Source organism: Malus domestica, chromosome 03 (assembly GCF_042453785.1).
Source record: "Malus domestica chromosome 03, GDT2T_hap1".
Lineage (NCBI taxonomy): Eukaryota > Viridiplantae > Streptophyta > Magnoliopsida > Rosales > Rosaceae > Malus > Malus domestica.
Window position 1 is genome coordinate 29,513,647 of NC_091663.1, and position 53,258 is coordinate 29,566,904.

The 53,258-nt window shown below is 38.4% G+C and overlaps 3 protein-coding genes, 3 long non-coding RNA genes and 1 pseudogene across 12 annotated transcripts; 5 read left to right on the forward strand and 2 right to left on the reverse strand.

Moving 5' to 3' along the window:
- Window positions 1–8,113: 8,113 nt before the first annotated feature.
- On the reverse strand, window positions 8,114–12,630 carry LOC103430954 ((-)-germacrene D synthase-like; annotated as a pseudogene).
- On the forward strand, window positions 8,531–9,765 carry LOC139194267 (uncharacterized). Its single transcript, XR_011579029.1, has 2 exons — window positions 8,531–9,179; window positions 9,479–9,765. It is a non-coding gene; the product is annotated as an uncharacterized lncRNA (long non-coding RNA).
- Window positions 12,631–22,849: 10,219 nt separating the features above from the next.
- Window positions 22,850–24,408, forward strand: LOC139194268 (uncharacterized). Its single transcript, XR_011579030.1, has 4 exons — window positions 22,850–23,029; window positions 23,134–23,577; window positions 23,686–23,804; window positions 24,113–24,408. It is a non-coding gene; the product is annotated as an uncharacterized lncRNA (long non-coding RNA).
- A 519-nt stretch (window positions 24,409–24,927) lies between these two features.
- On the forward strand, window positions 24,928–27,312 carry LOC103411378 (uncharacterized). Of its 2 annotated transcripts, XR_011578831.1 has the most exons (9): window positions 24,928–25,042; window positions 25,127–25,197; window positions 25,287–25,672; window positions 25,776–25,822; window positions 25,914–26,009; window positions 26,103–26,222; window positions 26,349–26,447; window positions 26,858–26,917; window positions 27,033–27,312. It is a non-coding gene; the product is annotated as an uncharacterized lncRNA (long non-coding RNA). The 2 variants fall into 2 exon arrangements; XR_001789612.3 differs by lacking the exon at window positions 24,928–25,042 and having other exon boundaries at window positions 25,055–25,197.
- A 534-nt stretch (window positions 27,313–27,846) lies between these two features.
- Window positions 27,847–28,619, forward strand: LOC139194794 (cytochrome P450 736A117-like). Its single transcript, XM_070819709.1, has 2 exons — window positions 27,847–27,945; window positions 28,308–28,619. The coding sequence occupies exons 1-2, from the start codon at window positions 27,847–27,849 to the stop codon at window positions 28,617–28,619; spliced, it is 411 nt and encodes a 136-aa protein (XP_070675810.1).
- Window positions 28,620–33,137: 4,518 nt separating this feature from the next.
- LOC103430085 (chlorophyll a-b binding protein 13, chloroplastic) lies at window positions 33,138–34,778 on the forward strand. The gene is made up of 3 exons (XM_008368220.4): window positions 33,138–33,543; window positions 33,655–33,816; window positions 34,147–34,778. Exons 1-3 carry the CDS (start codon window positions 33,421–33,423, stop codon window positions 34,654–34,656), a joined length of 795 nt encoding a protein of 264 aa, XP_008366442.1. The 5' UTR covers window positions 33,138–33,420; the 3' UTR covers window positions 34,657–34,778.
- A 458-nt stretch (window positions 34,779–35,236) lies between these two features.
- On the reverse strand, window positions 35,237–45,709 carry LOC103430057 (myosin-2). 6 transcript variants are annotated; one of them, XM_070818434.1, is made up of 23 exons: window positions 44,658–45,709; window positions 44,188–44,289; window positions 43,944–44,087; window positions 43,699–43,849; window positions 43,544–43,571; window positions 43,213–43,387; window positions 42,990–43,053; window positions 42,842–42,855; window positions 42,668–42,752; window positions 41,844–41,947; window positions 41,581–41,719; window positions 41,062–41,180; window positions 40,793–40,945; window positions 40,622–40,711; window positions 40,438–40,515; window positions 39,859–40,017; window positions 38,978–39,181; window positions 38,504–38,709; window positions 38,275–38,410; window positions 38,026–38,155; window positions 37,599–37,726; window positions 36,793–36,981; window positions 35,237–36,091 (listed from the first exon to the last, which is right to left on the reverse strand). In XM_070818434.1, the coding sequence occupies exons 1-23, from the start codon at window positions 45,057–45,059 to the stop codon at window positions 35,636–35,638; spliced, it is 3,456 nt and encodes a 1,151-aa protein (XP_070674535.1). In that variant the 5' UTR covers window positions 45,060–45,709; the 3' UTR covers window positions 35,237–35,635. The 6 variants fall into 6 exon arrangements, with proteins under 6 accessions (XP_070674535.1, XP_008366419.2, XP_028956043.1 ...); XM_008368197.4 differs by having other exon boundaries at window positions 37,593–37,726; XM_029100210.2 differs by having other exon boundaries at window positions 37,579–37,726.
- Window positions 45,710–53,258: the final 7,549 nt, after the last annotated feature.

Here is a 53,258-nt window from a genome sequence, read left to right on the forward strand (position 1 = left end):
TTTTTTTCACACAAAAAAGCTCAAGGGCCGGCCACCTCCTTGTGCTATATATATGTCCCTATTCTCTCTAAAAACCCAAGTTCATACTCTTGCAAAACTCCCAAAAATTCTCTAAACACTTTTCTCTCAAATTTCTAACTTTGGCATCGGAGGTTCTTCGGCCAAAGCCCCCCCATTCATCGTGGGCGCGTGAGGTTCTTGGCCTTGACCAAAGGTGTTAATTGTTTTGTAGGTCCAATTTTGTCAAAGAAGGAGAAGGAGAAAATTTGCATCCACAAATTGGTGCTTTCATTGAGAGTTGAGATTCACACTCGTAGAAGACTTTCGCGCAAAAATGTTTTTTCTCTATTTTCTCTATTTTCTAGTCCACTTGTATTTTTCGTACGTTCTTGTTATTAGAATTTTTTATTTGCCAAAATTCTTTGATAAAATGTAAAAGAGAAATACAATGGCTAGAAATTTAGAAAATTCCACAAGTGAAAATTCTAATATTCAAGAAATGGGACAGTGGCGATCCACGAGACTAAACGTGATCTTGGGAGGAGCGGCACCACCACCACAAGGCTCCACCATGGCAACCACCGCGATGGCCACCATGGAAATCACCCGCGGCGAGGTCCATAGCTCCATCACTACGGCCCAAGGCGTGCTATCCAAGGCCTACGCCACTAAAGCCACGGCCTAAGCCATGTCACTCTATGCCCAACGCGAGCCCAATGTGTTGCCAATTCGAGCCCAAGCCTCGCATTCGCGAGCATCACGCTCCGAGTAGCCCATTCTTGTGGCCCAGTCTGCTCCCGCGGCCCAGCCTACTCTTGCCGAGCAGCCCACTCTCGTGACCCAGCCTACTCCTGCAGCCCTGCCTGCTCCCGCGACCCAGCCTACTCCTATAGCCCTGTCTGCTTCTGCAGCCCTACCTCCCATGGTTTCCCAAACAGCTCAAGTTGACCCGAGAATATCTCAACTATCTGAAGCAACCATCAAACCGGGGGCATTTTCACAATATTTCACCGCGGATTTGACATTTCCCAATTCAAATCTCGCGCTTGGAGCCTACTGCACTTCCATTGCTCAAGGAAGCACATTCATTCCAAGCTCTTCCAATCCAAATGGCGAACAACATTTGTCTCGACAAGTCATAGAGTTGACGAGCGCCCTTGCACAACAGATAACCTTGGTGAATCAACTCTTGCAACACATCGAAATCCAACATGCCCTAGACGATGTGCCCTTAAGTAGGACAAGGGCAGATGAACCTCTCCACCAGCATCCCGACAAGCAGCCTATCAACCAGCCATGATCCTAACGTTCTGGTAGTTTACGCTTCCGCTTAGGTCATTGAGATCGCGTATACTCTTGTCTTAGTGCGCGGAGGAGCGTGCATTCCCAATCAAGCCCACGGGCGAGCATAGGTTCATGGTTGAGGTCACACTCCGATTATCAACATGGACAACCTTCCAAGCGAAATGTTCATTCACAACTAGGCTCGCAAGGAGCATTCTCCACCTCATATCGGAGTAGGCAGCACTGTACATGAAGAGAAGTAGTCGCTCAATCCGACTCAAGTTCAACCGGCAGCCTGCAAACGGCCTGTTCGCTAGCCAGATACATGCCACATGCACCGCACCTACGACATGGAGGAGTCGAGCATAAGGAAAAGCGGCCCAAACCCATAGGTCACGACCGGAGACAGTCGAAAATTTCATTGCCTCCGCAAAGACAAATTCAAGAAGAAGTTGATAGGCTCCTAACTGAACGACTGCGTAATTTCCAATGAAACGAGGCTGCTGACGATGCGCTTCGACGAGACATGACCAACATAAGCATGTCACCATCCACGAATAAAATCGAGTGGATAGATCCACCTCGCGGGTTCACTATGCCTCACTTCATTCTGTACAAGGGAGACGAAGATCCGGATCGGCATCTCAAGTATTAGCGCAGTACCATGATCCTCTACAGGAATAACGATGCGTTTATGTGCAAAATTTTTGCCACAACTCTAAAAGGCAAGGCATAAGATTGGTTTCACACTTTACCGCCGCAGTCGATCAGGAGTTTTAATAAACTTTCCTTTGTTTTCACTAATGAGTATTCGTCTAACTACTCAATCAAAATGACATCTGACTATCTCTTCAACATCGTAAAAGACCATCGGGAGACAATTCACGACTATGTCAAGAGGTTCAAAGTGGGGAATGCTAAGATTGTTGGCTGCAATGAAGACATAGAAACGGCAGCATTCAAAAATGAGCTTCCCACCGAACATCCTTTATTCGAAAAATTGATCATGGGAGAAGAATTGACCCTAGCAGCTTCATATGCTTTGGCAGAAAAGCATGCATTATAGGACGAGGCCAAGCAGTCTAACAAAAATGAGTTGGAAAAGAAGTACATGGAACGTTCCTCGACCAGAGAAGACTCAACGCTTGAAATATTCACCAAGTTCATAGTTCCAATCGGCCAAATTCTCCGCAAGCTCAAGAATGAACCTTGGTCAAACTGCTGCCACCCATGAAAGGCGATCTTACCAGGCTAGATCATACAAAATATTGCGCATTCCATGAAGGACCATGCCACACTACCAACGGCTGCCTGAAGTGGAAGCAGTACCTTGAGAAGTTGACAAATGAGGGCCGATGCGACGAGTATCTTGACAGGTCAACAAAACGGCATACACAAGCAGGGGAAGTTCCCATCACCTCCTGAACCACGTTTGGATTTTTTTCAAATAAGTTCGAAGACTCAAGCAGCTCGACGAACAAGGCTTCACAAGCCGAAGAATATCCAATTTGTTATGCAGTTTCTACTTTCCAGCACAGTTGATATATATCTTTATTCTCAATGAAGATTCAAGAAGTTATTCATAAGTCTGGCTCAACTGCTGTCCACAACAACTGCTCAAAACCCTTTATGGGTCTGCTCTCCAGTGCGAGAGGATAAACTAATTGCTCTCCAGTACGAGAGGGTAAACCAATTCCCTGACACCCAAAAGGGTCTGCTCTCCAGTGCAAGAGGTTAAACTAATTGCTCTCCAGTGCGAGAAGGTAAACCAATTCCCCGACACCCAAAAGGGTCTGCTCTCCAGTGTGAGAGGTTAAACTAATTGCTCTCTAGTGTGAGAAGGTAAATTAATTGTTCTCTAGTGCGAGAGGGTAAACTAATTTCCCGACACCCACCTGGGTAAGCTCTCTAATGCTAGAAGGTAACATAGCTTAAAAGATCGAATGCTTTAAAATCAACTAGGCAGCAACCACTTTTGCACTTAATAGTTCGCTTATCCAACATTTCATCTTCGGCAACTCCGATCTTGACTACTCCATCTACGGCAACAAAGAAATCAAACTCAAGCAGTTTCCTCATATTGGGCAAGTAGCCCAGACGTGGCAGCCCAAATCGTTGCCCATGCCATGCACTTCCTCGACCCATGTCGAGCCAACCTTTGGCTTCAATCAAGCCAAGCAGTGCAAGCAATGACCCCTGTCAACCACTTCCTTAACCCATGCCAAACAAACTCCTGGCCCCTGCCAACCGACGTGCTGCATCACCTCAACGACTGCCCTGTGGCAGCACTACCCAAGAAGAAGACAAGAAGAATAAAGTTTTTCTTGCATCGGTGTGGCCTAAAGAAGACAAAGAAAGCAACGAAAGACGATCATTTGCACGAGCAAGATGTAGAAAATTGCTAGAGGAGGGGGAACAAATATCCTCTAAGCTCTCTCTCTCTTGTAGGGTAGAATAAATCACTCTCCAAAGTTGATTTAATAACCCACTTAAGGTGGACTTAAATACGCTTTGAGAGAAATTTATTTCCCTTTCCTAGAAGGATCTAATTTCATATTAAAGAGGGAATCTACATCAAAACAGGAAGCAGTCCTAAGTTTCCTAGAGCAAGAAGATCTCTACACCTACTGCCATTTCCTACGAGCAGCCTAGCAGGTGTGGGGGTATTTGTGGAGCCAAAAATAATCAAGAGGCGACACGTGGATTTTTGGGAAAAAAGGACAAAGACCCCTGAGACATACTGGGTTTCCTACATGCAAGCAGTGGAGAATCAACCAAAAAATAGGTAACAAGTTCAAATTTATCTCATCCATCTTTACTCTATATCCTCTACAAAGAAATTATTCCATAACCTCCCATATAAATTAATTAGGCAAATTAATGGATTAATTCTCAATTAATCCATTAAATCACCAAATTAAATCACCCTTTTTTCACACAAAAAAGCTCAAGGGCCGGCCACCTCCTTGTGCTATATATATGTCCCTATTCTCCCAAGTTTATACTCTTGCAAAACTCCCAAAAATTCTCTAAACACTTTTTCTCTCTAATTTCTAACTTTGGCATCGGAGGTTCTTCGGCCAAAGCCCCCCCCTTGATCGTGGGCGCGTGAGGCTCTTGGCCTTAACCAAAGGTGTTAATTGTTTTGTAGGTGCAATTTTGTCAAAGAAGGAGAAGGAGAAAATTTGCATCCACACATGTGTATATTACCTGCACATAATTATTGTGAACGCTTAAAGTGCAAAGGTGAACGCAGGACACCCAGGTAAGTTTAGGTAAGTTTATGGTATTAGTTGAAAGGATGGAGTTATGGCATGACTACATGCATTTAATTAAACTAGTGTTTAGTTGGATTTATCCCCGATAATTATTTCCGAAAATAAATAATTCGGGAGTAGGGCGTTATAGATTGTGCATTTTAGCCACGTTATATATATATATATATATATATATATATATATATATATATATATATATATATATATATATATATATATATGTATTTATTGGAAAAATACTATGATATGGTTGAGTTTTAGATTTGCATTATGGCATATCCATGTGTATATTACCTGCACATAATTATTGTGAACGCTTGAAGTGCAAAGGTGAACGCAGGACACCCAGGTAAGTTCATGTAAGTTTATGGTATTAGTTGAAAGGATGGAGTAATGGCATGACTACATGCATGTTTTAAGCAACTCCGACACTGTCGTACGGGTTGTCCATGAGTCGTACATGTTATGTTGAGATACATTGAGAGCTCATAAACCTGCACCCCGGTGTTAGTGCTCCCGCTCATGGCCAAGGCACAGTTCTTCACGTGATGTTCACCTCCCGCACCTTACACTCACCTTGGATCCAAGGTAGGTGCACAGTCATGTCGTACAGACCACTATAGGTGGTTCCGACTCGTGTGAGCGTATTTATTTACACCCAGTCATGTCGTACCGACCACTTTAGGTGGTTCCAACTCGTGTGCAGGTATACTTATTGAGCTATGGATAAGTCGTACAGGTCACCATAGGTGACTCCGACTTATGAGCTAGCATATGTGATAAGATATGTGATGAGCTAGCATATGTGATGAAATATGGGTAAGTCGTATAGGTCACTATAGGTGACACCGACTTATGAGTTAACATCGATTGATGAGATATGGTTACAGCCGTACAGGTCACCATAGGTGACTCCGACTTGCGTGCTAGTAGGGGTTATTAACCACATGATTATTGATATTGCTAATGATAGCGATGTGGTGGTATATTTATGTATTTTCTGGAGACTATACAGGTGTTGTAGCGAGGGGTCATAATGTTTTATATGGTTTCTATTAAAATTTTATCTCCAGGGCCACTCACTCTTGTTTTGTTTTCACCTTCCAGGTTTTATTAGCTAAGCTTTCTTATCATCAAAGATTCATGGCGATTCTTAGAATTGGAGATTCTTTCAAGGGTACGATTCTTAATCCACTCTACTGTACTTACTTATGCTCTAACGTCACGTGTGAAGTGGGTTCCTTCCCGCTCACCAATGCACTCTGGTATTTAGGCACTCTTAGGTTTAAATTTATTCACATTTTTCCACATCATCACACTTTATGGCTTCATCACCTTCCAGGTGTCGGCCAGCACAACTCAATTCAGAGTCCTAGTGGACATTCAGGGTCAGGGTGTGTCAAGCAACCACTTATAACTCAAAAGGCTTAAATATAGAAGGTTCACAAGGATCAATAAGTACAAACCATACAGTATTTGACAACTCTGCCAACATTTTGTACAACATTCTGAAAGTTCAGGCCACTATTTTCCAGTCTAGCCCGTTGGCATCACATGTGGGAGACAAACAATTCTAATCTATATGCCTATGTCAATGTTTCCTGATTACTTTATCCCAAGCAATGAACAAAATATATTACGACTAAGTTAAAAGAACAGACATCGAACATAAGTTCTAATCCATAAGTTCCTGATTACTTCATTTGAGAAATTTACCTATTGGTAAATAAAACTCCAGCACAAAAGTTGCAGAAGCAAAGCAAAAGAGCCCAGTTCCTTTGGACCTTCACCAATCTGCAAAAACCCAAGAACCATTAGATCAATTAAATAGAATCTGTGAAACCAAACAAACCCTAATCTAGAATTCGAAAATTAAATTTCAAAAGCCCTAAAATTACAAACCCTAATCTAGAATTCGTAAATTAAATTTCACAAACCCTAAATTAATTCCCATATTTATTTACATGTGTTTGAATCTACGAGATATAATCGCGTGAGAGAGTCAAAGACTTCTGAGAGAGAGAATCGCGAGAGAGAGTCACGATAAAGAGAATCGCGAGAGAAAGACTGGTGGTGGCTGTGGCTCTGTGTCGTGAAGGAAGGGTCCACCGTCGGAGAGAGACAGCAGTGGATGATCTGTGTGGTGGTGGGCTGGTGACTGGCTGGCCGGAATTGGATTTGAGACAGAGAGGAGGAGGAAAGGGCTCTCTCGGTGGTTGAAGCGCTGAGCTGAGAGACTGAGTGAGTGAGAAATGAAATCGAAAGTTCAAAACGACACTCGAGTCCTCGACGGGGAGAAAGCCTATCAAGGAATGGACGGTATAGATTAATTTGAAACAATCCAACGATTCAAATTAACTCTAACTATAATTTAAAAAATAATATATATTATTATCTGTGTAAATAGATATATATATATATATATAATAATTAAAAATATATTTTTTTGGTTCGGAATGGGAATACCGAAATATTGGGAAGACAATCCCAATTCCCATATCAAAATTTTGGTGTTTTTTCGGGGTAGCATACCGAAAATTTTGGGAAAATCGGTTTGGGACATTTTTGGTTTGGGATCGGTATTTTTGGGATTTTTTTCCACCCCTAAAAACCATGAATAAAATGTGGGGTAAAACCGGATGGGCACTGTTAATGAACAGTACCCATCCGCTGAGCTTTAGTATATATAGAATTTCTAATTAAGGTATTTATGGAAAAAAAATGTGCGTACCTTGATAATTCACGGTTTGATGTACAGGTGAAGTACATGTGTCAAAAAATAGTAAAGAAGATAAGTATAGAAAGGCTTCTTGCATAAAGAAACCTAGCAAAGGTTGGGCAGCCAAATTCTTTTAGGCGAATTACAAATTGAAATATCTTATCCAATTGTGTTGGTGGTCAACACAAAGGCCACAGATTTACCAACAAAAAAAAAGAAAAAAGAAAAGAAAAGGCCACAAAGAGGTCTAAGGATCCTTGGGTAAGTTATATTTGTAATAGGCGTAATACGGTTGGAATTACTTTTTAAATATGGTACATCTTAAATATGGGATTCAATTGTTCATTATTCTTTTACGTGTCTAAATATAGTTAGTGAGTATCACCACTAAGCATTGCCACACGGTACTAGTGGACTCAAAGCTTGCTAATGGATTCTAACATTTGAATTTAATTAGTTCGATTTCCCTCGATGTATATCCTTCTTTGTCATATTTATAATACAACAAGATACAAGACTAATTAACTTGAAACAGAAAATAATGATATCCTAATTGAACAAATAATTCTAAATCTACAAAAACTTTGAAACCTAATTATCGTTTTTCCTTCTAAAGACTACCTAATTAGGACTTAGGAGATCCAATGTAATTCATAATTTACTTAATTTCATAACAATTCCCTTCTTCAACTCCTACTCCAACACTTTGGGAATTACACTACAGCGTTCTACAAAATTCAATGACAAGAGTATATATATTATCACAGAATTTATTTCATTTGTAGTATCAAAGAGAAAACAAACAATTCAAACAAATATATTAAAACTTGGTTTCAACGAAAGACCAGTACAAAGACTGGCTCATTCGTATTTTGTTGGCCACTGGTGATGCCTTATTTTTGAATTTAGGAAAGAGAACAACTAGTCCAAACTGAAGGCCTAAAGAGGCACGGATTCGACAAGGAGTGAAACCACAACATCCTTGAGAAAGATTCCAGCATGAGTAAAGCCATCGTCATGCTTGTATAAAACTTCAATCATTCGTGCAAGATTGACAATTCGTAGTATTATCTGCATGGGGAAAATGGTAGGGCGGTGGCACGTTTCGTTTACGTCCTTCCATGCATTATTCACTTGCTTGCTTAGTTCGATTATTGCTTGTTCCTCCGTGGCTTCATGTTCTTTCATGTAGCATTCCACAGATGAGGCAACATGCCCTCTCTTCTGCTCAAACTTCAAAAAAATGAAAAAAAAAAAAAACATATCAAGGTTATAGTAGTAGTAATTAGGGGTGAGTTCAAAAAACCGAAAACCAAACCGAACCGAAGCCGAAAAAAACCGAACCGAAAAAAAACCGAACCGAAACTGCCAAACCGAACCGAACCGAATCTGGTTGGTTCGGTTTCGGTTTTTGAGGTCCGAAAACCGAACCGAAAAAAAAAAATCATATATAAATTCTAAAAAAACATGTAGGCGCCGGGGTTTGAACCCCTTCCCTATAGCTTAGGATTAGTTGCTGCAAGGCAACTTGACTGCAGGCTTTGAGTTGTTATTATTGTACCAGTACAATATTTATAGGTTTCTTGTATTTAATGCTTTATAAAATTTCTTAAACTTTACAAACCCTAGCCGTCTCACACTTTATCTCACTTCCCATTTCAGATTTCAAACACTCCTCCGCTGCTTCCTCTCTCTGCCTTTGCTTCCTCAGCCCCTCTCTCTCTCTCTCTCTCTCTCTCTCTCTCCTTCCTCTCTTCCTCCAAATCACTCTCTCTCCAGTCTTCTCATGTCCTCCTCACGGATTCCTTCTTCCAAACCATGATTTTCCCTCGCCCCTTTCGAATCAGAACCCCCTTTAAATTGAAAGATTCGAATCCGGGTTTTCCGATCTCTCACAGGTAATTTTCGAATCAAAACTAATATGATTTATAATTTTATATTGTGATTTACTGAATTAAAATGGGTTTTTCTTTTCATTATTTGTTGGGATTTGCATGTTATAATCTTTGCAGATTTGTTGGGATTTTATATTGTAATTTTCGTATTCATTTGCAGATTTGTTGGGATTTTATATTGTGATTTACTGAATTAAAATGGGTTTTTCTTTTAATTATTAGTTGGGATTTTGCATGTTATAATCTTTGCAGATTTGTTGGGATTTGGGATTTTATATTGTAATTTTCGTATTCATTTGCAGATTTGTTCCAGTTCGTATTCATTTGCAGATTTCTTCCAGTGCAGATTTGCAGATTTGTTACAGTTCATATTCATTTGCACCAACACCCAATAAGTTTCTGCATCTTCAGTGCTCGCAATCAATCGTTGCAGATTTGTTCCAAATTAAAAAAAAATATCATGGAAAAAACCGAACCGAAAAAAATCAAAACCGAAAAAAATCGAACCGAAAAAAAAACCGAAAAAAATTGAACCGAACCAAACTGAACCGAAATTTCGGTTCGGTTTCGGTTTTGACTAAAAACCGAACCGTTTCAAACCGAACCCAGCCCTAGTAGTAATAGTAGTAGTAGAACAAATCTAGCTAATAAAGAAACAATAAAAAACTATATATGCAAAGAAAAAAAGAAAAAATTGGAGAATTAATTGATTCTGAACTTTAGTCGAATTGGAGTTTTTGCCACTAAACTAAAAATCTTTGAGTATTGATCCTTGAACTTGCCACAATGTGGAGCATTGATATTTTCGAAGACAGAAGTTCTAATAGAGCAACACAAAAGAATCATTATTCCACACAATGACAAGTTCATAGATCAATACTCAGAAATTTTTTGTTCAAGGATCGATACTTTAATTTTCTCAAGAAAAAGAATGGTAATACTACGTAGTAATGAATTTATATAATTAAGAACATACCTTGTGAGACTTCATATCATCCACGAGTCTACCAATTAATGATGCTGCCTTTACAATCTGAGGGTCACTAAACACCCAATCCAAGGAGTCTTTTGTAACAACACTTCCCATTCCAACAAGGGATGTGGTTGCTAGCGTGAAGGGCTGGTTTGGTATTGCTGTGCTTTGAAAAAAAGCTGCTGTGAGAATAAGCGGCTGTGCTGTGAGAATAAGCGGCTGTGAAATAAATCAGCAGAGTGTTTGGTAAACTTTTTTGTAAAAGTGCTTTTGAAAAAAAAAAGCAGTCTGATAGTGGATCTTTTCATTAAAGGAGCACTGTAGTTCTGTGTGCTTTGAAAAAAAACCAGTTTTCCAAAGCTACAAATTGCAGCTTCAGCTTTTTCCTTTGATTTCAGCTTATTCTCACAGCAGCTTCCAAAATAAGCCTTTTTTTTTAAGTTTACCAAACACCAAAAACACTCCCAGCTTTTTTTCATAAGAGCTTTTTTTAAAATCACCTCAATCCCAAACTGGGGCGAAGTAGGATGTATTAAGTGCTTCTGACAAATATTCATCCATGGTTGGTGTGTAGTTATCATAGAACCATTTCGCTTCCTTGAAGTAAGATTTAACTTGGATTTTCATCTGAGAGACGACCAAGCGATGTACATATACGTAATAAAGCTTCAATTAATCTTGCTTCTATAATTAATTACTCATGACGATCAAAAATGGTATATAATACAAATTACCACGTAACAGTAATTAGTATGTGTGACTTACTGCTTCTCTCGCATAGTGGATGCGATATGAGTTTCCCTCGTTTCCAAGCTTTTCCTCAATTTCAGCGTAGAGATCCAACAATGCTTGATAACAGACTTTCATGTACTGCTCAGGCAGATGAACCATGGCAGAGATGTCCCACCTGATGATCCACGACGAAACATTTAAAATAAGCTAGTGAAACAATCCAAGAAGACTATCATCCAAAAGTACTAGCTGATGTTCGCATTTCAGACGTCTTGCTTCTGTTAGAAGCGCGTACTGTCTACGTTCAATGAAATAAAATAAAAAATCAAGCTAATCAACCACTGTAAATTGTGAGATGAACAAATTAAACGATTATTATTAGTTTATTTTCAAACCTTTCAACAGCTTCAGTAAACAGCTCTAGTTCTCCAAATGTGCCGTACACGTCATAAATATCATCAATAACGACCATGATGGCAGTAACTTTTCCAAATATCATCCTAGCAAAGGAGTATTCAGGTTCATAGTAGCACCCTAAAGCCCAAAGGTAGCTCTCAACTACTTTGTCCCTTGCAAACGGTAACTTGTTTACAAAGTCCAACTCCTTCCACCATCTGCATTAATTAATTTAAGTACAATTTGATTAATGCATAACTAGTTTTGCATGAAGTTGATGGTATTAATTGCCAATAATATATATATACATATATATGTATAATAACCTTGTAATTTCACTTAGTTCCTTCTGATGGACTTTCTGCAAGAGGTTGAAATCCAACTTTGCAAAAGTTAGGAGAGTCTCATTATGTGAATTATTTTCGCGGTAGATGGACAAGTACTGCCTTGCTTCTAGCCTTGGGTTGCCCTTCCAGAATGGCTGGTACAATGCATGCTTTACTTGTTGCAAAAGTGGCCCGGGGCTTAAACTATGTGCTGCTGACTCGAGATGAGTGGTGGTGAAGTTTAATGCCTCTTCTAGTATATCTTCTCCGTGTACCCTCAGATGCGTAGCTTCGTACAAGCTTAGTAGTCCGACGATATCATTCGTGAGTGATCCCTTAAATTTCGCATCATTGACGTCCTTGAACTTGTTGAACATGTCTGCTTCAAAAAAAATATTAATTAATGCATGCATTACGTGCTTAGGGTACGACCTTTATGCATTACGTGCTTAATTAGAGGAAAAAAAGTTTAATCCGTATATAGCTATAGAACAATCCATGAGCACCGAGAGGGCCGGGAGGGGGAACTTACCACATGAAATATTATAACCTTGTTGTCTAAGCAATCAAAAATAGAGAGCAGCAGCGTGAAGATCCTCATCATCATCACTTCCTTGGTAATAACAGTGATATGAGTTGTTGTGAATTTGTAGCAAAACTTGATCAATCTCATTTTCAAAATGACGGGAGACGCCTAAGCGCTGAATGGCATCAATCAATTCCAATTTTTTCAAAGATTTACTAGGCGTTGGAGCCATTATCATCCTCGTCACTCTTTCCTTCAGTTCTTGAATACGTTGCTCTTCTTCTATATTTGTTTCCTGAAAAGACAAATTGAAACGGAATTAGAAAGAATGAAAAAAATACTAAATATATAATGACAAACTATTAGTCTAAATGAATTTCGCACAATAGAAGCATATGATAAGAAATAATCGCCCCAAATGGTGGAAGAGAAATTTGCTGAACGTCGATTAACATCATTAGTCGTCGTTTTTGGGGTTTGATGTGCTTGAGGTGCAGACATTTTATTTTTCAAGGGCTGGTGGGAGTTGGAGTAGGTTATTTGTTACTTATATACACTTCCAGGGTGGTGTTTTTTTTTGGGGGAAGTTGAAGGGTTGGCCTGGTGGGGCGTGTAATATTATTTTCTCTATTCTCATAACGGGCTAATAATAATGTGATTCAATCAGTTATTTATTAAATATTATTTTCTGTATTCTTAATGTAAATTTTATAGAGACTAATTTTATTATATGGATTCAACTGCTTTATTACATTATTAAACAATCATTTGACAACTAATTTAATCACATTATTATCTGCGTGCGAAAAACTTTTTTTATAATCTGCATTACACGCCTCTTAAGATGTTTTGAACGTGTTTAAAAATAAAGAAAATCATATTTAATGAACATTTGATTGTTTTATGAAGCGTGTAATGCCAGTTATAAAAAAAGGTCTTTCACACGTGGATAATAATGTGATTAAATTAGTTGTCAAATGATTGTTTTTTTTTTCTTTTAAAAAACGATATTACCTACACTAAGGGAGAGAGAGTGGACTTAGCCTTACAATGGACTATCAATAATATGATTCAATCAGTTGTTTATTAAATATTATTTTCTCTATTCTTAATGTAAATTCTATAGAGACCAATGTTATTATGTGAATTTAGTTGCTTTAATTGGTTTATGGGGGATTTCTTCTAGCATGCTCTAAAATTATTCATTAACTTCAAATATTTGGCTTTTCTTTTGTTAATTTACGCATATGAATACATTTAAAACGTATAAGTCATCCGTAGCACGCCGTGATTTAAAAAATACATTTTGCACGCACGTGAGCGTGTGCAAAAAGGCTAGTAATAAAGGTAAAAGAGAGAAAACTCTCGAGTTTAGGAGAAGAAGACAATGTAGCAGGGAAATTGATGTTTCTTTTTTGTGAGGTAAATTGCTTTTGCAAAGGTAGGGTGTGTGTGGTAAATAAGAATCATGTTTTTTTTTGGAAAAAACGTGTTCACAAACAATCACGCGATGTATCGTGTTCAATAATATATTGTCGTTTTTTTAATTTTTCTTCGCAATGCATTATTAGATTACACCGTGTTGCCCTCTAAAATTTACATAGACTTGACACCACCACCACCACAATGATACAAAAGTCATATAGCCGTACTATAAAATTCTTGTCAACAAATCGAAAAGAAGAAATAGTTGTCACTTAGTACTACTGTGTAATGATATTCTTTTTCAATTGTAAGTTTGTTGACCCTAAAAACTACAAAGCCTACGTGGCGCGCAGGCCGAGTAATTAATGAGCTAACTACGTCCTTCGGTGAATGCGGGGCGTGCCAACTCGTCGGCCGAGCTCGGCCGAGGAGTAAATTTGTTGATGTTGCGTTGGGTCGCGCTACTGACTTCTGCGTCTTGCGATTGCGGCCGAGAAAGGAACACGTCTCGGCCTCTTGGGCTCTCGAACCTGAAGACAAGATTACTATTCTTACGAAGTTCGATATCAAATTCGGCTTTCAATGTGCCGAATGTAATAACTGTAACACCTCACTTCGCCGAGAAGGCTGATGAGATGACCTCGACCAATAAGGATTTAGAAACCCTTCTCGACCGAGACTTGGATAGGTAATCAATCGTTCTCGCCGCAGTGCTGTTGATGCCAACGGAAGATACTGCGAGACCAACTGACTCTACGGTGACAGAGCTATCTATGCCGACTTAAGATATCACCGGTTGCTTCCACAGTGTTGTTGATGCCAACGGAAGATGTGTCAGCGAAAAAGGAAAAAAGAAAAATCACAAGTTGTGAGAGTTTGCGCATGGCAATTTTGTATTGATTTGCAGGGGTCCCTTAAATGATGCCACTGCCTATGTATTTATAGTGGCTGTAAACCCATTGGATGATGTGTTGGCCTAACCAACACTCCGTCTCACGAGTCGTATGCGCATATGCCTCTACGAAATCCTGTAAAGAATTGCCATTCAAATATGCTTCCACCCATCATCTGGTCACTCATGCATCTTTATCCTGAACCAAAATATATGATGAGGCCACGCGCTTGATGAGATATATTCAATCTCAAACGGAACTCTAGGCCACGTGGGCTTGTCTCCGCTAATAATGTTGCATGCATGCTCCATGCAATCTTCATGAACTCAAATGGATAATCACAAACCAACCCCATTTGATTGTGAATCCACCCAATCTCCACATGCTGCATGCTTTTCAAATCAAATATGACTAGCTCAATTCCTTATCCAAGCAAAAAGCCATGACTTTGTAGACTTCCACAACTTTCGCCATGTTAATCCCATTTCATCCCGATATCCTCAGACTCAAAAAACTCTCTTAAGATAATTACCATAATTAAAATTAATAGTAATATAAAAAAAATCAGTTTAGTCTTGGAGCCATCTAATGGTTTTAACGCAACGGGCCGATAGCATAAAATCGGGTCCAAACAAAGTTAGAAAGAATTTTTAACAAACGATATTCTTTTTCACTTAGTACATATTCTTTTTATTATTATTATTAATAAACGGTATTATCTACACTAAGGGAGAGTGGGTAGGCTTAGGCTCACAATAAGCTAATAATAATGTGATTCAATCAATTATTTATTAAATATTATTTTCTCTATTCTTAATGTAAATTCTATAGAGACAAATTTTATTATTTAGATTTAGTTGCTTTAATTGGTTTATGACACTCGTTTATCTCTCCATCATTTTCATCAGTGGGTTCCATCATCTTTCCATCCATCTACAAGTTCGATCGATTACCGTCGATGTTCTCCACGATTTGTCACGGTATTTTGGGAGGGGTGTGTAGAGCTTTAGCTCTGGTGTTTGCACCACCACCCTTGTGGGCTCTTGTTGGTCCTTCTCGATGTTCACCCTCGTTGGCGATATTGCCCATGGGATCTGTTTTCCCACGGTCTTCCTTTAGCAACATGGAGTGTAGCTTCTGTATTTTGTGGCGGCGATCGTTGTTGTGGTGGTTCTGGGAAGATGTTGCAACCTCTCTCTTACTCAACTTTGGGATTACTGATGGAATAATTGAAGGAAGTCAAGAGGGTCAACAGTCTGTGGTGATCATGGCATGGAGCAAGTTCTTTGAGGCGGCAACTTTTGCAACATGGACTGTAGCTTCTCTAGGATTTTGCTTTTTGTTGTTTTCTGTGTGTTGGGCTTCCAAACTGTTTTTGGGCCCTCTTTTGTTTTATGGTCCACCTTGTGCTTACTTTGTATCTGGACCACTACTTTGTAATGTGTGTTGTCGGTAATAAATTGTCCACTTTGTTCCAAAATAAAAATAAATAAAAAATAAAAAGTTAGATGCTAAAATGCATAGATGGAGATTAATCCAAACCGCTCAAATCCACAGCACAAATTCCAGATTGATCAGAACCATTAGAAAGAAAGGCTTCTCTCACAATTTAAGCAAACCACCTTTCCATTTCTCCCTAATCACTCTCTCTCTTTCTCTCGATTATTGCTATCTCTCTCTCTCTCTAATCTCTCTCTCTATGGAGAAATTTTTAGTTGTGGCAGGAACAGGAACAGGAACACATATGGTACATCATGTGTTTTAATAGGAGTGGTGGGAAATTTTATTTTTTAAGTTATTAACTTTTTAGCATACATATCTCACCATTTGTATAGTGACACGTGATGTACCACCCCATGTACCAGTCACATTGAAAAATCTCTGCCAATAAGGGACAGTTACAGATCAAGTACATGTATATGCTTCTATATATAAAGCCAACACAAAAGGTGAATAGTGTTTTTGGTGTCACCAAGCTTCAACAAAAATATTTGTATAAAAATGCCCCCAAGACAAAAAAACTTCAAAGATATCCCAAAATAATGCATCAAATAAGGTATGGGTATTTTCATCATTTTAAGAGTGCTTTTGTAATAATTAATTTTTTTGTGCTATTTTTTTAATTAGTGCTTAACAATAGGCTAGAAATAATGTAATTCGACTAGTTGTTCATTCAATATTATTTTCTCTATTTTTAAATACGTTCAAAACATCTTAAGAGGCGTGTAATGCCAGTTATAAAAAGGGACTTTCGCACGCGGATAATAATGTGATTAAATTAGTTGTCAAATGATTGTTTTTTTTTAACAAACGATATTATTTACACTAAGGAGGAGGGAATGGACTTAGCCTCACAATGGGCTAGCAATAATGTGATTTAATCAGTTGTTTATTAAATATTATTTTCTCTATTCTTAATGTAAATTCTATAGAGACCGATTTTATTATGTGGATTCAACTACTTTAATTGGTTTATGAGGGGTTTCTTCTAGCATAATCTAAGATTATTCATTTACTTTAAATATTTTACTTTCATTTTGTCAATTTATGCATATAAATACATTTAAAACGTGTAAATCACGTGTAGCACGAATAAGGTTTTTCCACCAATAATAATATCAATTGGCGTGGTTACTCCACTTTAACTAATTGTTGACCCTAAAAACTACCAAGTCTACATGGCGCGCAGGCCGAGTAATTAATAAGCTAACTGCGTTATTCGGTTGAAAGCGGGGCATGCCAACTTGTCGACCGAGCTCGGCCGACAAGTAAAATTTGTTGACGTTGCGTTGGGTGTGCTGCTGACTTCTGAATCTCGCGACTGCGGCTGAGGAAGGAACACTCTCGGCCTTCGGGTTCTAGAGCTTGAAGACAAAGCTGCTAGTTCTGCGAAGTTCAATATCAAATTCGGCTTTCAATGTGTCGAATATAATAACTTGTAACACCTCACTTCGCCGAAAAAGCTAATGAGATGACCTCTGCCAATAAGGAAAAAATCCTTCTCGATCGAGACTTGGATAGATAACCAGTCGGCCTCAACGCAGTGTTGTTTATCCAAACTAAAGGTGTTTCGCGGTCGACTGATTCTACGGCAACAATGTTATTTATCCAAACTGAAGATGTTCGCCGGTTGCCTTCACAATGTTGTTTATCCAAACTGAAGATATGTTGGTGAAAAAGAAAATAAAAAAATCTCAAGATGTTTGAGAGGTTTCACGTAGAGCGAGGGTTTGCGCAAGGCAGTTTGTGTGTTGTGTTGGAGATCCCCTCTATGCTGCTGATGCTCTTGTATTTATAGCAATGCAGTCTGTTTGATGGCTTTGTAAAACTATTCGCCGTGTAAATTGCCAATAATATTCTTATGAATCTTATCTTCTGACCATCCGATTTGCATGCAATCCCATCTTTTGTGCTTGAAAATCTCCTTATCCCGTCAGTCCACCCTTGCGGTATAATCCTATTTTAAATAGGATATCATTAATCTGGCTGCTGGATTCAATACTTATCTCGTTATTCAAATCAACCAACAATTTCATGTGGACTTCCTAGACATTTCAAGCTGCATTATCATCGTCAGCATCCAGAAAGTCCACGTGTAGGCATGCATTGAAGGTAGTCTTCCATCAAATATCTTGTCAAACTCCATCCATCAGACTTTACAATTAGATAGGGGAGCATATGGCCCAAACACAATCCAACTAGAACTCATTTTCTTTTCAACCAACGCAGCTGGCACCAAATTAATCCCAAAAAAACATGGCTAATCCTTCACGTTGGACTCCCCCTTATCTTCATGCAATAAAGATTGCAATGTGGTTTAGATGAATAATCACCAATCAATAAAAATTGTTTGCCATCACGTGTTAGGACTCTTCACATAATGCTCTGATGCTCCAATCCATACGTCTGAATGCGTCAAGATAATTCATTATTAAAAGATAATTATTATGATTAAAAAACCATAATATTATCTCTTAACCAGAACAAAAATATCTTAACTTTCTTATCCGATGGTTAAGAACCATGCTCACTCAACGGCCTTGATTACTCGGGCCGATGGTGTAAAATCGGGTACAAACATTGCCCCCCAGTTTCCTTGAGCTTCGGCCCGAAAGCCGAATGGTTAAGGAAATTAAGCCTAGGGTCGAATAATTTCCAAGAGCATCACGACCAAAGAAGGAGGTCGAGAACCCATATGCTCAGGAATTTCCCTTCTTCGACAAACCACCCACATAGGTTTTGGCCGAGCTATTCATCATCGAGATTTTATGAAGAAGTAGCATGTCCCATCATTAATTCCTACCCTCAAAAGCATGATGGCTTTTCCTTTGGTAGTCTAGCAACATGAGGAACTTGACTGGGGACTTGAATGTCTATAAGTTCTCTGCTGAAATCACCGTTGGTTATTTAGCCGACTTAGGACATCTTCAGCGTTGTGACCATGGTGGAAAAGCATCCTCAAGCACTCCATACTTATCATCTTTCAACTACCATTATTTCTTATACAAGGCTCAACAGAGACTCCTTCGCCAGAAACTTTGTAAGTACTTCGACCGTCCACTTCATTTGGTCGAAAAATAAAAATGGAGCCGAGAATAAGAAAACTTGAGTATCAGTAACTCAGCCTACCATCAATCCTCGGCCACCTTTTACCTATTCGACTGTCGACAAATACCCATGTTGGCTGACATCCTCAATTTCTCAATCAAGAACGCCAAGACAAAGACGTCAAGCTTCTTGGTAGAGAAAGACAAGACCAAGAAATATACTATCGTCGAGCTCGACCGAAACCACGTAATAGATTAGGCATGTGATTGCATCGTGCTCAGCTGTCGAATGGCCTCTAATACACCGAGTGCCAAAACGATTAAACTGAATGGCTACGCTAGAAGATGATTAAAAATATGATTAAGCCGAGCACACCACTTATTCCTCCCTTATTTCTTTGAATATCGGCCCGTAAACCGAATGGTTGAGGAAAATATCAACTTTCATTTGAACTTACTCCACCGAATAAAGAAATACTCCAAAAATTGGGATCAAGTAACTGCATCGACGCCATTCATCTAAAAATTCATTCGGTTGTCAGCTGGATTTCAGAAGTTATCACGAACAATTCCTTCCGGCCAAGAAACATCAAGTAGCTATATATGCTTGGTGGGCCGAGAAACATCATCGTCGGCCGAGGAACATGTGATACTGCTACATGCAATGTTGCCAAGTATATATATATCAAACCCCATGACGCCAACTGGTTTCATATATATATATATAACCAAGGCCACAAAAAATCAAGCCTTGGAATGGTTTTTAACATCCACCGACCTTGCTCGCTTACTCTCGGCCTAGACGGCCGAATTTTTTTGTTTTTGTACGAGGTCAGGATGCTCGTTGCCCTCCTATCTTCTTATGCATCATCGGCTCAAACAGCCAGATGGATAATAAAATAAATTCTTATTCGTGACAACTCGACCAATCAAAGTCAGCAACGCCAATTATACCATCTTCTTAAGCATCGGTTGAATAGCTGAATGGTGAAGAAAATCAATTCTTTTTTTTTTAAGAAAAAAATAAATGGTCAAACCATAATCAAGCGGAGGCCAACAATGCTTTATTCTAAGCCGAGATCTTTTAATATCAAATTTCTCAACTTGATTTCGCTCTAGGCCGAATAAAGAATTTTCTCTAAATATTTTTGACTCAGTAAAATATTTTTCATTTTCGATCGCCGAATGTGTTGAACAATTATTATGCCCCCCCCCCCAAGCATAATTATTTTGTTAATTTCGGCTCTTAATTCGAATAGCTTAGCCGAATGGGATTTCTCTATATCGGCTTTATCACCAATAATCATATCAATTGGCGTGGTTTCGGCTTCTAAGATCACGTCTCCAATTACCATATCAATTGATGTGGTTTTTTCGTCTAAAGTCGTGTATCGGCCTCGTTCATCATTGGAACCTTCATTTGACGAATTATTTTCTGAGTCAATTTTTGGCTCAAAAACTTGAACTTTTTCTTCTAGGCCTACCACACTTTCATTCTCGACCGAAAAAACAAGTGGCCTAGGTTCTTCTTTGGCCGTCTTGACAATTTTCCTAGGCCGAAGTTTGATTGTTGTTGGAGCGGAAAATTGCCCCCATCTTCTAGACAACTTGTCAAGGAGTTTTGCTTTCTTCTTGTAGCAATGCTTCACTTGGCGCCAAGTCTCCAACGGAACCTATTGAAATCTTGATCTATCATGTGAACTTCGTAGTTTTAGCACTGTGTCCCACTGGGCGAGCCAAAATGTTGACCCTAAAAACTACCAAGCCTACGTGGCGCACAGGCCGAGTAATTAATAAGCTAACTATGTCCTTCGGTTGTATGCGAGGCGTGCGAACTTGTCAGCCAAGCTCGGTCGAGGAGTAAAATTTGTTGACGTTGCGTTGGGTGCACTGATGACTTCTGAATCTCGCGATTGCGGCCGAGGAAAGAACATTTTCAGCCTTCGGGTTCTAGAGCTTGAAGACAAAGCTTCTAGTTCTGCGAAGTTCAATATCAAATTCGGCTTTCAATGTGTCGAATATAATAACTTGTAACACCTCACTTCGCCGAAAATGCTAATGAGATGACCTCTGCCAATAAGGAAAAAATCTTTCTCGACCGAGACTTGGATAGATAATCAGTCGGCCTCGACGCAGTGCTGTTTATCCAAACTGAAGGTGCTCTGCGGTCGGCTGATTTTACAGCAACAGTGATGTTTATCCAAACTGAAGATGTTCGCCGATTGCCTTCACAATGCTGTTTATCCAAACTGAAAATGTGTTGGCGAAAAAGAAAATAAAAAAAATCTCAAGATGTTTGAGAGGTTTCGCATAGAGCAAGGGTTTGCGCAGAGCAGTTTGTGTGTTGTGTTGGAGATCCCCTCCATGCTGCTAATGCTCTTGTATTTATAGCAATGCAATCTGTTTGATGGCTTTGTAAAACTATTCGCCGTGTAAATTGCCAATAATATTCTTATGAATATTATCTTCTGACCATCCGATTTGCATGCAATCCCATCTTTTGTGCTTGAAAATCTCCTTATCCCGTCAGTCCACCCTTGCGGTATAATCCTATTTTAAATAGGACATCATTAATCTGGCTACTGGATTTGATACTTATCTCGTTATTCAAATCACCCAACAATTTCATGTGGACCTTCTAGACATTTCAAGTTGCATTATCATCGTCAGCATCCAGAAAGTCCACATGTAGGCATACATGGAAGGTAGTCTTACATCAAATATCATGTCAAACTCCATCCATCAGACTTTACAATTAGATAGGGGAGCATATGGCCCAAACACAAACCAAACTCATTTTCTTTTCAACCAACGCAACTGGCACCAAATTAAAAATTAAAAAACATGGCTAATCCTTCACGTTGGACTCCCCCTTATCTTCATGCAATAAAGATTGCAGTGTGGTTTAGATGAATAATCACCAATCAATAAAAATCATTTGCCATCACATGTTAGGACTCTTCACATGATGCTCTGATGCTCCAATCCATACGTCTGAATGCGTCAAGATAATTCATTATTAAAAGATAATTATTATGATTAAAAAAATCATAATATTATCTCTTAACCAGAACAAAATTATCTTAACTTTCTTATCCAACGATTAAGAACCATGCTCACTCAACGGACTTGATTACTCGGGCCGATGGTGTAAAATCGGGTCCAAATAGTTATATAACCCATCTATTGTGGATTCATAACTAATTTTGTCCAGCTCATATTTTGACAAGACAAACATGGACTGGACTTAAGTCGATTTCAATCGGTCAAAACATATCCCAACTAGCCCACCAAATATGCCCTTAAAGTTTAAGGATAGAAACCTAACTAATCGTGGTGCCTAAAGGAGATTCAAACTTAGAAGTATATTCCAACTTTGAAAAGGCACAAAGTTTTGACTGAAAGATTAGGCCCAACTGAACAAGAACAGAAACCAAATTATGCCCAACAATTTTAGCGTCCAAAGTGAGTGTCTGAGCCGTGGTTTAGAAACGTGTCTGATTTAAGGCCTGATCGTATAACTTAGCTACACTACGCACACATTTCCTATTCCTAGTATAAAAACATACATATTGCCATTAGGGGTGGGTTCAAAAAACCGAAAACCGAAAAAAACCGAAAACCAAATCGGACCGAGGCCGAAAAAAACCGAAAACCAAACCGAACCGAGGCCGAAAAAAAACCGAACCGAAACTGTCAAACCGAACCGAACCGAATCTGGTCAGTTCGGTTTCGGTTTTTAAGGTTCGGAAACTGAACCGAACCGATATATATATATATATTTATTTATTTTTTTTTTCAATATTATAAATAGTTTAGTCATTCAATCATAACAAAACATAACATGTTGCCAAGTTGGTTTCAGGGAAAATTTTCAAGTTGCAGCGCAAGGGTTCGAACCCTTTCGTCTGTTTGTTTGTTTATTGTCAGATAGCTTGGGTGAGAGACGTTACCAGATGTGGTGTGGAGGATTTTGCAAGGAATTCGAATAGTCGGCGTCTTTTGAAACTTGGGCTCGCAGACGGCTACAGTGAGGTAGCAGCCGTGGAGTACTTTGCATTTTCTATTAATCTGCCGATTTTCTGGATTTATTAGTGTTATGAAGTGACTGAGATCTATGAATGTGTGCTCATTTTCAGTGTGATTGTTTCTGGGATTCCGATTCCGCCCCACAGAAGAAGAGTTGGTCCACTATTACTTGCAGATGAAGCTCGAGGGATACTCCAAGCATATATATGTCGAGCTGTGAATAGAAGTCAAGAGCTACGAATAGAAATTAACTGCATGCATATATATTATTATCTGCTCGCACAAAAAATTATTTCTAATTATCATGCTATGTCTTTGATTCTGGCAGTTATGGATACTCCAAGGAAAGATTTGTCTGGTCTTTGATATCTGTTGTTGGTATCTTTTGGCAGTTATTATTTTTTTCTTTCTAATAACTTACTGTTAATTTCTTAGATTATCTATTGTGTTTGTAAATTCTATTGCGGTTTTATAGAATTTGTCTGCCTCTTCCTCAGCCCCTCCAAATATTCAGTATGCAGCTCTTGTGATTAGTTGCTCATTTATTATTGAAGGTACAGCTTGATGCATTATCTTTCAAAACAATGATGGGAAGCCCAATCATATGATTAGTTTATTTGTTTCACATGTTCCCCCTTTTAACCTTTGCATCCATTATGTAGGTGCTTCTCTTCTTGTTGCCATACAAGCCGTCAAGAAAGGTGTGGCTGCTGAGGGCATGAAATTGAGAGACTATATATGGCGCAGACATGATCCCATGTCTGTTGCAGTCATGATAGAGGTAATACACTGGGTTGTTCTTTCTTTGTTCTCCCTTGGTTGTTGGAAATTTTTTGTTTCTGTGATTGCAAAGTAAGACACGATTAGGTATGGAAATGGGGACCAATGAAAGTTTCAGCAACACCAATGAGTATATAAGAGTCTTTATTTGCAAGAAACTATCTCAAGCAGTCAAACCCAACATGTAATGTCTTTGTAACCCTTCATTAACATAGCATAAGCCTAGAGTTGATTGGAAATGATGAAGCCACACATTTTCTGGTATGATAACAAGCTATTATCCCTCTGTAAATTATCTCATGTATGCAGGATAGCGCAGCTGTAACTGGTCTTGGTACTCCACGAGAACTTGGATCAAGAGACCTTTCCAACTTTCTGTCATCTTTGAGTCACACCTCAGTACAACATAAACCTGATGTTTATGCCCAAACAAATATCTATGACGAGCATCAGCGGTCACAATGGGCATGGTGTGTGTGTGTTGTGTTGTGTTGAATAACCGAAAAAGGATGACTCTGAAGTGACTTTGAATGTAAACTTTCATATTTTCAATTTTTTTTTTAAATTTTTGGAGGAAGACAAAAAAAAAAAAAAAAAAAAAAAAACCAAAAAAAAACCGAAACCGAACCGAAAAATCCAAACAAAAAAAAAACTGAAAAAATTTGAACCGAACCGAACCGAACCAAACCGTTGAGAACCGAACCCAGCCCTAATTGCCATACACAGACATTTACACAGAAAAAGGAAAACTACAAAGAAATGTTAACTCCCTTAAAAGAAACCTTGGCAAACTTGTTACAATTTTGGCCCTTCCAATTGCTACTTCTAGCCACTTTCCTCGTCCTCTTATACAGATGGTCATCCACCTCCGCAAACGCACCACCACCTTCTCCACCAAAGCTCCCTATCATTGGAAACCTTCACCAAGTAAGCTTGCAAATTCATCGCTCACTTCAAACCTTATCTCAGCGACACGGGCCTCTCATGCTGATCCATTTTGGAAGTACGCCAGTCCCTGTGGTCTCGTCCGCTGAGGCTGCCTGCGAGATCATGAAAACCCATAACACCACATTTGCCAACAAACCCCAGATCATATTCTTCAAGAAGTTTTGCTACAATTTCAAAGATGTGTCATTTGCACCTTATGGTGAGTCACTACTAGAATTATAGCTATACAACACCAACGACCGTCAACTTGCACCTCCAAAATCCTCTTCCCGTCCTCTATCCAACTCCCAAGTTAGTTTCATCAAATTCGAAGCCGAATTTCCTCAATTTCATATCTAAGAAACGGTAACCATGGATTTTCCGGCCAATTTACAGCCAAGCTTGCCGGAATTGGACCTCGACCCAAGAGGTAAAGATGATCCTCTCCTCGTGGGCTGTCTTCCAGTGTAAGTTCTTTTCCAAAATAAAAACGTTCAGCTTTTGGATCGATTCTAGATTTCAAATCTTAATTCCATTTTCTGTATGCATGTCGAAGATTGGGGACGAGGAAGGTGAATCAAGGTTGTTTGAGACCTGGGCCGAGAAGAATGGAAGTTTTTGTAGGTCTTAGTTGCTGGAAGAGACGAGGAAGAGCGTGCCGAAGAGTGGAAAGGTGATGCATTTGATTCAGGTGTTTGAGAAGCTGGTTTCGATTCAGAGCTCGAAGGATCCGGATGAGCAGAATGGGGAGGAGGAAGCAGCGGAAGAGATTGGGAAGAAGGCGGCCAAGTGGGCATTGCCCGGATTGTAGCCTCCTAAGGCACCGGAAACACAGGTCTCGTCTTCTTCGTTTTTCCCGCCAAACTTGTTGTTGACGACGGAGAATCTCGGTCTGGATCGGCAAACTTCAGTCTCTTCTTCTTGGGATGGAAGTCTGGAAAGGTTAGCAATTATACTTGATTATAGTTAGCATGAGAATTTGATGCACATCAGGTGTTTGTTGTATGTCCTGACTCAGTTTGGTTGTGCTCTTTTGACTAAACAGTGTCTCAAGCAGGACTTCGAATGGGGGGGCGAAGGAGCCGAGGAAATGTAATTCTTGTCCTTACTGTTTTTACATTATTTGTAGATTGAAAATGATTGACTAACTCAGGTTACCTCTGTATTCCGGTTTGAATTTCAGAGCTCTGAATCTTGTAGCACAATCGGAGGAGGGAGATGGAAGAAGAAAAAGCAACTGAGAGCCACTAGCACTAAGCCATTCAAGCTAAGAATATAGGTAAACTGTGCTGAAAATGAATGGTATCGAAAAGCACTCGAAAGTTTACTTGGCTTGCGTTGCTTCTAACTTTGTTTTGTGATATCACTGCAGGAAAGGGGAAGACAAAAGGAGGAAGAATTCACGAAGAAGCTACAAGAGATGATGATGGAGGAGGAGAGACAGCGGATACCAATTGCTTAGGGCCTCCCATGGACAACTGACGAAGCAGAGGTATAGATACCAATTCAATGTCCCAAATCACATGAAAAATACTATTTAAGTGATTTTATTGCTATTGCAAGACAGACAAGACCGAACGACTAACTTGTATGCATATCTTTGTATTTGTCATCTAAGTGCTTACTGAAACCTCTAGTAAAAGAAATAACAATACCAACAGACCTGAAGCTCCACAGTGACATGCGGGCAATAGAGCGAGTAGAGTTTGACCATCAGGTGATTTTGAATACTTCAGCCTTAAGAATATGTGCTTTGTCTCTATATTTTCAATCACTCAGCTTAGTAGTGCATATAAACTCTGAAAAAAAATTGTTTTCAGGTAGCATTTGGGAAATAAGTTATTGCCTCGATTTTGTAGAATTAACTTTGTGACATCATCCTAACATGTAAATTACTTGTGGGGACAAATTTTGTAGAATAAACGTTTATGTTTGCATCGTAACATGGAATGACAATCTTAACATGAAATGAACAACTGTGAGATATCTGTAAGGACAACTTCATGAAGTTGCTCTTCTTAAATATGTCGCTTTGGAGATAACAGATGTATATAAGTGTTGGTATGTTGGGCATGTGACAACAAATTGCCTTTCTGAATTTGGTTTTTATGTGTGTGCACCCATCAGGTGGTAGAGAAGATGAGCCTGTTTGAGCAATACAAGATGGAAAGAGAAAGACTGCTGAAGGTAAAGAGTTATTGCACTTGATGAGCAATTCAGTCTATTCGTCACCACTCATATAGGTTTCCCTGTGGTCCATTTTTCTGTGAAGCAATTCAGTAATTATATTTGATGCTTACAGATCACAGAGAAGTTGATAGCAGATATGTTCTTAGTTGAAGCAATTCAGTAATCATATCTCAGTGTTGTCCTCAACTCTAATCACTTTAACAGTTGGACTTGAGTTAACATTATTCTTACGAAATTTGTGGGTTTGATTTTGGGTGCGGGTTGCAGCTGATGATCAGATTCAAGTTATTGAAATGATTAAGCTCTTGGAAACAAAGGGTTGGAAGACTTTTTAAAGTTTGGTTCCAACATTTGTACAAAATTGCATAAAATATCAGTTGTGCAAATTTATAGTTGTTTTCTTATATTTTAATGATATTACAATTTGTTTTCTCACCAAAAACAGAAAAAGAAATATGATACTCCAATTTGGGTGCCCACACAGGGCATCCTTTGTTTTAAAACACAATTTGCAACTTTGACACCAACGTGAATTAGGGTGGCACTGTTTGCAGATGGCACCAATGTAATAAGGGTCTCCATTGTTACAATAGAGTCCTCTACATAGGACATGTTCTCTAATTTAGTGGCTGCTTGGTGGCAATTGAGGTTTGCCACCAACGTGAGTGTCCACAACTGACAGGAGACACCAATGAAAAGGGTGTCCTCTAGCCAAAATTCTAGTAGTGAGTATTGGAGAAAGGTTTCGCTCTTTTCGTGCAGTGAGAGAAGAGGAGATCAAACCCTTGATCAGCAACATAACTAAGCAGTGCTCCTCCTCCTCTTCGACGTCAACATCGTCAACTTTGAATTTAAGCGAAATGCTCGTGACGCTTACTAACGACGTCATATGCAGAGTGGCTCTAGGGACCAAGTAGAGTGAGCCAATGGATGATTCTCTTGTCAAGAATGAGGACCAAAAAGATGTCGTGGACATTTTGCTTTCCCTTCAGAAAGATAAATTAGCTCGTTCTCCTATTGATCGAGTTAGCATAAAGGCTATCATTTGGCAATTAACACTCCCTTAGTGCCTTATCTTTATTTTTTATTTTTTTGTAAACATGGTGTACTCTTATCTTTACATAACAAAATGTTTGAATGAATAAATTTTCACATACAATGATGTCTCTTAAGTTTGACAACCTCATTGTTGACACACTCTCTAATACAGATGGGTCTCACATACAATAGTAACGTCTGCCTCTACTCTTACATGCGTGCAATATATATATGCATGGTCAATTTTGTGTGTATAAATAGGTTTTCAATTAAACTACCAAAATTTTTCCTTTAACTTAGAAATATAGAACAAAGAGAGGTTAATTAATAGTTGTACTTGTACTTGAAGGCCGTGATCAAGGAGAGTCTCCGCTTACATCCTCCAGCTCCAATACTAATGCCAAGGATGTCGTCGCAAGATGTGAAAATAAACGGTTACGACATTAAAACCAGCACACAAGTTCTGGTGAATGCATGGCAGATTGGAAGAGATCGCAAGTCGTACGACCAGCCAGAGGAGTACGGGCCAGAAAGGTTCTTGGATGGTGCCGTAGATTATAAAGGGAACTACTTCCAATTCTTCCGTTCGGCGCAGGAAGACGAGGCTGCCCAGGGATTCAGTTTGTCATCGCTATTAGCGAGATTGCTTTTGCAAATTTAGTGCACAAGTTCGACTGAGGATTGCCTGATGGTGCAAGAGGGGAGGACTTAGACATGACCGAAAACATTGGTGCAGCCCTACATAGAAAGTATCCTCTTCAAGTTGTGGCTATTACATTTTCTGACTGAAGTGTATCACCGTGTGTATATTTCAGGAGAAGGAGTCAGTCTTGTAATAAAACTGCTTCAAGGACAGTGTGGCCCTATTCTGGCCGTTCAAAAATAGTTGCCCAAAAAAACAAAAGAAAAATACCGGCCCTCCCAACCATATTTCAATTGAGTACTTTGAATTTACTATCTATTATGTTCTTTTTTCTTAATTCAATAAAATATCTCCTGTACCTAATCCAATTGGGTCAATTGGGTTACCATGCTCTTTGTGAGCCCCATATATAGTATTTTAGAGTGTGATTAAAAGTCGATTAGGTAATGTTTAATAAATCAGTTTTTCGTTTTATATATACAAAATTAAGTGTAAAATGTATTTGGTGGACTATTTTAAAGAATAAGGTTAGAAAATGAAAACCACAACATGCAAAATTTAACTGTTGATTGGAGTATGGTGTGTGGACCTAAACATGAAGGTGGGCTTGGTCTTCGTGAATTAGCTTCTTTGAACTTGACGGCTATGCTTAGTTTTAGATGGGATGCTTTACAATCCTCTTCTTTGTAGGGTTCTTTCGCTCGTCAACGTTTTCCTCTTTCGCCTTACAAAAACCAAAATATATATTTACAGTCTTCAGTGTAGCATGGTCTGAAACGCGCTTTGCCTATTTTGAATAAAATAGTCATTGGATTATTTGTGATGGGATGTCAGTTTCCTTTTGGTTTGACAAATGGTTGGATGAACCCATTATTAGCCCTTATTTATCTTCATCATTTCACCTAAGGTTCTTCCTCGGGTTTCAGATATTATTGAAGCACAATGTTGATCTTTACCAGATTACTTTATAAATTTATTCCCTAATGTGGTGCAACAAAGTTTACATCTACCTTTGCCCTTAAATGTCGAGGATGACATATTGATTTGGGAGCCCTTGCCTACAGGGAAGTTTTCTTTTTCTTCTGGTTATCAGCTTATTCGAAGTAAACATAGTGATTGTGCTTGGGCTAAGGTTATTTGGCAACATTTTATTATGCCACGACTATCTATTTTGGCTTGGCAGCTTTTTCATGATAAACTTCCTACCAAGGGTGCACTTCAACGATGTGGTATTTCTTTGGCATCCATTTGTTGTTTATGTCATAATTCTGAAGAATCTACAGCTCATCTTTTCTTCGGCTGTCGGATATCTAGGCAGCTTGTTACCTTTTTGCCTCTTTCAAATTCTTTGGATTTTTTTTTTTTTGGGATATCTATGTGCATAAATCTTTTTCCCAACAATTGCATAATCTTTGGGTTTTTGTGGGTCTTTCTACTATTGCTGCTATTTGGAAGGCTCGAAATAAGTTTATTTGTGAGGACTGACCAATCTGTTTTCATCATCTCTGCATGTTTATCAATTATGCGATTGTTCATGGTGGAAAGTTTATTCCTGGTTACTCTCAAGGTTTTAACACTCGAATCATCTCTTCGTTGGGGATCCGACCTATCTCTGGCAAGGCACCTACTATTCTTCTTGTCCTTTGGTCTCCTCCTTGGTTTCCTTGGATCAAACTTAATACAGATGGTTTATCTAAAGGAAATCTTGATCCTGCTGCTTGCGAAGGAGTTTTCAGGAGTTGTCATGGTTATTTTCTTGGTGGTTTCTGCTAATGGATTGGTCATCGCAACTTTTTTTTTTGCAGAATTATCTGCAATTATTATTGGTGTAGAGTTTGCATATCAGCTGGGTTGGCATTGTCTTTGGTTGGAAAGTGATAGTTGTAGTGTTAATTATACTCTTCAATCGTCTGATTTTAATCCTCTTTGGCCTCTCTTTACACAATGGTCTATTTGTTTGGATCGCATTCAGAAAATGACTTTCTATGCATCTCACATATATCAAGGAGGAAATTTTGTTGTGGACAATTTTGCTAACATGGGCTTGTCTTCTCCAACTTTAACTTTGCATGATTCTCCTCCGCTAACGGCTCGTGCTGCATTGTTTTTAGATTATATTGGCTTGTCTGGCTACCGCTTCTCAAATTAATGTGCATCTTAGCATCCAGGTTTGTCTCACTTTCTTCTTTTTTTTCCCTACTTTATGGTGTTGCTCAACTTGTCGTGCAGGTTTAAACCTTTAGGTTTGGTTTTAGATGGGTTAGGTTTCATGCCCCCCCCCTCTTTTTCTTTGTATCTTTCTTGCTTTTGTTTCTAGAAGGGTAAGGTTTATGTCCCCTCTTCTTTTTCGTGTATTGTTTTTATTATTCTATTTTATGAGGGGTATGGTTTATGTCCCCCTGACTAGGTGTAACTTCTTTTTCGTTATCAGTGAAATATCCCTCGTACCATCAAGATTTCCACAAAAAATAAAAAAAATAAAAATAAACACAATGTGAAAAGTAACACAAGACACTTATAAAATAAAGTTAGAGTTTTAAGAAGAAAAATCATGTATGACACCACCACCTCATCATGGTGATCACAACTGACCATCATGGCAACCTACAGTGTTCTAAATTGGCCTAGGTGGCGTTTAGCACTAGGCACTAGGCAGCGACCAGCCACCAGGATTAACCCATAGTTGGGAGGAAAATTAGAAAAGAAGTTAGGCAGGTGTCGGGACGGCATGGGCGACACTTGGGTAGCCTAGGCAGACGACTGGGTGACCTAGGTGGTCTAGGCGTTTCAAACTTCTTCTTTTTTCTATTTTTGAACTTGAGAAAGGAGGAATGCAAAGCAGCTATGTTCTTGGTTCCAAGTTCTAGCGAAGAAGAGAGAAAATAAGTTTTTCTCTATTCTATTCCCATCCCATGTCGAGAGATTTTTCAGTGTGTCCAGGACACAAGCATATATGTCATGTGTCATTATACAAGTTGAGGGACACTTGAAAAAGAAACTTCACTCCACTTATATAATAACATATGCGTACCAGACATTGAAAAATCTCTCCCCCTACGTGACCATTTAAATTTTTTTAGATTATTGTCCAATCAAGTTCGGACGGCTAGCATCCTAACTAACATAGGTTGAACGTATATAAAGTATTGGTGTGGCGCCCCACCTTCCTTCTATGAGTTCTAGGGTCCCACTTAGCCAAATGCCTTCGACACAGCATGTTTGACATCTTTATTTATCCTTAAGTTCACTATAAACACCTATCATTTCTGAAAAATATTTCGTAAATTAGTATAAATTGTAATCATTTGAACTTTAATCTCATGCCATCAAATTCACCAAAATACAAAAGATATATAATAATTTACTTAAATTCGTTTAGGCTCCGGCCGACCGACATACTAACTCCAAGTGTTTTTTGGAACCTCGGCGACCACCACATCACTCCACCACCCCCGGACCATTAACACCTCCTTCTCTGGCACCACCTCCACCATCTCTGACACCGTCAACTCCACTACCTCTCAATCACCATTTACACGACCACCCATCCACGCTCGTTGTTGCTGCCCTTGCCGCCACTCCTTGCTACCATCATCATCGTCGACATCATCACTCCCACAACCGTTGCTCCCTCCTTCCAACTATTGTCACCACGCATACCAGCACCACCATTGCAACCACAATCCCATTACCTCCCTTATCAAGCCCTTAATCTCATGGGGTCATCTTTGGCTCGCTCATAGGCCATGATCGTTAACGTTTACTAAGAGTCCCTTGACTTGAGGACTCTTAATGGTGCCGTTCATTGCGACTCCACAAGTCCAATAGTTAATGGGTAATGTTAGGGATGGGTAATTAACTTGATATACTGGTTTCACTCAAACCCAGCAATTAGGGTACGCCACATGTACCTCAACATGTTACCATCACGCCCAACTCTTTTGTGTATAAAAGGACTCGGCCTCCTTTAACCATGAGAGGTAAATGTTCATCCACCAAAAAACCCAAGCTTGAGTTCCCTTCATTTTGTTAAGTTTAATTTAGACATCCAAAAGTCTTTGCCCACATTCTAACATGTCTGTTGTGGTTTCAGAGTTAACAAAATGATTATACTCTTGTGTAGAATTCAATTTCCACGTTAAGGAAAATTAATTACTATCAGAATACTGAACATCAAATTTTAATTCCAAGTAGTGCACAAGTCAAACATAGGAATGAAAGAAAATAATATATCTTAGGAGGACTTGCATGAAACGGATATATAGTTACTGTGGTATTTTGGTTCAATAATACAATATTATGTGTAATTTTTTCTTCATATTGACATTGATCACTATTACATTATTGGATCGAGACATCACGTAAAAATGAACTCATCCCATATAAATTGCTTTCCATCAAATTGAGACATCAATTCACAACCACCATTCATTGACGCATCAGCAATGTGCCGTAGGGCCCATCCAAACACAAAACTCAACTGTGCCACACAGTGCAGATTTTCACAACAAAATAATTAAAGACTCGTGAGTTTAAGATGCGAATCATGTGATATGCCCTAGGTAGATAAAATGTGGATAGAAAGATATGAGTTGGAGATGCATGAAAATCCTTTGGAGCCTTCTCATTGGTTGATTCAAACCCTCATAATCCCCATCAATACTTCCCACTCCTGCATTCTGAACCACCCATCTGTGCATAATATTGCACACACAGCTACCCCTTCTACACACTTCCAAGCTTCAACACAATTCCACGGATTACTTCATCACAAAACAAATCAAGTCAACTGAATTAAGTTGCGAAAGCTTGGAAAGTCATGGCAGCAGCTGCTAGCTCGAGCACTCTTCTAAGAACAACCCCATTTCTTGGCCAAAGCCGAGGACCAAGCTTCAACACTCTTAAGGATGTTGTGCCAATGGGAACTGGCAAATACACCATGGTATGTATATGTATATACATTATCTGAGCAATAGTCTACAGACTACACTGAATTAGTCTAAACTGCGGAATGCATGTCTAATATTATGGTTTTTTTTTGTGACATATATAGGGCAATGATTTGTGGTATGGACCGGACAGAGTGAAGTATTTGGGACCCTTTTCTGCTCAGACTCCTTCGTACCTGAACGGAGAATTCCCCGGTGATTACGGATGGGACACCGCAGGGTTGTCAGCTGACCCCGAGGCCTTTGCTAAGAACAGGGCTCTTGAGGTACTTCAACACTTCAAGTACTGTTAGTTTCTCACTGCCATTAGTGTGTGGTTTGCTTGCCCACTACCCAAATATCATGTAGTTACAAACGATTAAGAATGAATGAAGCAAGAAATTAAGCACATTCAATAAAAATGCATGCTATTGCCTTCTTTCAAAATCAAAATGGGTGGAGACTGATATTTGAGTCCTAATTCACAATCAGACACCATAACCTTCTCAATATGTTACAAGATGTCGTCGTTGATATGCATAATTTGCATTCATTTGGAAGGAGAAGTACTTAAATTTTGCTAGTGACAGTACTTTACTAATGTTGTGCAACTTTAGGTGATCCATGGCCGGTGGGCTATGCTTGGAGCACTAGGCTGCATCACCCCAGAAGTTCTCGAGAAATGGGTGAGAGTGGACTTCAAAGAGCCAGTGTGGTTCAAAGCAGGAGCTCAAATCTTCTCCGAAGGCGGCCTCGACTATTTGGGTAACCCCAACTTAGTCCATGCTCAGAGCATCCTAGCGGTGCTTGGGTTCCAAGTCATCCTCATGGGTCTCGTTGAAGGATTCCGCATCAATGGTCTTGATGGTGTCGGAGAGGGCAACAACCTCTACCCGGGTGGGCAATACTTCGACCCTCTCGGCCTTGCCGATGACCCCGTCACCTTCGCCGAGCTCAAGGTGAAGGAAATCAAGAATGGGAGGCTAGCCATGTTCTCCATGTTTGGGTTCTTTGTCCAAGCCATTGTGACCGGGAAGGGTCCCCTAGAGAACCTCTTGGACCACCTTGACAACCCTGTAGCCAACAATGCATGGGTCTATGCCACCAAGTTTGTGCCCGGATCATAAATTAATCTGCAGTTCCTCTAATTAGTAATTGTTAATCTTGTTTGAGAGAATGTAATTGAATGGGAAATTACATGTCAATGTTAATACTCGCCATTTTAATTGATCAGATTTTTCAAATTTCACTTTGTGTATCAATTCTATAACAGTAAATCCAATCTTCTTAGTTCTTTCATTTCAGAATTACTTAGTATCTTTTTTCAATTAAAGCGATATTCTAATCTAATCTAAACAACGAGAGGGAGATATCAAACTTGAGTGCAAGGAGAGAGTAGACTACTCAAGCCAACTCAGCTACGCCCAAGACAAAAGATGAATTACTCATCCAAACACATTCTTATCCCCTTCCAATCCCTACAAAAGGGTAGGATACCAAATAGTTTCAATCATTCACCTCTACCTTCAATATATATATACTTTAATTTTACCAGGTAACAAATTCAGTCCAATTGTAGGCACCAAACTCCCTCACCCAAACACATTGTTACAGAGTTGAAAGTAAAACAACAATAACTGTACAAATATACATGTAATCTGCTTTTAGAAAGATAAAAAGCACATTGGAAAATCAGGTACTAATCTCTTAAAAAACAGACAATATGAACATATCACATCTTCAACAAGATCTACACAGTAGCAGATTACATCAATGCCAACAGATTATACACAAACTGCCTAAACTAATCAATGAAGAAATAGCGGCTGAAACCACTTAAGAAAGTCCCTAATTTTCTATTCACATGATCATCAACATTCCCACTGTCACAAAAATTTGGTAGATACACAAGTTTCTCTCCATAATACTACCCCACACCAAGATTCACCGATATGTGATGCCATATATATAAACAGAGGAGAAGCTACTGAAGAAGGAGAGGTAGCTTGCTGAGAAAGTTACTTCCTTTCTTCGGTCATCCTCTTAGCCTCTTAGGTATCTCCTTTGTCCATCACGAGACGGTGATTGATCATCTAAAACAAGATACTACAATGCTCTTGAGCCTATCTTTCCCCACCATTTTCTCCGCCGTTTTTCCTCTTCTGAGTGCCAAATTTTGTGAAGCTTTGTCTTTGTCTCCCGTAATCTTGCCTTGTACTCTTTCTTCCAGGACTCAAACCGGTGTTTAAGTTTTCGTAAATCTTCCTCAGGATTCATATTTGCAGCTGACTGCCCAGGTTTTACCTCAACCAGAGCTTTCGCATCATCATCGAATATCTGTCTCCGCTGCTCAAATTCCTTCAACAGATTGCTGACTGCATTCGAGCTGCCATTAGCCTCACGCCCTGCTCCATTGAGGGGTGTGCTTGCACCAGGAGTTCGAGATCCCATAGATGTGGCTTCTTCAGAATCATAGCGGGCCGATGAAACAGAACCTAGTGTTACAGGTTGACCAGCAGTATTGGCAGATCCAAGACTCTTTCTGGCCGCAGCAAGACTCGTCTGCATAATAGTAAAGAGTATTAAAGCTGATACAAAGTTCAAGCTCAGTAGAAGAGCTGGCCACATACTTGATAACGAAATCCACCACATTTTTTCAAAGAAGTGGAACTAACAGCAGATTCACGTAATGGTCATGTATTTTTTTTAATTCATAATAAGGAACCATCCATTTCTTACAAAGGAGACAAAATATAAATATAAGGTGAGGATGCATGTGCATGAACATTGGTTGTGGTGAAATAAATGATGATCCCAAAAGCTTAGGACTAAGGCGGCGGTTCAACAATGAAAAAGGTGGGGGTTCAACAACTTCATCAAGTTCAACTTAATAACGTACGTTAAAAGTTTACTTCTAAGTCAACATAAATCTTGGCTTTGGATAATCATCTCCAAGTCACTACAAACTCACTGGTCAATTTGGGTTTTCAAGGCATGCAGCAACAATACAATTTTAATTGGATCAGCATAACTATCTCTGGTTAAACTTTTTAATACAGTTTTATAAAATAAACGAAAAATGCATAATTTTATAATCCATTACTGTTTCAGATTTGAATAACAAAGTTTCAGATTGACTATGAGCATAATTTTCCCCATTTCTTCAACTCTTTTCAGGATTCGATTTTGGTTTCAAAAAAAAATCATAAAATTATGTGTGCATACTTTTTTAAAACTAAGATCAAGCATACAAGAAAACTCACCTGTAAAGACACCATCTGCTTCTGCCACACGTCCTGCATCGATTTCATCTTTGATTCATATTCTGACCATCTTGTTTCAAATTGTTGCAGTTGCTCCTGTAATTCAGCATTTTCCTCCTCCTTCCGCACCAGAGTTGCTTCAGCCTGAAGCACCCGCCTTTGAAGCTCTGCCAAATCTGATGGCAAATCCTGTTCAGGAAACATATTCCACTTTCAGTTATTCAGATCTGAAAACCTCAGACATATAAGAGAGTGCAAAAAAGTTGGTCTTTCATTTACAAAAACCTCCAAAGGGCAAAATTTACCAGAATGCACAAGTATACTGTATATCTTGCAATTTTCAGTTTTAAGTGCAAAAGCATCTGTTTCAAAGAGCAGAATTTTCACAATGTAAATTTCGAGCCTTGGAGAATTTCGTGAATACAGTGGGCGTGTATACAGTTGGGGACCTTAAAATTTCATAGCCATGGGAAATAAAAAAAATTTAACCACACCGGAAAAGACTTCTATTTAAAATTGAAACTCAAGATTAACGCTAATGCAGTGCTTTTGAAAACTCAATCTTAAACCTATCGGGCGTGTTTTTGGTTCTATTAAATAAAGTTAGATTGTTTCATGTGGTTAGGTAAAAGTAAAACTGTATCTATTGGATAAATTTTTGGGAAACTAATGAAAAGGAAGCAAGTATCGGGTAATGACTAGTCATATTTCTGTCTGGTTTCGGGCATTTAAGATCTTCATAAGGGGAAGAGGCAAAGGAAACAGGTCTAGCAAGTAAATAATTACTTTATCGGAAGTACCTTCACCTCTGACATCTTCCTGCCGGCCTTCCTTTTAGCTTTCCCATTCTCAGGATGTGACCTCTTCAAATTTTGCCGCTCATCAACAGTTTCACAAGCACCTGGTTTCCTTCCAGTATTTTCACAAAGACCATCTGCATCTTAAAAGTAATTTCCATTAATACTAAAAAGTAGTCAAAAGATATTGTTCCTCAATATACATGCATAGGACAACAAATGAAGTTTCAACCACAAATTCAAGCATGTTCGCTTAGCAACATAAAGAACAGTATGGACTGACAAACTACAACGTCCTGAAGAGATTCCAAAATTTGTATTGAACCAAGATTTTGTTTTTCAGAAGAAATATCAAATTGTACTAAAAATGCTGCAATATATGATAAAACCAGCTCAATCTCAACCAAATGAAACTTTAGAAGTTAGTAGGCATTACTTGATTGTATCTTTGCGACTCCTTCCTTAAGTTGATCAAAGTGACAACGAGCCCGGTGACCACGGAAGTATTTTTGGACACCAATTATTCCTCTCAGAACTTTCTTTCGCTTATCCTCCAACGATGCAATCTATGAACAACCAGACTCAGCAACATTAGAAAAGCCACCAGAGGATAAACTTTAAAATAAAATAAAATAAAAACGGAAACAGATGAAGAGAAAAATTCAAAACTATTAAAGGAGCTCACCTGCCCCGTTCTAAGAAACACTTTCGTATAGCCAATTTGGTACATTTCAGGGAGGACACTGAATCTTTTTAGAATAGCAATGGATAGACTTAATGGATCCTGAGGTAAATCGTCCTCCAAAAGTAGAAAACCATACCTAATCCAAAAGACACATGAGAAAAGATATCTTGGCAGTTGTGACAGCCAGTAGAAACTTAAAACCTTAAACTACAGTTCAATGTATACCAACCTTCCAGCAAATTCTTGATGTGTCATTCTAGTAGGATATCCAGATCGTGATATCCTAACAACCTCCAAAACTCCACAACACCTGAGCTGTTGTAAAACAAGGTTTACTTCATACATGCCGGGAAGCTGCTTACTGTTTGGCTTTATGCAGCTAATGAAGTGAGGTTTGCTGCTCTCCAACTGGTGCATTAGTTTAAACAATTGACCCTACAGGAATGTATCATATACAATTAAACTTTAAACGGCGAACAACAACATCAGCTATGTCCCAGCACACTGTTAAATAATTTAGAATGAGAAGTAGCTTTCTGACCAAACAAGATCATCCACCCCCATGTCACCAAAAGAAAACTATCTTCCAAACTCTTCTAACAGAGTCGTATCTTACTCAGATGAAATTCATGATTTTGGCATCTCATCTAAGGATACAAAAGTTACTCCCATATCCAGCTAAAACTTGAGCAAGCATGTGTACCTTGAACTCAATACCAGCGCTTGATTTTGAAGGGTCCAACGCATTCATCTGGCACGAATAATTTTCTGGTTTCTGGAACTGCTTAAACTCTTTGGAAGTAAACAACTGCAGAAGTCGGCAACTGCACGATGACAGGAGTTGGAAGAAAATAGAGGGCAACTTATCTCTGTTTTTGTCCAAGAATCCACTTGTGTCATATAGGACCTAATAAGATTCCATACATTAGTAAAATCAGTACACTATGAGAACCATAAGCAATTTTATAGAAATAAAGGTCATCAACCTTGCATCAATTTGTACAGGCTTACATCATGCATTGCCTAGTACGAAAACAAAAGTTGTACTATCCTAAAACTATAGTTAAGAGATTCCAGAAGCAACCAATACATTGTCTCCTAAGCCAGTCCTTCCATATGGTCAAGGCTTAAGTTAAATAAACCCAAGCAACTAGTCATAAGGAAAACAAAAAACGTGCTAATCATGTGGTTGCAAACTTGCAATTAACAATGGCAGTTTCCTAGCATCTCTGTAGGTGTGAGTCCAAGAAACCTTGATGTGATCCCAAAAGCCAGTGATTCCAGAAATCTTCCAATAAGAAGAAGACAGAAATGATGCCTACCAAATACCCATAAATTCTTCCAAAAATCTCACTCTTGTACACTTCTACTACTAAATCTAGCACAATCATACTTTTTCACCACTGGTATTGTTACCTTTCCATGATTCACTTGGCTACTTGTTACGCACTACTTTCAAGGCATGCAGAAATAATGGAAAAAAAAAAAGAGTCAAATAATTGTAGTTGGCTTGTACATATATAATAGTGCAAGTGAAGTCAGCATACGACTGAACTTTGTGAACATGCTCAAACAAAAACTAACCTCTCCAGCAAGATGACAAATACTGAAACTGCTGGCTTTTTCTGCTTTGAAGCAAGAATTAGCATTCAAGTGTTGCTTAAATTTATTGGCAAGGGTCAAATCATTTGCCTTGGGGAAGTTCAATTCCTCATCCAACAAGGATAGCAGCCCAAAAGGTTTCTGCACCACAACACAGTAAAAAGTGGATTAACTCTAGAGGCAAATACTATGGTCACTTACTTTAGAAAAATACCCTTCTTACTTTGCAATGGGAAAGGGCGCCAAATGAATTTTGCAATTAAGAATCAATTAGAAAATTACAAGTGGATAGTTGAGGGGTTTTCCTCCAGTTGAGCTATTGAAGTGTTTCTTTAAAAAAAATACAAAGAGAACGGAAGACTAATACCACCAAACTCTATTAAGATATCATAAGCAGTCAATCAAGGTAAAGCAAACACGTAAAGGCCCAAACCCTAATTATCACAAATTATACAAGTTGATTTGAATGTCATATATACTATACAGTGGAGATGAATCTAATGAACTTCTGATGAAAACTTAGCAGGTCCACAATATAGAAGGCTTAAATCAATGACATACCTTCTCAAACAGATTCAAGCATTCTCGGTTGTCTTGAAAATCAACTTTAGTCCAATCAACCCCGTCCAATTCACATTCCTGAAGTAAAAGGAATAAGCAGTCACATTACACTTCACACGTTTAGTCATAGCATGTAGTTTGACACTAAGCAACCTTAATGCTACATTGCACTTGAGATGCTCACCTCCTGCTCAAGCTTAAATAAATGTCGGTTGAAATGTTGTTGCAGCCTTTCATTTGCATAATTAATGCACATCTGTTCAAAGCTGTTCTTCTGAAAAATAGCCCTTAAGATCATTACTAAATACACAAATCTTATTGCAAACATCACCAAAAGTGAAGTATATATAATTACCTGGAATGACTCAAACCCGTGAATATCAAGTATACTGATGGATCTCCCAGTACGGCATTTTCCCACTGCAAGTGACTTGTTAATTTGTTCTACAAGCCAGTCAAACAAGCTGACATAGATAAATTTTGCCAATGCATCTCTTGCATCAACTGCCTGAATATGAGAGGAAGAAAGAATAAGCTTCATCTTTAGACTTTCATTAAAAAAGTGCGTTTAAAAGCTGTCAGGCTCAAGGATGAACAGATAGATTGTTACAGAAATTAACAAACCTGTCGCAGTGTCAATCTTTTGACAATACTATCCTTGCTACCATGGATTTCGGGGGTGGATAAGGAAAGAATCAGTTCCTGAGAACTACAACCCATCAGCATGGCAGCAATGGTTACAGCTGCCCACAGGAAGAATCAAGAGAAGTTACTCATATGCTCAAGTATAAGTCTGAAAGTAATATACATTTGACTTAACAGAACAAACACATTCTGAGACGGCAGATGGTTGTCATGGAATGAAATCAGACACTGAGAGAAACCTTTGACAACAATGAAACAAAATTTTAAAGGTCTTTTTGGACATATACGTGCACAACATTCTAACACTGCTCAACAATATGACTCTGCAGTTGTAGACCTAAAAATGTCATTCCACTGATCTAGATTATGACCAAACAGAAAACTATAGTAGTTAGAACTATCACCAAAAATTCAAGCCAGGAATGCAACGGCTTACAACCAGCATTGTATGTAAAATATCACACAGAAAGATCACCAAGTCAATGATCTATATCTTACCTTCATCAGCTAACACTTCTACATGATTCTCATTGTCAATTGATTGAAATGATATGTTTCCCAGCCATAACACTGCAGCCAGCAATGAAAACGCGTGTTCTTGATCTTCCTTACAAACTCGAACAACATCTAGCGCTTCCTGAGGAGATGCAAAAACAATAAAACAAAGGAGAAAGTGACACTTTGGTTATAGAAGGAAGAACCGGAAAAGAAAGTGTATTAACTGCATAAATGGTGGTATAAACAGCTATTTCTTTACTTACCATGAGCATATGAAACTTCCGCGCATCATCTACACCATCAATTTCCAAGCAATCACTCTGATTAAGATACTTGTACTCACTAGCCCTTTTAAGGTTTAGCCTCTCTGCAACCAAAAACATAGAATGATTCCCTGATACTTGTACAGAAGAACCCTTGAAGGTTCTCGTTTTGTAAAATAACAGAACTCAAAAATTAAAAGGCAAATGGTTATCATAGAACTTGTATATGAACCCATTTAATAGGTTTCCTGCCACCTTTTGAAACGCAAGCATGGGTCATTACCGATAACTGATCATTGCTAATTACCATAGCAACCAGGATGTAAAAAGCAATCAGGAAGACTCAAAAGACATGAATCACTCATCCTAGGTAACAAACTGAGATGCCGCAAAAATAAGGTCTGTTACTTTATGTCTAGCTAATTTGTCTAATCACATATAACTTCTGTAGGTTAACTTCCTCTAATATTTTTTGTGGTGCTAGTGGGTCCAAACATTAGGTTACATGCCAGCTTTAGTAGATTTTTTCTTTTCTTGCTTAGAAGAGGAATTCAACCTTAAGATCTACTCTTCACCTGACCTCAACCCATGCCATCTATGATATGGCCCATAGGTCATACAGCAAGATTTCAGCAAAGTAGAGATTCCCAGGCTTATGATGTGACAATTTCCTAATCACTATAATTTAGAAATCTACGCATCCCATAAAGAAAACCAAAATTGAGAAAAGAGATTCATGGGTTTGAAGTTGCCATTTTGCCACATGCACCTATATGGTGCAACAAACAACTAGAACTGATGATTATAAAAAAAAAATTCCCTACCTTTTAGCGTTGATGGAGCACCAGCACAGAGTTGATAAAAGACATGGTACGACCTCTCACCATTTTGTAGTTGTGTCACTCTAGACTGCTCAAAGGAGATACTATAGTGTCAGATAAGGCACATTGAGACAACTAAAACTAACCTGATTGTGCTCATATAGGGCAACTAATTACCTTGTCCAAAAAAACTGTACACAATCATGATAGCCGCATTGGTGTTGACATGTAAACGAGGTAGTAAAATCAAGTTAGTTACTGTGATTGAATGCTAGTCAGGTAATAGCACACCAGAAAAAGAATATATTAATTTTAAACAACTTACATGTTTGGATAGAAGCACCACATATTTTTCCTGCTGTGCTAAAATGAATGTCAAATAATTTCCCCTGAAGCAAAGTAGAAATCATGTTTAAAGTGCATATCCCTTGGACCACATTTATGGAATGAAAAATTGAGGATGGCTTTCATTGACAAAATAAAGGACGAATTCCAGGAAATAATTTTGGATAAAACTTTGAAAAGAAGAAAGAAATAAAGTAACATACGAATCGACTAGCATTGTGATTTCTGCATGTTTTTGCATTTCCAAACGCTTCTAGTATACAATTGGTCTGAAGGATTGCATTTGCATGCTCTGTGCCACAACTGCCACTACCAAGATCAGCCAAGTATTGCATTGCAACTTTTGCTGTCTCGGTTTTCCCAGCTCCACTTTCCCCACTGTAAAAAAAAATTATTGACTATTATTTGCAAACTACATTCTGATTTAAAGATGAACTTTATGATCTAGTATAGAACAACACTGCACACAAGTATTAAGCATAATCCACAAAGAAGATCCTAATATAGGGGAAACCAATTTGAAGAGGTTCTAACCTTATGATTATGGACTGATTTACATCATCTGCAAAATAAAAGTTCCACGCAAAAAATGGGTAAAAATGAGTTATAGAACAAGTTAAACAATGCCACCATAAGAAGAAAACATTCAGCTCAAAGGAAAATATAGAAATAAAATAGGTGTCATGCACCTGCCATCATCTCATCATAAGCAGCGTCTGCCACAGCATAAACATGAGGTTTGTCTGTTAGTTTCCGCCTATAAGTTGTGACAAAATCTTCTCCATAAATTTGAACATCTTTGAAAGGATTGATTGCAATCAAAACTGGCCCAGCTTTGCTCTACAGAAGAAAATCACAAGACATGTAAAAGGAGAGGAGAAGAAGACATTAATCTGAAACAAAAGCATCAGCAACAGGAACATGTGATACTTACATAAATCATATCCTGGGAATATCTACATTGAAGATTGTAAAGTACAGAAGGCTCATTCAAATAACTAAGCTGGATAAGATCATCCACACCTTCGAGAACATTTGGGTTTGCAGGTAAAAGATCAACTCTGCAAACTTTGATTACCTACAGTAACAGCACAAGGGCATATAAACAGCCCATCAACATAAGTGCCTTCGGTTGTTAAAATGGGATTTGGGATGAGGCCAACAATTGATGAACTTACATTTCCACTAGAGACTGAAACAAGGGCGGCGTCCCCTGAAGTTGACTGTATCGTTCCTAACTCCCACAGCCCACCAGGTAGCCGACACCAAACATGAAGTTTCTGAAACCAAATACTATCAACATCAACTCTTGTTTTACAAATAAACTCCTAAGCTCAAGGAACAAAGATTCAAAATTTACAAGATGATATCGTACAAAAATCGTTGTTTTCTTATAGATCTAAGACAATTTAACAGAATAGGTGCTCATCATAACCAAAATCCAAATTCCACCAAATCATCGCAATCATATAAATGCATGTTCTATCACATATTACCCGAGATTTATCTTATGAACTAATGTTCTTGGATCACCATACTCCAAATAACATTGAAAGTTCAGTTAAGACAACAAAGCAATGCGGAACTGTAAAAAACAAAAAAAAAACAAAAAGAGATCAGTGAACGAACTGTCACCCCCTTAAATTACCTTCTTGATGAAATAACCAATGTTGTCATCGCAATCCGACTTTGCAATCTTCTGCTCCGGCTTCATTCGACAGTCCTTCAGTGACCTGCCGTATGGCGACTCAACATTTTGATCATTCTCCGTCTTCTTCACGCCAAAATTACTTGTCTTGAACCCCAAGTCCCCGTCTTTTCTCTTGTTCATACTAGGCAAACACTCCAGTGAGCGCTCTGCGCCTTCGACCCTGAAGTTGTTGGGCAAAGAGCGGCGGGCTGATGGCAGCCGAGCCCTGGAAGGTGGCCGAGCTGGCAAAGCCGGCGGCAACTCCTTCGGCTTTTCGCCCTCATCTCTCCGCCGAAGCGAATCCAGCATTTCCTCCAATGAGCTCCTCGCTATCATCGACGGTGACGCGGAAACCATCATTTTCACAACCACAAGCTACAAATTCAGTCTACGCAGACCTCCCCAACCCCCAAATTCACACCTCAAATTGTCAATTCAAACCTTCAGACTTGGACTCCGACCCATTTCAAACCCAGCATTGAAAAAGAAAAAAAAAAGAACCTACAAAACCCTAAGATCCACGTGTCCAGAATCAGCGACCCAATTCTTCAAATTCTCTCATCAGGCTGAAACCCAAAAACCCGAAAACGAAAGCTTGAATTGGGGATTGGAGGAAATGAAAATGGAAATGGAAAGGTGCAATCTTTTTCTTGTTAGGAACTCCCAAAACTGGGCTGGCTAAATCAAGGGGTTTACGTTATGGGGATTTTGATTGATACTGAAAGCGTAAGTTACGAGGTTTAGAGAGAGAGAGAGAGAGAGAGAGAGAGAGAGAGAGAGAGAGAGGGGAGGGAGGGAGGAGGAGGACTAGAAGGAAAGGGGAGGTTGAGTTTGTTGAGGGAACAAACCTCTTTTCTAGAGAGAGAGAGAGAGAGGGAGAGAGAGGGTGGGAGGAGGAAGACGAAGAAGAAGAATGGAAGAAAGAAAAAGAAAAAGGAAAAGCTGTTGGTTTATGAAAACGGACGAAGCTCTGTTTCTGTTTTTGAAAATAAAAGAATAAATTGGGAACCAACTTTTGGGTTGGAGCGTAGGAAGAAGATTAATATATAAAATAATAAATAAATAAATAAAAATAATACAAAAAACAAGTAAAATTAAAGAGTAATACATGTTTGTTTGTTTTGCTTTAAAGCATTGTTTTGTTTGTTATTTTTCTTTGGTTTGAATTTTAAATTTTTTTCTGTCTTCCAGTTGAGAGAGCCGTTTGGAATTCGGATCCCATAAGGATAATAAAATAATATTAGAATTTTGGTATTTAAAAGATGCAAATTTTGAATAAAATGGGACCTACTCTCACCTAAAGGTGTGACATGCTACTGTGCTACTTGTTAGTTAATTGGGATTTTGGATTAGGATTGGCATGAAGATTTTGATGAAATTACAATAATAAACATTCTATTTTTGGCTATTTTTAGGTTGGTCAAAAATTTGTTACCCGAAAAAAAGATTATTTTTGTTTTGTTGGATAGGTTTTGATGTATTTCTATTTACGTACAATTTGATAATCACACCCAACAAACTTGAAAATGTCAATTTTGCCATTATTAATCTAAATTTCTAATTTAAATACATCATTCGTTACCTTAAAGGTACTATGAATTTGGATTTAATCTATTCCTACTCATTCTCGAGTGGAGCCGCGGCCCCCTCAGTCCTTGATTCAATTCTTTCCTTGTTGGTTATGCTAACACTTGTTGGTTACACTTGGAGACATTGCAATATCTTGGAGGCCAACCAAATAGACCTTAGTTACTACTTCTTCAAACCATTCTGAGATGCTCGCCCTTCATGAAGCTATGTGAATACTTTTGCTAAGAGCCATTTTTTAGCATATTTGAAACACTTGCGAACTTTTTTTCATCATCGATGTCTCTACAATGATTTATGAAGACAATGACGCTTGTATCCACCATACCAAGAAATGATACATCAAATGATATAACATCAAGCAAATTGCACCAAAGTTTTCCGTTTCGCATCAGTAGTAAGAGCATCAGAGAATTGAAGTCAAGTAGATTCTTTCCCAGGACAACCCTCCTAATTTCTTTACAAAGTCACTGCTAAAGTCCACCTTTCATAAATTTGTTCAAGGAATTGGTATGTGTAAATTGTCTGAGTTACAATGTTTATAGTTCCTATTTAGAGTTTTTTTCAAATTCAATGAGAGTATCCTGAAGTATACTTATTTAACCTTAATGTACTCTTTTTCCCTACGATCAGGATCATTTTGTCTCATCGAGATTTTGTTGCTTGGCAAGGTTTTGACGAGGCACCCAACCTGAGTTGGTCATACCCTTGTGTGCGTCCTACTTGTGTTCTAAAGGTGTTTTGAGTGTTGACATATTGCATTAACTCACTTTCTCTTTAGACTATGAGTTTTGTCTCACCTTAGATTTTACCATAGCTAGGTTTTGTGATGCTTACTTCCTATATGCATTTCCTATTGCAACTTGCGTTTACTCATTGTGCCAACTAGACAATACGACTTCATCAACTATTTCTTCATCATCCATGAAGTCCTGATACGCCAACTACTTGAGTATTTATATACTTAAGGTGTCACATCTCAGTCCGCATAGTAAGATATTATCCACTTTAGGCCACACCCTCACGGTTTTGTTCTTGGGCTTCCACCCAAAACGCGTCTCACTACAGGGAGGTGAGCATGTACATATAAGGCACATCACCTCCTTCCCCCGGGCGATGTGGGATCTTACAATCCACCCCCTTTAGGGGCCCGACGTCCTCGTCAGCACACTTATGGCAAGGGAGTGGCTCTGATACCAAATTGTCACATCCCAGTCCGCATAGAAAGATATTGTCCGCTTTGAGCCACGCCCTCACGGTTTTGTTCTTGGGCTTTCACCCAAAACGTGTATCACTATAGGGAGGTGAACATGTACATATAAGGCACATCACCTCCTCCCCCCCCCCCCCCGGCGATGTGGGATCTTACACAATGGGGAGTGTTGCAGTTTTAATTTAATTAGGAGTGTAATTCGTAGGCAAGAAAATTTGTTATGTTTACTATAAATAAATACACAAAGTGGTGAGAAAGATCATCACATAAATTCTCCAATTCTCTTCTCTCTCTTTCTCCCTATGCCACACCCTCTCTCTCTCTTTCTCACTAAAATACGCCTAATAACAATGTTTTCTTTATTTGTCAAATCTTAAATACTTCCATTTAATGTGTAGAATACCATTATTGTAGCAAACAATGTGTAGAGTATCACAATCACTAGAATCATGAAGAAAAAAATTGTTTGCTAGTAAAATTATAGAAGCATCTATTTGGTTCTCTCGGTTAATTTCCTTATATAGTTATTTAAATTTAGTATAGAACTCGACATCTACAGAAGTTTCACTTACAAATAAAGAAAACTACAACTATACTCTATCCTAAGTGACAATGATGAATCATTTTTCAAGAAAATGAACTTTGGCTAGCACGGTGCAGTAAAATATTGTGAAAGGTTAAGTAATAAACAAATATGAGAACCTTGTACACATGTAATTAGGTGAAAGACTTAAAATCCAAGTATCATAGAATGGCATTTGCTTTCGAAATATACAAGTATACTCTCAATTTTCTCTTTGGTTAAATCATTATTAATTGGACGACCACACTTCACATTATACTTGTCAAATGATGAACCAAACTTCCTCGATATGGTCTCCAACAATATCAAGCATAAAAGAGCATTATTATGGGCATGTTTTCTTAGAATATATATATAATAGAATTGCGCATCTGAAAATAACTTTGAGCACGACATATCGTTTTAAGTATAAGTGCCCATTAATGAATGAGATTAACATTTTTGGGTAGAACCCTTAATTTTGCCAGTGGTCCAAAATATCACAAAAAAATTTAGAATAACAATATAAAACTCATTGTGTGGCTAATTTCTTTCTTGTAAGTTCTTACTAAGAATGCTTAGTGACTCATTTATAAAGTAACCGAAGATTTTTTTTTTATAATTTAAGTAATATCAAGAAAAGATGAAATTCTTTTTTGGAACGAAAGTAACTGAACAGATTTTAGATTTATACAGTACTAAAAACAAGCTGAAACTTCTTATTCTAATGCACAAATCAAAATGGCATGTATTTTTTTTCCAAGATAATTCATTTTATTTTTGTTCTTACTATTGATGTTAATGTTTTCTATTCCTGACTTGATTGATAAAGTTGTCTTACTTTGCAAAAAGAAAAAAAATTAAAACATGAAAACGTTCAAAATAGCTAATAAAGTGGAATATATTATCCACATAAAGGGTACATGAGTAATTTGACCTTACCAAGTCGCACATCAACGAATTCATATTTTAAAAGGAGGAGATTTAATCATAACGGTAACGTGGCTGGCGCTAATTAGGGCAGAAAGGAAACAGATAAAAGTCAAATAAATAAACAAGTCGCAGTATAATAATCTGGCCCAGCAAACTCCACCGTAACCCTATTTCTCCTCATGGGGCAGGCCATTTTGGAACTTAATGCTCGTTGCTTTCCCTTTTTTATTGTCAAATCCTTTCAATGCGAGGCATCAATCTAAGTTGTGACCCCATTTGGTTGAATTGAGATTCATGCATGCATAACCTAGCACATATGTTTGGAGTCCCTTTTGAAATGTAATTATTTTTCTTTTGGTTTATATAATTTCTTGTAGGAGTCATGTTTTAACGAATAAAATTCATAGTCACGGGTCATTGAATTTGATTTCTACGATTTAATCATCAAAGAAGGAGAATAATGATTGCTTGTTAATATTTGAACCTAAACTATTCATATTTGTTAGGTTAAAATTGGCAATCCCTGACAAAATGCCTGAGTCTGTAATAGCTTAGACTTGTTACATATTTACAATTGTAATAGTTTTAGTCTAGGGAGGTTTCTCACACTTTCAATGCGAAGATATTACCAAAACGCGATACTCATTCAGGTACGTTTGCATACATGCATCCAACTACATTCATCTATATCCATATATTATTGTATTTGGGTTAGGACTTTTATTCTTGTGTGTTTTAATTTTCTAGAATCAAATTATCCTGTCTTTCAAACCGTGTGATAAAACTGGTTTTTCAAAACATGTTTTCAAAACTTATATGTTTGCATGTTGGTAGGACTTATCTGTTTGCATGAGGAGTTATCTGATTGCATGTTGGTAGAATTATTAAACTACATGGATTGCATTGTAGTACTTATCAAGAAAAAAAGGGACCAATGCTTTTGCATATATATGGGAAGTCAGGGACGTGAAAAAGTGAGCTATACATGCATTAAAACTTATTTTATTCAAAAGCATTTTCAGAAGCACTAGCTTGGGTTTTTGTGTGCATGGAAAAACAATTTGATTACTACTGTTAGCTTGTGGTTCCAACATCATGGGTTTTTGAAAGAGAAAATATTGTTTTCATGCTGATTTCATTTGGATTTTAAGTTGAATATCAATTATGGAAATGTGCCTTGTGATTTTCGTAATTGATTGTTTTTTCAAACAAACACTTCATCATATAAACATTCTGCATGATCGAGTTAGCATCCTGCAAAGTTCGAGGGAAATGTGATTGACGGCTGCGTTAGTGTCATGCCACTTTAACTCGAAGACTGAAGAAAGATCGAGTAGCAAAGCGCGGAGACAAAGCTGTCAACTGGTATGAGTGTCTAATTGATGAGTTTTGTAAGTCTTTATGTATTCTTTCTTTCTTAGTGCTTCCTGGCTTGGTAGCCCGAGGATTTTCCCAGTGGTGGGTTTTGCCTCGTAAAATCCTACATCTTGTGTGTGCTCTTTATATTCGTGCTGAATATTGGTGTGGGATTAAATTTGCATAACTGATTATTTTAAGTCATAATTTAAATTAGTAATAAGTTGAAATTTATTTATAGTCTAGATTAAATTAGTACCCATCCTAGGACTTTCAATATTAAATTCAACAATGAGTGAACATGTATTCTTTAGTTATTAGATGACCAGATAAAGTGCATGTGTTCTTCATTTTAATTTATGTTTATTATGGCAAAACAAAAAATATGGAAGAAACTTCAAACTCGTTTTGTGGGAGCTTTCTCCTTAATTCAATAGTAAAGTTAGTTTCTATACTATTAATAAGTTTTCTCCTTCATTCCCTCAAATGCTTATATAACAAATTTAATAACAATAATTATTGTCAGTAGAAGGTCTTGAATTTATTTTCAGTTGTAAGTAGAATATCTTAAATTTGATTATCATGAATGGCAAGTTCCAAATGTGAAGTTAGAAATAATGTCCATGGGGGCACAACTAAGCAATAATGTTCATGGAATTTCAGAAAGAGTGTGCCCATCGCTATTTTTTTTTCAATTTTAAGTGAGATATTTTGTCGAATACTTAGCCAACCCATGCCCATTGTGTGCTTAGTTTATATCTCTACCCTTTTTGTCATTTTCCCTTCGATCGGGTTGAAACCCCCTATAAGGTTTTTATCGAGGCCCACTTATCCACTTTATCCTCCTTTTGTATTTTTCCCTCTTAATCAATGAATATCGTATTTGCTTAAAAAAAAAGATAAATTATATATGAATAGGGTTGGGAGGTCAAAAATATTAGACGTATAGGAGGAGGGAATTCTTCTTTGTGAGTTGTCAAAATCAACTCAACAACTAAACAATTTTGTGTTATATCCGACTCCTGGTGGTTTTGGATGAGGAGCGAGTTATAGAGTTGGTGGTGGTGATAAGTTGATTATTATTCATCATAGTCTGATTCGATATCGTATCAAGCGACAGAAGGTAGCTGCAATTTAAGCAAGGCCTTGGTTCTTGCTCAAACCATAATTTTTTCTAGTCCAAAAACTTGGGGGAGGGGCGTGTGCCTCCTCTGGCCCTTAATTCACCACCTCTTAGTGAAAATATATTGTTACATAAAAATATAAAAAGCGATACAACATGTACTATTAATTAAAATGGGAAGTGTTATTGGCACTCCAAAAATCTCATTCTACACTCATCACAAGTGTATTTTTTGTTTTTGTTTCTAAATATAGAAAGTTTGGAGGTAGAATAAGAAATTTGGAGTCCCAATAACATTCCCATTAAAATAACTATATTTGTCAACTTGAATAATGAATATATAAGAAAGGGTTAATCTCAGTTTACTACCCTGAAGTTTCGTGGTTTTCAACATTTGGTACATGAAGTTTTTTTCATCCCAGAGTCATACCTCAAGTCTTAAATTTGGGACAGTTTCATACATCCGTTAAGTTTTCCGTTAGAAGTTCTGTTAACTGATGATATGGCGCCCACATAGACAATAATTGAGAGCCACGTGTCAATATGGACCCACTCCAATATTAAAAAATTAAAAAAACACAAAAAAAACCCCCACCCATCCCTCACTCCCCGCACCCTCTCCCTCTCTTCTCTCTTCTGCAACCCTCACCCCTTCCCTCCCTTCTCCCTTCTCCATTCTCTCTTCTCCAATTCCACACCCCCATTATCCTTGCCCACAACACCCCCGCCATCGTCCTCTCCACTTACACCATTTTGTCCGACCCCAACACTAAGTTCTCCCTCTGCAACACCTTATTCCAGGTTTTCCCTCGCATAGCATAGCAACCATTCTCTCCATCCTGATCCTCGTCGAGGTCACCAACCTCTGCCAGAACGTGTCGACGTTGGCCAACGCTACCGCCTGCAAGCCCAAACCTCAAGCCTTTTTTTGCAGGGTCAAACTCGCTTGACTCAAAAAGCAAATCCCAATCTATAACCCAATACTAAGATGGAAAAGAGGAAATAAGAGCAACTTTGAAAACTTGTTTGGTCGTTTCCCTGTCTTGCATTGTTTCCATCATTCAGGCTCGCTAATCTGCTTCTCTACCCTCTGGACTTTATAAGCTTATCAACGCCATCCCACGTACCAACTAGTGATTAGCCGGCTTAAAATGAGACTTGAAACTTATATGGATCTGAGCTTTGCACCGTGCAAATACACAGATTCGGTTCTATCTCTAATGGTGAATCAGATTGCCATTTAGGTCTTCTCCATTTCCCCTGAAACCTCAAATTCCAACTCCTAATTTGGCTCCCAGTCCCAAATGGGTCAAATTGATGAAAAATCGAGAGGTGCTGGGATTTGGGTGGGGTAGGGTGGGGTTGTTTGACTTACGCCCCTAGATGCTTTTGGGGATTATGATTTTTGCAATGGGTGGAGGTGAAGAGGATGGAAGAGGGAGAAAAGAGGGGAGGTGAAGAGGGAGGGGGTTGCAGAGGAGAGGAGTGAGGGTGTGGGTTGCAGAGGGAAGAAGAAAGGGAGGGGGTTGGGGGAGGAAGAAAATGGGCGGGTCTTTTTTTTATTATTTTTTTATTTTTTATTTTTAATATTGAAGTGGGCCCATATTGACACGTGACGCTCAGTTATTGTCTACGTGGGTGCCACATCATCAATTAACAGAAGTTGTAACGGAAAACTTAACGGATGTATGAAACTGTCCCAAAATTAAGACTTGAGATATGAATCTGAGATGAAAAAAACTTCGTGTACCAAATGTTGAAAACCACAAAATTTAAAGGTGGTAA

Excerpts from the sequence above, each read along its gene's own strand:
- LOC139194794 (XM_070819709.1), top strand. The coding sequence starts at position 27,847 with ATGGATGATTCTCTTGTCAAGAATGAGGACCAAAAAGATGTCGTGGAC. Across the intron at positions 27,946-28,307 it reads CTCGTTCTCCTATTGATCGA|GCCGTGATCAAGGAGAGTCT; the intron begins GTTAGCATAAAG and ends TTGTACTTGAAG.
- LOC103430085 (XM_008368220.4), top strand. The coding sequence starts at position 33,421 with ATGGCAGCAGCTGCTAGCTCGAGCACTCTTCTAAGAACAACCCCATTT. Across the intron at positions 33,544-33,654 it reads GAACTGGCAAATACACCATG|GGCAATGATTTGTGGTATGG; the intron begins GTATGTATATGT and ends TGACATATATAG. Across the intron at positions 33,817-34,146 it reads CTAAGAACAGGGCTCTTGAG|GTGATCCATGGCCGGTGGGC; the intron begins GTACTTCAACAC and ends GTGCAACTTTAG.
- LOC103430057 (XM_008368191.4), bottom strand. The coding sequence starts at position 45,059 with ATGATGGTTTCCGCGTCACCGTCGATGATAGCGAGGAGCTCATTGGAG. Across the intron at positions 43,572-43,698 it reads TTATGATGAGATGATGGCAG|ATGATGTAAATCAGTCCATA; the intron begins GTGCATGACACC and ends TTTATTTTGCAG. Across the intron at positions 38,156-38,274 it reads TGTTTCTTAGAACGGGGCAG|ATTGCATCGTTGGAGGATAA; the intron begins GTGAGCTCCTTT and ends GGTTGTTCATAG.